The following is a 72,089-nucleotide window of genomic DNA, read 5'->3' as shown; positions in this document are numbered from 1 at the left end:
TATAGGTATTAATTCAGAAATTACATGTATCGCAGAAATGAATTTTATATATCAAACACCCTAAATGAATAAATAACGCAATCCTACATATAATATCTTGTACAACTTGTAAAATGCAAGTTATACATGCCACCATTTAATGTCCAAACACTTTATTTCAAGATTCGACCATTATAGGTGAAAATACAGAAATTACATGTATCGCAGAAATGAATTTTATATATCAAACACCCTAAATGAATAAATAACTCAATCCTACATATAATATCTTATACAGCTAGTAAAATGCAAGTTATAGATGCCACAATTTAATATCTATACACTTTATTTCAAGATTCGACCATTATAGGTGAAAATACAGAAATTACATGTATCGCAGAAATGAATTTTATATATCAAACACCCTAAATTAATAAATAACTCAATCCTATATATAATATCTTGTACAACTAGTAAAATGCAAGTTATACATGCCACCATTTAATGTCTAAACACTTTATTTCAAGATTCGACCATTATAGCTGAAAATACAGAAATTACATGTATCGCAGAAATGAATTTTATCTATCAAACACCTTAAATGAATAAATAACTCAATCCTACATATAATATCTTGTACAACTTGTAAAATGCAAGTTATACATGCCACAATTTAATGTCCAAACACTTTATTTTAAGATTCGACCATTATAGCTGAAAATACAGAAATTACATGTATCGCAGAAATGAATTTTATATATCAAACACCCTAAATTAATAAATAACGCAATCCTACATATAATATCTTGTACAACTTGTAAAATGCAAGTTATACATGCCACCATTTAATGTCCAAACACTTTATTTCAAGATTCGACCATTATAGGTGAAAATACAGAAATTACATGTATCGCAGAAATGAATTTTATATATCAAACACCCTAAATGAATAAATAACTCAATCCTACATATAATATCTTATACAACTAGTCAAATACAAGTTATACATGCCACAATTTCATGTCTAAACACTTTATTTCAAGATTCGACCATTATAGTTGAAAATACAGAAATTACATGTACAGGGTGTTTCTGCGACATACACATCAATATGTCGGGTTGCCTATTCGTGCAGGCGCGCATGGTCGTTCACTTCTTCTTCTTCTTATAAATTACTGGCAACAGGATGACAAAATGATCCATCCATCAAACCATAAACTAGTAGAAATATATAAATCCATTGGCACAGCGTCAAAAATAAAAGTCCTCACAAAAGTCCAAGTCCATCAGTCCATGACTTACAATCACAAAGGAGACACCAACTCAAGGAACAGGATCAAAGGTTCACATCACAATCTTTAAGGGGTTAGTCTACCCTGGAATTTTCAAAAAATCGATTTTTTTTATTGGCTTAAAAAATCCTTTGAACCCTCTAGAATAAGGGTTTTAGTTAGTTAGATTTATTTCGAGCTTTTACCCAAGCGCTCCGGAGTGCTCCGAAACGCCTATCTGCGGCAAATCGTTACCTGCTCGGCGGGTACAGCGTAATGATTTACCATTCAATTTTGAACTCCTCTAATACACTAACGACACCAACAGATGTCGTTAGAAATCTTTATAGTCAGTCAGAAGCATTTGGTCAAGCAAAATTGTCGGAAAATGAAGCGTACGCATTCTGGCAAAAAGGGTTCACGTGAAAATCCTGGACGACCTTCAAGAAGTAAAAAAAGACCGCCGCCACCGAATCGACATTCGTTCGAGAGCGAAATATATAAATATAAAACCGTGTCGACGAGTGCTTCCGCGAAAAAATTACAAAATGACTCGGAGGAAGTGCCTGTAAATGCTGGCTACGGATACCGTTTGATTGTGTTTTTAACATTTTTTTCAACGTTGAATGAAATGGTGAAATGCAAAGAGTGCGGTGGAAATATAACTTTTTCTGAATCAAATATTCGCGGACTTGGATTCAAGTTACTTGTCAATTGCGTTAAATGTAAACCACGTTACATCCTCTCTTGTCCGCTCATAAAAACCGCGTACGAAGTCAACAGGCGTATCGTTTTCGCTATGAGACTCCTTGGAATCGGTTACGATGGCATTAAAAAGTTCTGTGGCATAATGGACCTCCCGAAAATCTTCCACAAAAACATTTATTATGATGTGATGAATAATATTCATTGTGCGTCGAAAGCCGTTGCCACTAAACTGTTTTCTGCAGCAGCTGCTGAAGAAAAACAGTTGACGGAAAATGCCGAAAATGGAGCCGAATCGAGAGAGTTAACAGTTTCTGGCGACGGAACATGGAGGAAACGCGGCTTTTCGTCGCTGCAAGGTGTGACAACTGTGATCGGCTATTACACTGGAAAAATGCTTGACCTCGTGGTGAAATGCTCATATTGTAAACAGTGCGAGTATTGGAAATCAAAAGTAGACACATCGGTATTCGAGGTATGGTCGGAAACCCATGCAGAGGAGTGCAGTGCCAATCACGACGGAAGTGCCGGAAAAATGGAGGTGGACGCTGCCATAGAAATATTCAAAAGATCGGAGGAATTTTACAACGTGAAATATTCTTCGTATGTCGGTGATGGAGACTGCAAAACATTTAAAGGAATTATCGAATCTCATCCATATGGCGACGATTTTAGTATAATAAAAAAAGAATGTGTTGGCCATGTACAAAAACGAATGGGGGCGAGACTTCGGAAATTGAAAAAAGATAAAGGACTCGGCGGAAGAGGCAAACTGACTGTGAAACTTATTGACGAGCTGAGCGTTTATTACGGATTGGCAATACGAAGACACGCAAATTCCGCGGAGGACATGAAGAAGGCAATCTGGGCAACATTGAAACATAAATCGTCGACCGATGCAAAACCACAGCACGATAGCTGTCCGCCTGGGAAAGACAGCTGGTGTACCTGGCAGCAACCAAAAGCGGAGGATAAACTCGCCGATTACAAACATAAACCGGCTCTCGCCAATGATGTTGTAAAGGCCGTCACTCCCATATACGAAGAGCTTAGCAACGACATTTTGTTATCGCGATGTGTCGGCGGATTCACACAAAACAGCAACGAGAGTCTCAACGCTATGATATGGTCGTTTGCTCCGAAACGAGTGTTTAGTGGCGCAAAAACAGTTGAAGTGGCATCGTATTTTGCAGCAAGCATCTTCAATCACGGCTACGAGAGTATCCTGCAAATGATGAGCGTCCTGAATTTGCAAATTGGGCCAAATGCCGTTGAAATGTGCGACAAAGCAGATGAGTTGAGAATTTCGGTTGCTGACAAGCGGTCGTTCGAGATCTTCAAAGAAGGACGAATTGAGAGAAGAACAGCACGATCGGCTCTCGAAAATGATTTTCACGAGCAGGAAGGTTCACTGTATGACGCAGGAATGGCTGATTAACGGTAAGACGCTTAAAATGCAATTTTTCACTCAAAAAACTAGTGCCGAAACTTTAAATGCGTTTTTCTCGAAACTATGTTTTTCAAAACGGTGTACACGATATCTCGAGTTTTAATCGATGAATCAACTTGAAATTTTGCACACATTCTATGGAATAGTAGTTTCGGAATGACGGACGATTTTATCATTATAATATTTTGTTTAATAATTATTAATAATAATAACATGTAATTTGGGTCCAAAAATGCAGTGAAAAATTCAGGAATTTTTTTCTTGACGCCAAAAACGAGGAGAGACAAAAAGTTCCGTCATTCCGAAGACAATACAATATAGTTAATGACCATATTTTATTTTTTTGTTTCAGACCACCCATATTTCAGAAACCATGTACACCGTCTGACCACCTCTAAAAAGCATAGTTGCGCGCGAAGAAGTGCCTCATCGCCATTTTGAAATTTTTTTAAACCAAAAAATTTTTACATGTTCTTGAAACCCTAATAAAGATAATGAAAAAAAAATCATTCATATATCACCGATATTTTGTCTGAAATTAATTCCTGAAAATTCGCCTGTTTTTTTTGCTCTCCAGGGTAGACTAACCCTTTAAGGAAAGAGCAAATCAGATTAATAACTTTAGGTTTAGGATTTTTCAAAAGTAAAGAAATTTCGTAAGGAGGAAAAAACTTAAGTCTTTTAAGGGAATTTATCAAGTCACATCTCTGCAGGGAGAAAGCAGGACAGAACCAAAATAAATGATTCACAGACTGGGAAGGAGAACCACAATGACAAGCAGGACTAGAAACCAAATTGCACCTAAAAAGACTCTCATTCAAAGCATAGTGATTAACTCTAATTCTCGACAAGGAAGTAACAAAATTTCTTTTAAGATTAATTTTATGAAACCAAGTTTTAATGCCAAAAGAATTATGCAAATTAAAGTAATTCTTACCTTTGAAATTGGCCTGCGCGAGAAGAGCTCTCTGGGATCCACTAATGAACCTATGAAAGGCCAATTCATAAAAATCCGAATGTGGCAAATACTCAGGCACAAGTTTACCCTGAGAAGTCGCTCTATTAGCAAGAAAGTCAGCTGTCTCGTTACCCAAAATTCCCGAATGAGCGGGAATCCAAACTATACAAATAAATCCCTTCATCTTAATATTATACAGAGCTTGAAGAATAGACAAAATTACAAAATTAGAAGATTTAAATCTATTAGGAGAAGAAATCGCTTCCACAACACTACGAGAATCCGTAAAAACAACTGAAATGTTAATAGATTTTTGTAAAATTAATTCAAGAACATATAAAATAGCAAAAGCCTCGGCTGTAAAAACAGACGAAAACGATAGTCTATATAAAACTTGTAAATTAATAGAAGGAGAATATAAAGCAAAACCCACAAAATCAGAAGTACTTTTCTTAGAAGCATCCGTATAAAATATAGTTGAATTATTAATTAAATCTCTATATAAATCCATAAAAATAACTTGCGGAATTGAAGCACTCTTAATAGATTCCACAGCATTAGTTGAAGTAATTATTGTCGTAGGAGAATTTACAATTGCCCAATAATTAGTACGGAAGAGAGGAAAAATATCAAACAATTTTTGATTTATAACGAGAAAGACTATCAAATGCCTTAAACAAAAGAAAGTAAAAAGGACAAACCTTACGAGAAGAACGAGAAAAATGACGTAACAAAAATAACTTATCAATTAATGGAGGGTCCTCCTGAGAAAACACCTTCAAAACATATTTAGAAGTCAAATAAAGCAACCTTGTGACGTGACGTTTTTACGCCCGTCACAGGGCCGGCACGACCCGGCCGAGGAAGGGTCGAGAGAGAGGACGAATTTTGGGTCGGCGAGCGACGAACTTTCTTCGTCGACTCGCCTTTAGTTATTTAAGTCCCGTAGGTTTACCGAATGGAAGTGAGTGGTCAGAGAAGGCCCTAATGTATCGAAGGGAGCAGCCATCGTGGGATGGCGGGAAAATGCAGCAAGAGTGGACGACCTGGGTGGAAGCGGTGCGCTCGGGGACGCCGGATAACACGATCAAGTAAGGTATTTATTGTAAAATAACTAGAATAAATACGCAAGGGCCCGTTACTGCCGGATACGTTTTACAGCCTCGGATAGCGGACGGAATTGAGCGGAGGAGCACATCAAAAGGTACCGACATCTCGAGACAGGGATGGCTACTCCAGTGGGGCCGCCGGCACCGTCCCGAAGAAAGCAGAACCGTCGGAGACTGATCACCTCTCGGCGGGTTCCCCCGCAAGTCGACAGCCAGTAGAGAAGGAGAGAAGCAGTTATTCGGAACGTGCAGCGAGCAGCCACATTATCCGCACCAACATTCCGAAAAGTACCGAGAGCAGTTTCGAAAATGCCGGGGCAACGAGGCCCACAAGGATCGACTATCGTCGACAGAGGATCAAGGATCGATTATAGGCGGCGCGCGCAGCGCCACCGACGCCGGCTACCGGCGTGCCGTGAGCCCAGAGTCGTACACTGTTCGACGAGACTGCGGCGTGCGAATCACGTGAGACACCGACGGACGACAAAATATTGTAAGGCCACCACTTCAAAGTCTCGGTAAGAGCGAACTCGGCGGGGACTCGCGCCTCTAGTAACACTGCTAAAATTGTTATCGATATTATTGTTAATTACTTTCGTTACCGAGCACTCGGGAGTGTGCGAAACGCGAGGCCCGTACCGAGATTCGCCATTAATGTAAGAATTGCGCCACCTCTCTCTCTCCGTGGAGAGCCGTACCGAGTCGACAGTCCAGAATTTTGTGTATAAATGTTAGTCTGATTATTTATCGAGTTTCGTCTTTCTGATTGTCTTGTGTCGAGTATTTGAGTCTTGTAATTCGGGAGATGTCTTCCCCCCCGCCTCCTCGATTGAAATATAATACGGGATATGTTCCCCTCGGTAGCGAGAAAATATCGAACCATAATTATGTTGTAACACCTCGAGTGTCGAGGATCTACCGAGTCACGAGGCCGTAAATAAGTAATGTGAAACCGCAATCAATTTTCTAATATGAAATATATATATTTAACTTTTATTTAAGTATTTCAATGTGCCGATTCAATGACTCTCCTTCTCTCCGAAGCCCCGAGTACGATTCCCCGCATTAAGAATCCCGCCCCTCTGCCAATTAAGAAACTGAGTTACCGAGCTTAAGCCGTCACTGTCGTAGAATTAATTATCGTGTTATTTTGAGTGGTGCGGCCTGACCGTACCTGGCGCCCAAGCAATCTGTCGAATTTTTGTGTGTAGAGATACCGAGAAAAGTGACGAAGTTGCGCGGCACTAGAAGGAAAAGTGCGTTGCAACCTATGATACAGAGAACCCTCCCCCGACTCTGCCAGAATAACATTTGTAGGAGTAGTCCGTCGCAAATTCAAGCACAGACGCAAAGACTGAAAAACAACTAATTCAAGTTTCTTAAAGATCGAACCATTATTAAATGGATAAATAAAACATCCATAATATATAGTTCCCCTAATCATAGCCTTATAAATCTGAAGCAAAGTACGAGGATCCGCCCCCCACCAAGTACCCCTCAGGGCCCTAATAACATTATTGAGCTTCATACACTTATCAGAGACATAATTAACATGCTCTTCACCGCGCAAACGAGAATCCAATATGATACCCAAAAATCTATGAGAATGAACTGAATTGATTACACAATTATTCAACTTAACAAAATAAGAAGTAGGAAAAATTCTTTTCCTAGAAAAAACCATAAATGCAGATTTAGTAATAGAAGTAGAAAGGCTTCTGGAATTCAAATAACTAATACACCGATTAGCCGATTTTTCCAAGGACTTTATCGCCTTATCCGAGGATTGAGAGCTGGAGAACAACACAATATCATCAGCGAATTGAAGAATCTCACAATCAGGAAGAATGCAATCCTTCAACCCAGCTAAATAGACATTGAAAAGAAGCGGAGCCAATATGGATCCCTGCGGGACCCCTTTATAGGTATGGCGTGCATCAATAATCCTACCATTAAATACTATTTGAAGTTTCCTAAAATGTACTATATTGTATATGAATTTACAAAGATGAGATGGAAGACCCAATGCTTCTAGATCAGACAAAAGAATGTGGGGCAAAACATTGTCGAAAGCACTGGTTAAATCTAAAAACAAACAAGCAGTACAATCCCCTCTTACAAAATTGATATTAATCTGAGAAGTAAGAATGGCCAAATTATCAATGCACGACCTAAAATTATGAAATCCATATTGTGAGTTAGGAAGAAATTTGTTGGACTCCAGCCACCAGTTTAATCTCAAATACACAAGTCTTTCAAGTTATTTAAGAACGGAAGAAGTGAGAGATATCGGCCTATATTTACTAGGAGATGCTTTGGGTATCATATATACGATAGACTCATGCCACGCAAAAGGAAACTCTCCCTCAAAAAACAGACCATTCAAAATACTCAACAAAATAGATCTATATTTCAAAAGAAGCTTAAGAAGAATCAAATGATCAATCTGATCAGGCCCCGGGGACTTCCTAGGTTTAAGAATACTAAAAATCCTATCAAATTCCTCCATTGTAAAAAATGAGTCAAACAAATCACAACGAACAACAAATGACGATGCACAACAAACACTATAAGGCTCAGGAGCAACATAAGGAGGACACAAAGCATCTATTTGATTAAATAACTTATCAGGGACAATAAAATTAGAGGCAATCGAAGAAGCAGATAAACCAAGATAACGATGTTTAAATCTCTTCACCATACTCCAAACTGAGGTCATAGAAGTCCTAAAATTAAGTGATTCACAATAAGCCCTCCAAGATTCACGCTTAGCCTTTCTGAAGACTTTTTTAGCCATAGCCTCCCGCCTCTTATACTCAAGATAGTTAGGATAATTCATAAGTCTACGATAATTCTTAAGAGCACGCTTCCTATGCTCCACCGCCTCAGAACACTCCCCATTCCACCAAGGTGAAGGAGGAGGGGCACGTCTAACCCTATTAACACGGAAATTTATAGCCCTCTCGGAAGGGAGACCCGACCGAACAACTTCCCTCAAATGATCAAAAAAGATATTATATTTTGAAGTAAAGGTGATCTGTGGATCCCCAAGTCTATCCTCAAGCTCAGAAAAAGAAACATATAACGAACGCGTAAATTTCTTCCAATTCATTTTCTTATAATTACATTTATGTGAATAAGAACTTATAATATTGCAAGTGGAATTAATAGTAATGCCAATAGGTAAATGATCACTACTGTACGAATCCTCCAACAAATTCCAACAGCAAACCGGGTACAACGAAGCAGAGACAAAAGCAAGATCTATAACAGAATTTAACTGATTAGGACGAGAAATAAACGTAGGTGAACCATCATTTAAGGGAATCATACAATTATGAAGCATAGCACGATGAAGAGAGCTACCCGATGAATCAGTGACGGAAGACCCCCACCCCGGATGATGAGCATTAAAGTCCCCCAAAATCAATAAAGATGAATAATCTTTACAAGAATTCAAAAGCCCATCCCAGCCGTCGGAAGGAAAAGCCCCCGGATGTCTGTAAATGGAAACTATAATCAAAGAACCCGTCGAAATAGGAATTTTAATTGCCAAAGACTCTAATTGATTTTCCAATGAAAAAATATTCTCAACCAAAGAAAAGGGAATATAATTTTTAATAGCTATCATCAAACCCCCCGATCTAGAAGAAGGTCCATCAACACGAACAATATTAAAATTCTTAAGATTAATGGTATGCCTATCATCCAACCATGTCTCACAAAAAGCCAAAACATCATAATCACCAAACAAGTCACCAATCGAGTCCCTCTTATTCAAAAATGAATGGCAATTCCATTGTAAAATCCTCAACTGTCCAATAGTCCTGTCCTGATTCATAATTAGGGTAAAGAAGAAGGCAAGGCCGACACAGCCAAACCATTATTCACATCCGCAGCCACAGCAAGCGAGGATCCATCAACAGAAATATTCATCTTCTGCAGAATATTAGAAATTTGCAAAGTAAGCGAGTTATAATGAAATAAAATTTTCTTCAAAATATCCCCATTATCAGTATCAACTAAATTAGAATTAATATCTGAATTAACAATAGATCCGCTTATTATCTTAGTAATATTATTTTTACTCTTCTGGATATCTAAACCCTTACAAATTTCATTACGATTAGACAAACTATCTTTATCAAAATTATCATTATTAATATTAAAAGACTCTTCTGAAGAAAAAGAAACACTAGGCGGAGCTCTATTTTTACTATTTTTCTTTCTCCAAGCCTTAACTCTCGGTATCCAAACCCCCCCCCCCCCCCGACAAAGCCGAAGACGACGAGGACGAAGAAGAAGGAATATACAATGCCTGAGCCGACGAAGGCGGAGAGGACATACTAGCAACTATTCCCGCATAAGAAGCATCACGAAAATCATCCAAACGCCTCCCATTCAAATGGGAACCATTAATAAGAGGAAACTCCTCCAAGGAATTAGAGGGCACCTCAGACCGAGAAAAACCCTTCACGATATCCCTCGCATCCGATAATGTAATATTCCTATATGCTGATATCGTACGAATTTCCCTCTGCAGAATTAATTCCGGATACTCACGAGAATTCGCCGGATGGCCTCCCTTACAATTTACACACAAAGGTTCCGTGCGAGGACAAACAGTCCCCTCCTCATGTCTCTCATCACCACACGAAACACATCGAGACTTCCCCTTACACGTCGCACTCACATGTCCAAATCTAAAACAAGAATAACATTGAGATACTCTAGAAACATATGGATAGATCGGATAAGAAACGTGAAAAAGTGTTATGTATTTAGGAAGACGCTGACCTTCAAAAGTTATTGCCATTGTCAACGTAGGAATAAATTCAGCTTTCTTGCCAACATCAATATTAGACTTATCATTATTATTCTTATCGCTATTAACATCTTTACTTACAAGTGAATTCCTTCTAAAAAATCTCTTAACAGCTACTATTTTAAAAGGACTTTCTGAGCCCTGTATAACATCTTCTTCTGTCAAATCAAAAGGAACGTCCCTTATAATACCCTTACGAGAGATATAAAAAGGAGGAATAAAGGCAATAAAATCTTTATCCTTTAAATACTGATTTTCAATTAATTTGTTAGCCGCCTCCCTATCCTTCAAAAGAAACAGCAACCTTAGAAAATCCAATTCTTTAAACCTCCAAAATACTCTCTTTCATAAAATTAAAGATTACTTTTCCTACAAAAATTGGATGCAAAAGAGATCTAGGATTAGAAATCCTCTGAATGTGAACACTAAATGGTCCCTGATTATTGATCGAATATCGACTAGATAAAATCTCACTTGACAAAGATACTACGGAGCCAGTAACATGACTACTAGATGAAGATTGCAATAAATCTAGCTTACCAACATCATTCGACGCCGCCCTCTTAGATGTAGAAGAAGGTTCAGAAGATTTTCCCGCAATCAAATTTCTTTTTAAGCCCCTCGACTTAATATACCGAGATGATGTAGTCCCCAGAGAGTTCTCCTTACCGACCTCATTCAAAGGTGCCACACAGATTGGTCCTCCAGCTTCTTGAGAAAGTGAATTTAATGCATCTAAAACCTCTTGAGGTTCAGAGTCAATGTCCATGCATTCATTACGCATCTGAAAATTATCAGAATTAGTCATGTAACTACTACTATCACAAGTCCTGTTCATCATTAAAAAGAAATAGAAACAAAATTTATAATAAAGGAAAGAAAAGAGGTAAAGAGATGTTAATTCAAAGAAAGAAAAGGAAAAGAATTCAGCACCGACCCCAATAATGCAAGTCACGGCAAACGCCGAAGCAAAATGGCCGACACTCTCACAAAATTATATCACGTGGCAATATAATGTTCTCTTTTATCGATACAATTTCAATTCACAACAAACAGCTAATACAGCTCGCGACACTATGAACAATAGACTCCATCAAAGGACGCGCAACTACATCCAAAAATATCGAAATTATAATAATCTCCGTCAAAAATACTAATCGTTCATCTGTCCGTGGCACTCAGTTTGCTTGCTCGAGACCGAATCCATGGTCGTTCACAACTGCGCCTGTGTTCACAGCTTATACGAGTGAATATAGCTGCGCCAAAGCCTACGCAGCTATGAACGACCATGCGCGCCTGCACGAATAGGCAATCCGACATACTGATGTGTATGTAGCAGAAACACCCTGTACCGCAGAAATGAATTTTATGTATCAAACACCCTAAATGAATAAATAACTCAATCCTACATATAATATCTTGTACAACTAGTAAAATGCAAGTTATACATGCCACAATTTAATGTCTAAACACTTTATTTCAAGATTCGACCATTATTGCTGAAAATACAGAAATTACATGTATCGCAAAAATGAATCTTATATATCAAACACCCTAAATGAATAAATAACTCAATCCTACATATAATATCTGGTACAACTAGTAAAATGCAAGTTGTAAATGCCACAATTTCATATCTAAATACTTTATTTCAAGATTCGACCATTATAGGTGAAAATACAGAAATTACATGTATCGCAGAAATGAATTTTATATATCAAACACCCTAAATGAATAAATAACTGAATCCTACATATAATATCTTGTACGACTAATAAAATACAAGTTATACATGCCACAATTTCATGTCTAAACACTTTATTTCAAAATTCGACCATTATAGGTGAAGATACAGAAATTACATGTATCGCAGAAATGAATTTTATATAACAAACACCCTAAATTAATAAATAACTCAATCCTACATATTATATCTTGTACAACTAGTAAAATACAAGTTATAAATGCCACAATTTTATGTCTAAATACTTTATTTCAAGATTCGACCATTATAGGTGAAAATACAGAAATTACATGTATCGCAGAAATGAATTTTATATATCAAACACCCTAAATTAATAAATAACTCAATCCTACATATAATATCTTATACAACTAGTACAATGCAAGTTATAGATGCCACAATTTAATGTCTAAACACTTCATTTCAAGATTCGACCATTATAGCTGAAAATACAGAAATTACATGTATCGCAGAAATGAATTTTATCTATCAAACACCCTAAATGAATAAATAACGCAATCCTACATATAATATCTTGTACAACTAGTAAAATGCAAGTTATACATGCCACAATTTAATGTTTAAACACTTTATTTGAAGATTCGACCATTATAGATGAAAATACAGAAATTACATGTATCGCAGAAATGAATTTTATATGTCAAACACCCTAAATGAATAAATAACTCAATCCTACATATAATATCTTGTACAACTAGTAAAATGCAAGTTATAGATGCCACAATTTAATGTCTAAATACTTTATTTCAAGATTCGACCATTATAGGTGAAAATACAGAAATTATATGTATCGCAGAAATGAATTTTATATATCAAACACCCTAAATGAATAAATAACGCAATCCTACATATAATATCTTGTACAACTAGTAAAATGCAAGTTATACATGCCACAATTTAATGTCTAAACACTTTATTTGAAGATTCGACAATTATAACTGAAAATATAGAAATTACATGTATCGCAGAAATGAATTTTATATGTCAAACACCCTAAATGAATAAATAATTCAATCCTACATATAATATCTTGTACAACTAGTAAAATGCAAGTTATACATGCCACCATTTAATGTCCAAACACTTTATTTCAAGATTCGACCATTATAGATGAAAATACAGAAATTACATGTATCGCAGAAATGAATTTTATATATCAAACACCCTAAATTAATAAATAACTCAATCCTACATATAATATCTTGTACAACTAGTAAAATGCAAGTTATAGATGCCACAATTTAATGTCTAAATACTTTATTTCAAGATTCGACCATTATAGGTGAAAATACAGAAATTATATGTATCGCAGAAATGAATTTTATCTATCCAACACCCTAAATGAATAAATAACGCAATCCTACATATAATATCTTGTACAACTAGTAAAATGCAAATTATAGATGCCACAATTTAATGTCTAAATACTTTATTTCAAGATTCGACCATTATAGGTGAAAATACAGAAATTATATGTATCGCAGAAATGAATTTTATATATCAAACACCCTAAATGAATAAATAACGCAATCCTACATATAATATCTTGTACAACTAGTAAAATGCAAGTTATACATGCCACAATTTAATGTCTAAACACTTTATTTGAAGATTCGACAATTATAACTGAAAATATAGAAATTACATGTATCGCAGAAATGAATTTTATATGTCAAACACCCTAAATGAATAAATAATTCAATCCTACATATAATATCTTGTACAACTAGTAAAATGCAAGTTATACATGCCACCATTTAATGTCTAAACACTTTATTTCAAGATTCGACCATTATAGATGAAAATACAGAAATTACATGTATCGCAGAAATGAATTTTATATATCAAACACCCTAAATTAATAAATAACTCAATCCTACATATAATATCTTGTACAACTAGTAAAATGCAAGTTATAGATGCCACAATTTAATGTCTAAATACTTTATTTCAAGATTCGACAATTATAGGTGAAAATACAGAAATTATATGTATCGCAGAAATGAATTTTATCTATCCAACACCCTAAATGAATAAATAACGCAATCCTACATATAATATCTTGTACAACTTGTAAAATGCAAGTTATACATGCCACCATTTAATGTCCAAACACTTTATTTCAAGATTCGACCATTATAGGTGAAAATATAGAAATTACATGTATCGCAGAAATGAATTTTATATACCAAACACCCTAAATGAATAAATAACTCAATCCTACATATAATATCTTATACAACTAGTAAAATGCAAGTTATAGATGCCACAATTTAATGTCTAAACACTTTATTTCAAGATTCGACCATTATAGGTGAAAATACAGAAATTACATGTATCGCAGAAATGAATTTTATCTATCAAACACCCTAAATGAATAAATAACTCAATCCTACATGTAATATCTTGTACAACTTGTAAAATGCAAGTTATACATGCCACAATTTAATGTCCAAACACTTTATTTTAAGATTCAACCATTATAGGTGAAAATACAGAAATTACACGTATCGCAGAAATGAATTTTATCTATCAAACACCCTAAATGAATAAATAACGCAATCCTACATATAATATCTTGTACAACTAGTAAAATGCAAGTTATACATGCCACAATTTAATGTCTAAACACTTTATTTCAAGATTCGACCATTATAGGTGAAAATACAGAAATTACATGTATCGCAGAAATGAATTTTATCTATCAAACACCCTAAATGAATAAATAACTGAATCCTACATATAATATCTTGTACGACTAGTAAAATACAAGTTATACATGCCACAATTTCATGTCTAAACACTTTATTTCAAGATTCAACCATTATAGGTGAAAATACAGAAATTACATGTATCGCAGAAATGAATTTTATATATCAAACACCCTAAATTAATAAATAACTCAATCCTACATATGATATCTTGTACAACTAGTAAAATACAAGTTATACATGCCACAATTTCATGTCTAAACACTTTATTTCAAGATTCGACCATTATAGGTGAAAATACAGAAATTACATGTATCGCAGAAATGAATTTTATATATCAAACACCCTAAATGAATAAATAACTCAATCCTACATATAATATCTTGTACAACTAGTAAAATACAATTTATACATGCCACAATTTCATTTCTAAACACTTTATTTCAAGATTCGACCATTATAGATGAAAATACAGAAATTACATGTATCGCAGAAATGAATTTTATATATCAAACACCCTAAATTAATAAATAACTCAATCCTACATATAATATCTTGTACAACTAGTAAAATGCAAGTTATAGATGCCACAATTTAATGTCTAAATACTTTATTTCAAGATTCGACCATTATAGGTGAAAATATAGAAATTACATGTATCGCAGAAATGAATTTTATATACCAAACACCCTAAATGAATAAATAACTCAATCCTACATATAATATCTTATACAACTAGTAAAATGCAAGTTATAGATGCCACAATTTAATGTCTAAACACTTTATTTCAAGATTCGACCATTATAGGTGAAAATACAGAAATTACATGTATCGCAGAAATGAATTTTATCTATCCAACACCCTAAATGAATAAATAACTCAATCCTACATATAATATCTTGTACAACTTGTAAAATGCAAGTTATACATGCCACCATTTAATGTCCAAACACTTTATTTCAAGATTCGACCATTATAGGTGAAAATATAGAAATTACATGTATCGCAGAAATGAATTTTATATACCAAACACCCTAAATGAATAAATAACTCAATCCTACATATAATATCTTGTACAACTAGTAAAATGCAAGTTATAGATGCCACAATTTAATGTCTAAATACTTTATTTCAAGATTCGACCATTATAGGTGAAAATACAGAAATTATATGTATCGCAGAAATGAATTTTATCTATCCAACACCCTAAATGAATAAATAACGCAATCCTACATATAATATCTTGTACAACTTGTAAAATGCAAGTTATACATGCCACCATTTAATGTCCAAACACTTTATTTCAAGATTCGACCATTATAGGTGAAAATATAGAAATTACATGTATCGCAGAAATGAATTTTATATACCAAACACCCTAAATGAATAAATAACTCAATCCTACATATAATATCTTATACAACTAGTAAAATGCAAGTTATAGATGCCACAATTTAATGTCTAAACACTTTATTTCAAGATTCGACCATTATAGGTGAAAATACAGAAATTACATGTATCGCAGAAATGAATTTTATCTATCAAACACCCTAAATGAATAAATAACTCAATCCTACATGTAATATCTTGTACAACTTGTAAAATGCAAGTTATACATGCCACAATTTAATGTCCAAACGCTTTATTTTAAGATTCAACCATTATAGGTGAAAATACAGAAATTACACGTATCGCAGAAATGAATTTTATCTATCAAACACCCTAAATGAATAAATAACGCAATCCTACATATAATATCTTGTACAACTAGTAAAATGCAAGTTATACATGCCACAATTTAATGTCTAAACACTTTATTTCAAGATTCGACCATTATAGCTGAAAATACTGAAAGTACATGTATCGCAGAAATGAATTTTATATGTCAAACACCCTAAATGAATAAATAACTCAATCCTACATATAATATCTTGTACAACTAGTAAAATGCAAGTTATACATGCCACCATTTAATGTCTAAACACTTTATTTCAAGATTCGACCATTATAGGTGAAAATACAGAAATTACATGTATCGCAGAAATGAATTTTATCTATCAAACACCCTAAATGAATAAATAACTGAATCCTACATATAATATCTTGTACGACTAGTAAAATACAAGTTATACATGCCACAATTTCATGTCTAAACACTTTATTTCAAGATTCAACCATTATAGGTGAAAATACAGAAATTACATGTATCGCAGAAATGAATTTTATATATCAAACACCCTAAATTAATAAATAACTCAATCCTACATATGATATCTTGTACAACTAGTAAAATACAAGTTATACATGCCACAATTTCATGTCTAAACACTTTATTTCAAGATTCGACCATTATAGGTGAAAATACAGAAATTACATGTATCGCAGAAATGAATTTTATATATCAAACACCCTAAATGAATAAATAACTGAATCCTACATATAATATCTGGTATAACTAGTAAGATTCAAGTTATGCATGCCACAATTTTATCTCAAGACGAGTCATTTAAAGATTCGACCAAAATAGGTCAGAATACCAAATTTTGACATCTTTTAGACTAAAAAAGTGAATATCTATCAGTAAAAATAAAATACTAGATTTACAGTGCAGTATCTTATATGAATAGTAAAATTGCACAATTAAAATAAATTTAACTTCATTTAAGTAAATTCAATATTTTTTATTTTCTGGTTAATTGTACTGAATTAAAAATAATTTTGACAAATCAAATAACATTTAAGTTAATTATATGAAATATTTGTATTTTTGACATGATAATAAATTTTTTAAATTTTTTACAAATTTCAATAAATTAAACAAAATTCTATACAATTTATTATTTTCAACTGTATTGTAATAAATATTGGACAATTACAATAAATAAAAGTTCATTAATCTCAATTCTACAGAGTTGCCATAATTCGCGAACCATCCGTCAGTTGCAAGTAGAGCATGTTGAACTGAATAGAAAAGTCTACCATTTTGCAATTTTCGCAATAATTAATGAGAAATAAATTAAAGAAGATGAGCCAATTCGAGCTGGTGGTTCGCGAATTATGGGACACCCTGTATAAAATATTTTAGTTTCTGGTAAATTGTTGTGAATTTATAACAATTTTAACTAATTCAATAATATTTATGTTAATTTTATTAAATATTTGCAAATGGACGCCGAAGAACAACGGAAAGCGCAGCAAGTAAGCCCGTTATAGACTCGGTCGTTCGATCGCGATAACGATGTCGATACACGATTTCGCGACGCGATTGAATTTATAAGATAATTAAGCACGTAAAAATACTTACTCTCGTACTGTCGAGGATCGGCGATGAGCACGCAAACAATAATCACAATGCAAACTTTATTTAGCAAGAGACAGGCTGTGCCACTTACGAAACGAGCTACATGCAAAGATGGCCGAGACGTATGGTTCGGCTCGACTCGACTCGGCTCGACTCGGCTGGGAGCTCGGCTGGGTTACAGGACCCGGCAACTCTCACCGTCCCGCTAGGGTGCGTTCGAAAACACTCCATGGCCACGTCATATGGTGGATGTGAGATTCGGGCTCGGTGGAGTTGGTGGGATTGCTATCAACAAGAGTTTTCGAACGGCCAAATGTGTGCTGTGCTGTGTCATAATATTTACAAACAGAAATGGCTAATTCAAGTGAGATTCGTCAAAAACGTATATTAGTATTAGCTGTAATTGCTTCCGACCAATTATTACAAAATGTTATGTCAGACAGTAGCAGTGAAAGTGAAGAAGAATTCGATTTTATATCGTATAAAATGCGATTAAAAGTGCGAGGTGGTAGAAATACACCAGCACGTGTTAAAAATTATATATCAGAAACAATTCCACGAATGACTAATAAAGCATTTCGCGAGCATTTTCGGATGATTCCGAGTAGTTTTGAGAAATTGGAAACGCGTTTGGGCCCAGTATTATCTATTACAAATGATACAGGCCGACCTATGATACCGGCAAGAAACCAACTATTATCGGTTTTGTGGCTGCTAGCTACTCCAGATTCTTATAGGTAAGGAAACTAACATATTGTCTATTATTCATTGTTGTGGAAATTGATAAGGTAACTATCATTTATTTTCTTGTTTAGATCTGTAGCTGACCGTTTTGGTATGGGCAAGTCATCATTGAGTAACTGCTTTATGCGTGTCATTAAAGTTCTCAATGACATTGCTGATGATGTAATTGTTTGGCCAACAGGTAACAAACTTCTTACTGTAAAAGAGAAATTTAGAAAAAATGGTGGTTTGCCTGATGTCATTGGCGCAATTAATGGCACTGATATTGAAGTGAAAGGTCCTAAAGTAAATAGAATGATATATCATGTACTGTACTGTTAAACAAATTTTTTTGTTAGTTAAAGAAAAATTTTGTGTGTCTTTGCAGGAACATTCTCAATTTTACATCAACAGAAAGAAACGATTTAGCATTACTCTCCAAGCTGTTTGTGATTCTCAGCTTAGCTTTACAGACTGTTTTGCTGGTTTTGCGGGCTCTGTTGGCGATCTGCGAGTTTTCAGAAACTCAGATTTATGGCATGCAGTTCAAGAAAATAGGCGAGCCTTTTTCCCTGATCAGGAATTTATCATTGGGGACAAAGCATACCCTATTTTGACATGGTGCATTCCACCTTTCCGTAACTTAGGAAATTTAACACAAGCACAGCAAAAATTCAATGACATTCTCTCTAAAATAAGACAGGTAATTGAACGAGCTTTTACTCTGCTAAAGGGAAGATGGAGACAATTAAAACCTCGATATGAATAGAGATGATATGATTCCCTTTACGATAATAGCTTGTTGTGTGCTGCACAATGTATGTCTCGATGGTGTAAATAATGCCATTGATGATTTTATTGATGAAGGGCATGATAATACATTTAATGATGAAGTTTTTCAGGACGTTATTATAAACGATGCAGATGGTGAAATAAAGCGAAATTACTTAGTTACACTTGTATCCTAAACTTTTATTATAAATCTGTTAATAAATTGTAATGTTTCATTATATATATGTATAAATGTATAAATATGTGTAAATAAAATAAAATTAAAGTATATTAAAGTTGTTTATTAAAGTATAACAATATATTTTTATATGAAGTAATTATAAATCAGACTTGAATTAAATTGACACTCATCTTTGTCCAGTTCCGCACTTACAAACAACAATACATATCACAGTATTTAACTAAGAATATGATCTATATTTGGCACAAGATTAGAGTCATTCCATAATAGGTTGCAAATGTCCTCTTTGCCAGTTGATAATTGCGGATTGACCAAGCAAATAAGCAACTTGTCAGCTGGCAACGAGGGTATTTGCAATTTATTATGGAATGACTCTTAGAATAAAATGTTATAACTAAAAGTAAAAAAAACAGAATTTTTTTTATATCTTAATGAAAATAAAATAACATTTTTACGAAAATAAAATAACTAATAGTAACAGTACAGTTTTTAAATAGAATCTTACTATACTCTAACACAAATATAAAAATCGCCTTTTTTAAAGAATAATATAATAGTACTACATATCTTTCACATAACTTAATAATATTTAATAATACTTGAACTAAATAAAATTTTTTTAAATAGTACATTTTTTGTACACAAACTTAAGCCGTAATCAGACTAGAGATTGAGATTGAATTGCAATTTGATCAATCAAAGCAAAGTTCACTAAACTTCAGAGTAGTTTTCTTTCTTTTGATTGTTCAAATTCCAATTTAATTTCAATCTCAATCTCTACTCTGATTACGGCTTTAGTGCTTTAACAATATAAAAATCTTTCACAAAACTACAACAAATATTTATGATAGATCAAAACAATATTTTAAAAGAAGGTACAACATATCACAGTATTTCAGTTATTGTCACACTTAATGCTATTAGGGAGAATTCTTTCTATTGTATTTGATCTAAGTGATTCTGATGTGAATCTAAGTTTACAGAATCACTTAAATCAAGTATAATAGAAAGAATGGAACACTAACATTCAAAGTTTATCGAGAAGTTTGGACATAAAGCTTTCATAAACTTTAATGGCTGTTTCCTTTTTCTCCATACTTTCCTTGTGATGTTTTTCTCGTGCTTCTTCCTTCTTTTCTGCTTCAGCTTGATTAGCCAATAATCAAATCTCTAATTGATGTTCCATTCTTGTTTTTTTTTCGTATTCTCTTTCTTTTGTATTTTTAATTCCTGATCAGCACTGTCACTGCTTTCACATGCATCTGTAGAAGTATTTTCTGATTGTGAAGTTGAAGGACCACTTCGAAGAACAGAGGAATATCTTTTCAGACTAGATGCAATAGAAACAGGTTTAACGATTGGTTTCATATATGAGTACTTCTTCCATTTCATTATAAAATTTGCACGTTTTGGGTTGTACACCTGTCTGTGCATTATAATCTTTTGTTGCCATGTAATGTCTTCTGAGGTCTTTAAATTTATTTTCACACTGTACAGCATTGAAAATCCAGTTAGGGTTCATTTTTCGTAGGCTTTCAGAAATCATCCGCCATACTTGCACATTTTTCATTACAGAACTTTTAAACAACGATTCATGATCCTGCCACAGTTTGATCAAGGCCTTAATAGCATTTTCGTCCTTTCATTTCACAGCTGTCTCTTGTGATTTTGATTTTACAGGTACTTCTACAGATTTTTCAGGTTCCATAGAGTCATCATCATCATCTTCTTGTAAAGGTTTTTCCAGTACATTTTTAGATGCTGTAAATAATGTTCGTAGGAAAATTATAAAACATATACATATGATAAAAAATACTGACTTTCACATTAGATATTCAGAAAATAGCAACTTGTAACGTAACAGTAATGAATTAAGTAAAGGTCTTACCAAAGGAAGGAGCTGAAGGTATGTTGAAAAACTTTTGTAAATCTTTACAGTCGGTGACCACGCATATCTTTTTATCTGTCACATAAATACATGTTATAAATATAATATAAATTCAAATATAATACAAAATGAAAAATACATCAAAAGAAATTAACCTAACCTAATTAAGGAAATTTATAAACTTATTTATGCTTAGTACCTATAATGTCATATACATAAAAGTTTCCCTTATCATCCTTTTGTGGATTTCCCTTACTATCAACACACAAATTATGGCGACCGGGAATTAAGGTTATCATCTTAAATAAGTAAAACACAACTAACTGACAGCTCTGCTCTATCCCGCCAATTTTCGCGCTTCCTCGATTTCCACGAATTCCACCGTAAAAAAATAGAGTGGAGAAAAGTCACATGAGTGCTCAAGAATGTAGAGTTTTAGAACAACCACGAGTATATGCTCAGTGTGCCCACTAGGTGTTTTCGATCGAACTGAGTGTGACATTATACACACGTGTTGTTTTCGAACGCACCCCTACGTGAGCGTGTTGCACGTTGCGTATATGGCGTGTTGCACGTTCCGTATATGTCGGTAAGTCAGCTGTTGTGTGGAGTAAGCATTTTTGATTGTTGGCGATCAACGTTGGCGTTTTTTAATAGGGTACGTAAGTGTAATATTAATGCATGTTGTTTTTTATTGCACGTGGTGTTGGAAAATAGTATAATATTGTTAATTAAAGTTTTTGTGTGTATATACGTGTGTCTAATATTAGTTTTAGATTCTAAATTGCGTTTCTTCTTTTTTCTCGCATGTGCTTTTACGAGCAGCGTTAAATATATATATTTGTTTAATCCACGAATATGTTGGAGCAGGACACGCCGAGGGGACGAAAGTTCCAAACACGGAGCTATAATGCGTGTGATAGATATTCACCTTATAGCTTTGTGTTTGGCATAATCTTCCTCCCATGCATCTCACCCAACAAGGTAACTACAAGGTAAATATTTTTTTCCTTTTTTTTTGAGTTAATTAAAGTAAATTCTATAAATTTTTTTTTATTTTCTGTTCAACTGTAGTAAATTTTGGATATTGTTAAGAATTTGAGTAAATTAAAGTAATTGTGAGTAAATTTGATCAAATTTGGTATTTTCTGGTAAATTCTGGTGAATTTGTAACAATTTTTAAGAGATTTTGTTCAATTCTATCAAATTCAGCATTTTCAAACTTTATTTCATTATATTTACAACAATTTTCATTAATTTCAGTACATTAAATTAAATTCGAGCAAATTTGGTATTTTCTGGTAAATTCTAGTGAATTTGTAACAATTTTTACGATATTTTGTTAAATTCTATCAAATTATGCATTTTCTAACTTTATTTAATTATATTTACAACAATTTTCATTAATTTGTGTACATTTTACAAAATTCGACCAAATTTGGTATTTTCTGGTAAATTCTAGTCAATTTTGAACTATTTTTACGATATTTTGTTAAATTCTATCAAATTCAGCATTTTCAAACTTTATTTCATTATATTTACAACAATTTTCATTAATTTCACTACATTTAACTAAATTCGAGCAAATTTGGTATTTTCTGGTAAATTCTAGTGAATTTGTAACAATTTTTACGATATTTTGTTAAATTCTATCAAATTCAGCATTTTCAAACTTTATTTCATTATATTTACAACAATTTTCATTAATTTCACTACATTTAACTAAATTCGAGCAAATTTGGTATTTTCTGGTAAATTCTAGTGAATTTGTAACAATTTTTACGATATTTTGTTAAATTCTATCAAATTCAGCATTTTCAAACTTTATTTCATTATATTTACAACAATTTTCATTAATTTCACTACATTTAACTAAATTCGAGCAAATTTGGTATTTTCTGGTAAATTCTAGTGAATTTGTAACAATTTTTACGATATTTTGTTAAATTCTATCAAATTCTGCATTTTCTAACTTTATTTCATTATATTTACAACAATTTTCATTAATTTCACTACATTTAACTAAATTGGAGTAAATTTGGTATTTTCTGGTAAATTCTAGTGAATTTGTAACAATTTTTACGATATTTTGTTAAATTCTATCAAATTCTGCATTTTCTAACTTTATTTCATTATATTTACAACAATTTTCATTTATTTCACTACATTTAACTAATAGCGTTTTCGATTGGGAAAAAGTTAGTGCGCACCAGTGCGTACTCAGTTCACATGAACACTGGACAAGTTCCATGGGTTGCACTGAATAGTGCAGGTGAAAAAGAACACGCCGAAATTTTCAGTGCCACTTGAGTTGACTAGATCGCGGGAAGAACGAAAAAGTAACCTCGGCATCTCGTGTTCAGTTAAGTAATGATTTTTACTATATGTAATTAAATAATATAAAAGATGATCAAGAATATCACGTATTTATCAATAATTATACACACTTACATGCAATAAATTATTACATGCAATGGCACAAATAAAAAAATTTTAATTTAATCTTTGAGTTTTTACTAATATTTGATATTATTCATTTAGGATTGAAAGCATTTTCATAATGGAAAAAATAAATGTCGCGTGCAGTTTCTGTGGAATTGTTGGATCATATAAGACTATATTGAATCATATTAATTATGATCATCCCGATCCAGAAACTAACAATTGTGAATCCCAGGCTGGATGTAGCAATGTTCAGGAATCGCAAGAAAATTCAGAAGTAGACGAGACTGATAATAGCAAAAGTAATATATTTGTTTTTTGTGGAAATTATGAACAAATAATATTTTTTACTGTGCTGCTTATGGCCAATTTCTTCACCTCTAGATAACTTTATCTAACAGATAACTTGGTGATTATTGGTAAATAAATTATAATAGACATTTATCAATGCAATGAAGGTCTAATAATACAAATATTTTAAGATTTGGCAGAATGGAGTGAAGGTGAAACGAAATTTCTCCTAGATAAATATGGTCAATACATGGTTATGATTGGTCCGATGAAACAATTTAAAACAAAGAAAACTATGTGGGAGAAAATAGCAATGGACTTAAAAAATATTTTTGGTGTGTCCAAAACATCCCTGCAATGTGAAAATCGGTATAAAACCATCATGAAACGAAAGAAGAAGGCAATCGATAACAACAAAAGTACAGGGCGGAGTAAAATGACTGTTCCTTATGAAAATGAATTATCAGGAATTGTAGGATTAGATGATAGCATAGAACCTGAGGTATAATTTTAATTTTAAATCATGTAATCAATCTTATAAATTTTTAATTATATTTTGTAATTTTAACATTATTTGTGTATAAATATAGGTTTTAATGGACGCCAAACATCTAGTTGTAAAGAAGAAACGAATATTATCTAATCTTGGAAATGAAACCAAAGAAAACGTTTCTGATAAAGAGACAAATGCGAAAAAGAAAAAGAAGATTTCTAATAAGAATCGAAGTGTCGAAGACACTTTGAAGGAAATACATGAAAAGAAAGAAGAAGGTAGAGAACGAAGACATCGAGAAAAACTTGAGTTGTTTAAACAATTTTGTGACAAATATTACGAAAAGAAAAGTGAATAATATAACATTCCAAACACTTTCAACGAATAAGTTATATACATTTATATATATGTAAACCCCTTCAGGGTTAGCCGAGTAAACGGCATTACTTCCAAATATTGTACCAAAGTATTTGCATTATTTCCAAATATTCTACCAAACTTAATATTGTGTCATGTTTTGTGTTCATTATTATTATTTTTTATTTTATTTTAATTTAAAGACTGTTACACAAATTAAGGCATTAATAATAGAATAAGAATTTTATTTTATTTTTGTAATTATATTTTATTTTTGTTATTTAGAATTAGAATGTAAGTGCAATGGAAAAAATAGATATAATGAGATGCAAGAACTATAAACATTAAAACATTTAACAAGTAATAGATATTGTTTCATTTTTTATTCATGTTTTTTTAATAAAATGTACATATGATCCAAAAACCTTTAAATTTAAAACTATCATCTATTTACTATTAACTATTATCAAATGATTCGCATATTTCATTTCTCTTCTGCTCTCCTCTTCTTTTTGCTTCTATTTCTCCCAAAACTTGGGGATCATCGATATTAAATATTTCATCATTATTGGGCTCGTTTATTAATTCTATGTCGAATGAATCCTTCAAATCAATACACAAATTATGCAATACGCAACATGCCATTATAAATTTTGACATTTTTTTGACATCGTGAAATTGTAATTCTATTAACTGACGAAATCGCGACTTTAACAAGCCAAATGCATTTTCGATAAGCACTCTAGTTCCACAAAGCTTTTTGTTATATATTCTTTGTGATCGAATAAGATTTCCATAATCTTTATAAGGTGTTAAAAGATATTCCCTTATTGGGTAAGCACTATCGCCTAACAAGTGATACTTTCCATTTTGACATATACCACTAATATTTTTGCTTATGAAGGATAATGTGAATGTCCTGCTATCGTGAAGTTTGCCAGCCACTCCAGTGAAGGCGTCAATAAATCTCTTCTCATCATCACAAATTCCTTGTAATACAAGACTCGTTTTGTCATGTCGATTAGCGTAAGTAGATCTTATTTTATACTTAGGAGTTCGAATGTTTATATACGATCCATCAATACATCCTAATACATTTGGAAAACCTGATATCTGAAAAGAAATAATTATTTATTATTTTAATTTATAACAATTCAATAATAATTAAAAGTAATTTTCTTTTATTTAAGATGTAACCTTTGAAAAACGATAAGCCAGCTCATCTTTTTCTTCGTCATTATTAGGAAACTTTATAACATCTTTCGCTATGCTTAAAAGATAATTCATAACCCTTGATAAAATCATTTCGCAGGTTGAAATAGCTGTATCGAATCGATCTGCTACGTCTCGCATCGATGATTTGTTTCCTGCAAACCTATAAAATATATTATATCAATTTTTATACAATTATAATTATTAAAAGGAACTGTTTTCTGCTGTACTAACCACAAAAAAGATAAAATATGCTTTTCAGCAGAAACTGCTGATCTACCACCATGCATTTCATTTTTTGGAAAGAAATCTGATTGCTGAAAACCATCTATTAATTGCTCACATGTTTCTGGACACATTCTGAAGTGCCTACAGAACTATGACAAATATAAAAATTATTATTATTCAGTATAAAAATGCTATTATATTACATTAAGTACATTAATTATATTTTAAAAAAGGGTATAGGTTCGATGTTTATATAAAAAGATATAACACTTACGGTGTCATTATCCATTTTTTTCACACATTCTACATAATTTACAGTTTTTGGAATTATTCTTCTAGTTCGAAGAGTTGTAATTATTTCTTCTTCCTCGCTTGAACTAGAAGAAGATTCCAAAAATGTCTCCAAAATATTAAAGAGAGCCAAATCCGAATTGCTCATTATGAATTTTCGTTCGTTATTATTCAAAAGAATGCCCTACTGCTTGCATGCATCCAGTGCACTGAACTGGCACCGTCAAAATATCTCGTGCCACTTAGTGCGCACTGAGTGCGCACTATGCGAGTGTCGTGCGTTCAAACGAACACGCAACACTAGTCAAGTGCGCATTGGCACTGCCAATCGAACACGCGCCTGACACTCAGTGCAGCCAGTGCACCCCAATCGAAAACGCTATAAATTGGAGCAAATTTGGTATTTTCTGGTAAATTCTAGTGAATTTTTAACAATTTTTACGAGATTTTGTTTAATTCTATCAAATTCTGCATTTTCTAACTTTATTTCATTATATTTACAACAATTTTCATTCATTTCACTACATTTAACTAAATTCGAGCAAATTTGGTCTTTTCTGGTAAATTCTGGTGAATTTTTAACAATTTTTAAGACATTTTGTTAAATTCTATCAAATTCTGCATTTTCTAACTTTATTTTATTATCAAACAATCAATAATAGGCCAACTTGCGAGCCGAATAATCAAGATGTTAAACAGATTCTTTATTAAGGAATAAATTAAGTTATTAAAAAAACATGTAAACGTTTCGACAGTACAACTGTCTTTTTCAATACAAAAACTTAAGACATATTATTTTACATATTATATATTGGTATTTTCTGGTAAATTCTAGTGAATTTTTAACTATTTTTAAGAGATTTTGTTAAATTCAATCAAATTCTGCATTTTCTCACTGTATTATTATATTTATAACAATTTTCATTAATTTTTGTACATTAAACTAAAAGGCTCGACTCGGCTGGGAGTTCAGCTCGGCTACGCGGCATGCCAATCTTGACTGCTACGACCACGGCGTGTTGCACGTTCCGTATATGGCAGTCAGCTGTTTGCAAGTTTTTTGCTAATTTGTATTGACGATCAACGTTGCCGTTTCTTGATAGGTACGTAGGTGTAATATAAATGCATGTTGGGTTTCATTGCACGTGGTGTAAGAAAATAGGTGAAGAATGTGTTAAAGTATTTCATTTAATAGGAATGCATGTTGGTTTTTCTCGTACGTAATGTTTTAGTATAGGTTATGATTGTGTGAAAGGCTTTTGTACCAAGTACCTATGTGTAATATTGTTATAACATTTTACCTACTTTACAACAATTTTAATGAATAATAATACATTAAAGTTAATTGTCTTAAATTTTGTACTTAATAATAATTCCTACAATATTTTTTACAATTGTTAAGATTTGGAGTTTATTTATGAAAATTTTACTAAATTCAATAAAATTTGGTATCTTGTTATTTAATTCAATTCAGTTTTCAACAATTTAAATCTATTTTTATAAATTGAACTTATTTCTTAACAATTTGGTATTTTATAGTAATTTCTAGTAAATTTTGCATAATTGTAAATAATTTTAGTTTATTTCACTAAATTTTACTCAATTCTATACAATTTGGTATTTTGTTATTAAATTCTATCAAGTTATCAACTATTGAAATAAATTTTAATAAATTTTAGTAAATTTGGTTTTTTATTGTAAATTATACTGAATTTCGCGCAAATCTATTTTTTTGCGTACTAACTAATTGTTTATTCCACTTGATTTTGCAAAGACGATGCCTCGTCGACGTGGCCCTCGAGTGTGTCATTATTTAACGGATGACGTTCCCGATGTGGAGCGAGCGATGAGCGACTTATTGGGTAAGTATATATTTGTAAATGAAAGATATAACATCTCGTAACAATTGTTTCTATCGATTTGATGTTATAGACGCGGAGAGGCGACGCGTCCAAATACTTACTGAGCTCAAAAAGTTGCGGTTCCTAATTTTGTTGAGGGGCCACCTCGACGAGAGGGTGAGGCGCAACTTAAGTGCCCAAATTGTGGAGCTCATCCCTCAACTTCAGCGGTCCGAGAGGCTGTATAATACACTCATTATAATCATCCGCATTTTGCGCAGGTATTTTCGCTAATTTTTTTTTACCATGTTTCCTGCAGTGCAGTGCAAATAAATTGTAACTACATTTTGTCGCGTTTTTTATAATTTTTTCTCCTTTTCCCTACTTTAAAGTGTTTTCATTAATTTCAGTACATTTAACTAAATTCGTGCAAATTTGGTATTTTCTGGTAAATTCTGGTGAATTTTTAACCAATTTTTAAGACATTTTGTTAAATTCTATCAAATTCTGCATTTTTAAACTTTATTTTATTATATTTACAACAATTTTCATTCATTTCACTATATTTAACTAAATTCGAGCAAATTTGGTATTTTCTGGTTAATTCTAGTGAATTTTTTACTATTTTTACAAGATTTTGTTAAATTCAATCAAATTCTGCATTTTCTCACTGTATTATAATATTTATATCAATTTTCATTAATTTTTGTACATTAAACTAAAAGGCTCGACTCGGCTGGGAGTTCGGCTCGGCTACGCGGCATGCCAATCTTGATTGCTACGACCACGGCGTGTTGCACGTTCCGTATATGGCAGTCAGCTGTTGGCAAGTGTTTTGCGATTTTTCTTGGCGATCAACGTTGGCGTTTGTTTATAGGTACGTAGGTGTAATATAAATGCATGTTGGGTTTCATTACACGTTGTGTAGGAAAATAGGTGAAGAATGTGTTAAACTATTTCATTTAATGGGAATGCATGTTGCTTTTTCTCTTACGTAATGTTAAAATATAGATTAGGATTCTGTTAAAGGTTTTTGTAGCAAGTACCTATGTGTAATATTGTTATTAAATTTTACCTACTTTTCCACAATTTAAATCAATTGTGATAAATTGTAGTCAATTTTGTTAAATTTTGTATTTTATAATAATTTCTACTAAATTTGCGACAATTGTACAGAATTTCGGTTTATTTATCTAAATTTTACTAATTCTATCAAATTTGGTATCTTGTTATTTTATTCTATTAAGTTTTCAACTATTTTAATAAATTTTTTTTAATTTTAATCCGAGCCTCCTAACTCGTCAACGGTTCGAGATACGAGGTCGGACAAGACGACCTTTTTTGTACATCTCAAAGAGATGTACAAGATAGGACTAACGTCGATCTCGTATCTCGTATCGTTCAAGAGTTGGGAGATTATTTATCGTTTGCTATCTTTTAATTCTCATTTCAGTAATCCAGCAAGCATGCCCCTCAATCCGGACCGACGGACACGCCTCCACGTTCCCGCATATTGGATGTGGGAGGACGCTATCAGGGAGGAGGCCGCTAGGCAAGCGGACATCGCAGACCGGGATACTGCGAGTGTCGGTACGTAGATGGAATAACTTCTTTTTGGGTTACCCTTAAAATATTTCTTCAGTTTCAGATAATACTCCCGACGCCGAGTTTCTCGACTTTCTAGATAGTATCCCGAGGGAAGTCCGCATGTAGGCCGTCGAGCGAATGCGGCGAGCGGAGGGAGATAGACGTCCGAGTGGTAAGTACATATTTCTTTACATTGAATCCCATCCCTTCGCGGTTAAATATTTAATAATTTTTTTATTTTTCAGCAACCAATATGGAGAGTGCGCGCCGCCTCGTTCAGTACCTTCCCATGGAAATCCAGGCGGAGACTAACCACTTTTTACAGTGGTCCATGGGCGGTAGGAGCGAGGTGCAGTGCGAGGTCGGCGCATCCGGTGGTAGGTACATTTTCAATAATTTTTATTCATCCTTTACAGGATATTTATTTTTTTTCATCTTTTCAGGAACGAGTCCTAATGTGTCGGACGTGTCCGACGACACATTAGGGCTCATCGAGAGCTTTCCACTGGAGGAGCGCGCGGACCTCTGGCGCCTCTACGAGGGGCGTGGAGGCAGGTAGGAGGGCGGAGAGACGGGCGAGGGAGAGAGAGGAAGACTAGTTTTATAACATTTTATATGTTATTAATATATTTTATATTATTTTATAACATTTTATATCTTATTCATATATTTTATATTATTTTATAACATTTTATATTTATTCTCAATATTTAGCATGTAAAAAAATTAATAAGACACACACACACACACACACAAGACTCTCGAAAATCCGTCCCCACCTCCACGCGGTGAGAGTCGGGCAACGTCCAGGGTAACTTTGGACGGCTGACGGGGCTCCGGTTATACGCATACTTAATATTTATTACAATTCTCTCTCTCTCTCTCTCTCTCTTTCTCTCTCTCTCTCTCTCTCTCTCTTTCTCTCTCTTTTTCAAGCCAATCTCTCATCCTTCAAACGAATCGTCTCAAGTATTTCCTACTTTTTCCAAATTTTCCACAGTTTTCTAAGTCTTACCAAATTTAGTTTTCCGATTTTGTCGAGTCATGTCCTTCGTACTGAAGACCTTAGAGAGGCTGGTGGACAGATTCCTCAAGTCCAACTCTCTAATACACCATCCTCTAGCTAGCGCCCAATATGCTTATAGGGAGGGCAGGTCTACCGAGACTGCCCTACACCACCTGACAGGCAAAATTGAAGGGCAGCTAGAGGCAAAAGGCTATGCTATCGGAATTTTCCTGGACATTGAGGGAGCTTTTGATAGCACCTCACATGCAGTTATCAGGGAAGCACTGATCAGACATGGAGTTCAAGAACCGCTGGTGGACTGGATAGAAGATATGCTAGCGGACAGATGCCTGTCGGTTGAGTGCCAAGACATCTCCGTCAGAGGAAAACCAACAAGAGGCTGCCCACAGGGAGGAGTCCTATCTCCGCCGCTGTGGTGCCTGGTGATAGACGACCTACTAAAGGAATTACAGAGGAAAGGTTTCTCGACCTTTGGTTATGCTGATGACGTGGCCATCGTGGTAAGAGGATCATTTCTAAATACATTAAGGGACCAAGCAAGGGATACCTTAAGAATTGTGCAAAACTGGTATGAGAACAGAGGTCTATCGGTAAATCCGAGCAAGACAAACATCATCACCAGAAAATATAAACCGGAACCTATAGAGCCGTTAAAACTCTGGGGGAAGGAAATACCTTTTACAGACTCAGTAAAATACCTGGGGTTAATACTAGATCCCAAGCTTAGCTGGGGAAAACATTTAACAGAACGAAGGAAAAAGTTCTACGCATCCATGTGGATGTGCAGAAGAGCAATGAGCAAGTCGTGGGGCATCAGCGCTAGTGCAGCAATGTGGCTGTATGGGGCGGTCCTGCTGCCGCGACTGCTCTATGCATCAGTTATCTGGCGGACGAGAACAAGCAAGAGGGAGGCAGAGAAACTGCTGAGAAGCCTGCAAGGTACCTAAGGGCTGCAGTAGGGGCCATGAGAACCACACCCACAGAGGCGCTTGAAATAGCCCTCAATGTTACGCCACTAGACCTGGCCGTGGTCAAAACAGCCAACACCACGGCATACCGCCTAAAATGTCAGAGTGAATGGAGAGACACTGGACTAGGACACACTAGGCTGGGTCTACTCCGAAAGAAACCTGTCGAGGGCAAACAAGACAGAATAACAAGGAAATACCAGCTGGTAAAACATTTTAAAGTATGGATACCAGAAAGAAACGAATGGCTGAATCCGGGGGGAATCACGAACACAAATGTGGACCGGTGGTTCACGAACGGATCAGGCATAAACAACTGCTTCGGAGCGGGAGTATATGGACCTAGGGAAAACTATAGGGAAAGCATTCCTATGGGAGGCGACTGTACGGTCTTTATGGCCGAGATGCTTGCCATCCTCAGGTGCACCGAACACATCCTAGCTAAAGGAACAAAACGCAGAAAAATATATATCTGCTCGGATAGCCGGGCAGCTCTTTTGGCGTTGGCAAAGACAACCACTGAATCACACTTGGTTTGGGACTGCATGCTAGCGCTGGAGGAGCTGAGCGTATCAAATAAGGTAACTCTAATCTGGGTACCTGGGCACCAAGGTATACCAGGTAACGAAATAGCAGACTCTCTGGCTAGGGAAGGGGCCAGTAAGGCACCAACTAGTCGGGAGGTAGGATTACCTTTCGCGGTGGGCAAAAACTCCATCAGGGAAAGCATAAGCAAACAGCATAAGGCCAGATGGGAGAAGTTGGAAACCTGCCGCCAGGCCAAGTTCCTGATGAAGGACATCAGTGGTGTCAGGACCAAAGAATTACTTGCACTGAATAGGCAGAGACTGAGGGTGGGGATAGGACTACTTACAGGACACTCCCCAATACTTAAAGCTCACCTATTCAACATCAGACTTGCAGATAGGAAGGAGTGTCGACTATGTGGGGAGGAGAAAGAGGACAGCATACATATACTGTGCCAATGCCTGGCTCTTGCTCGCAAGAGGTTTACGACCTGGAGGCAAGGTTTTCTTAAATCCCAAGACTTAAGCGAAACAAGGGTGACGGAACTCATAAGCCTAGTGGAAAATTCTGGGCTGAGATCCCAACACCCCAGTTTGAAAAAGAGTGAGGAGACACAATGGAACTCTTTTTGTTCTGAGTGCCGTCGGGGGCCGTATGGAACCACTCACTTTCCTCTACTACTACTACTACTACTAATTGTCGAGTCATCCGAGTCATTCGAGTTTTCCAAGTTGCCGGAGCCCCGTCAGCCGTCCAAGATCCATATATACAATATATATAAATATCTCCCCTATATGGTGATTTTTTTGTATCTTGATGATCATCGACACGCTGTATCTCGGGAACGCTGCAAGATACGCGAGTTTTAATCGGTCTAGGCTCAAGGAAGCCTTCTCGCTCGTGATTGGTGGGTTTCCAAAAATAGCGATATCTCGGGAACGGTAGGCGATAGAGGATTTTTCTCGGCGGGGTCCGTCTACGTTCGTGGAAGGCGTGATTAGTTGATTTTCATAATCGCGATATCTCAGGAACGGTACGTCGCGGATGAATGGTCAGAAGCGCGATTGATCACGTTTGCGACCACGTTAATGTTGATGGAATAATAAAAAAAAAATTAATTTTTGTTTTTTTAATTTTGTATAATATTTATTTCACATAATTGAGGATCGAAACTCGAGGGACTGGAAGGGGCCAATAGTATCTTGCATCACGCGAAACCCGATCGCTGTGCGACAGATAGGTTCGGAGATATTAATTTACAAAATTTTTTTCTATTTAATTAATTAAATTTTTTCTATCAAACATTAAGGGACGAAACTTGCAGGATCCAAGGGGTTCGATGGTACCTACTTTGTCGCCAAGGAAGATAGCTGTGCGACTTGTAGTTTTCGAGTTATTAATTTTTAAAGTTTTTTCGTTTTTATTCAATTTAACATACGAGATTTAACATAGAGTTATTATGAAATTATTAATTTCATAGATTAATGTACTTATTGCATGTTTAATATGTAAATTTTTCAGAAGAAATGGTCGCAATTTAATCGAAAGATATTGCAATATAAAAAAATCTTACTATAAGAGACTACGTTTAGTGAGAGAAGCGTGGAATGAATTTCTAGAACGACCTGGCAAAACGCGGCTTTTGGAATTAACTGCTGTTTATTTGACGCTATTTATTAATCCCCAAAAGTGTACAGCTTACTCGGAAGTAAAAGCATCATTAGATAAAATGGCACATGAGGTAATGAAATGCCTCAAAGAAAAGCATCCCGATCATCCGATATTCTCGATGTCCACTGAAAATTTAAACTATTGGAGAAACAATAATATCGACGATGCAAATTTATAGAACGAAATTGAAGGGACGCAAATAATAGATACGCTGGATGAATATATTTTTGACACATTAAACTTTCGATCATGCAGATGGGACAACTCAAATTTGGACACATGTGTATAGATGATGTAAATTATTATAGATTATATTATAATTATGGTCAACTACTGCTGTAAGCATGGCTATATGTTTGTTATATATTAACATATTCTCTAATTCATTTTTGTTATGTAATATCTGTAATAGGTCTTAAAAAATAAATGTGGCGAAAATATTATTTTATATATAATATATCACAGCGTGGCCAGGAGACTCGGTTTACGTTGCGATGTGATAAAGATAAATAACTACCCTGCCGCTTTATTTTGCAAAGCAGAATAGTGGGTATAATATTATGTTTGGAATTATCTGAATCGTTCGATAAACTCTTTTATCATCAACACATATATATTTACATATATATAATTTGTATTGTTTTCAGTGCCATGATTAGAAAAGGAAGATGTTTTAGAATAGAGTTTGGGAAATGCCCGTATTGTCTTGTCAACGTACAGATGTTTGACATATTTTATTCACACAAATCTTGCAACAAAGTAATAAATGCTATACAGGTTGGCAATTATTTATATGTGATTTTTATTTATTTTAATACTAAAATATTAGGTGTACAACTTTGCTTCCGCCGTTTTCCTATAGATAGCTTTAGCGGTAAGTAGTGGTCGAAATAAATAGATCATAGACGTCATGCAATAAACTTGGGCATCTGTCAACATAACCCCATAGAAACATTAGTCGATTTGTGTCTGCATCATAAAGTTATTCTCGATTGAAAATGTCAGTTTACGAGCCAAATTCTCGTCATATGCGGGAGGTTTTAATTTTCTGCTTCAATATGAAGAAATCTGCGGCTGAGGCTCATCGAATGCTCTCAAATACTTATGGTGAGGCCGCTATTAGTGAAAGAACGTGTCGTGAGTGGTTTCAACGCTTCAAGAACGGTGATTTTCACGTCGAAGACCGGCATAGCGGTGGAAGAGAGAAGGTTTTCGAAGATGCAGAATTGGAGGCATTACTTAATGAAAACTCGAGTCAAAGTCAAAAAGAATTGACACGATCATTGGGAGTGACTCAACAAGCAATTTCAAAACGCCTCAAAGACATGGGAATGATTCAGAAACAAGGAAATTGGGTGCCGTACGAGTTGAAACCGAGAGATGTTGAACGGCGTTTGTTTGCTTGTGAACAGTTGCTTGAAAGACGGAAGGGATTTCTGCATCGCATTGTGACTGGGGACGAAAAATGGGTTCATTACGATAACCCCAAGCGCAGAAAATTATGGGGCTATCCCGGCCATGCTTCCACGTCGACGGCCAAACCAAATAACCTCCCGCAAATGACGAGAATTTGGCTCGTAAACTGACATTTTCAATCGAGAATAACTTTATGATGCAGACACAAATCGACTAATGTTTCTATGGGGTTATGTTGACAGATGCCCAAGTTTATTGCATGACGTCTATGATCTATTTATTTCGACCACTACTTACCGCTAAAGCTATCTATAGGAAAACGGCGGAAGCAAAGTTGTACACCTAATATATTTGTAACTTTGGCAAAAATATGAGTCAATGAAATATTCCTTTATGCATAGACAGAAAAAATTATATATAGTTTCTATTTTTCAATTTATGTGTGTAATCAGAGCTTTGTCCACATTTAATATTTGCTCATGTTTAATATCCTTTATTTTCAGATATGGGACGAAATGAGACATTTACTTGAGGTAACAATAAATAAATATATACCTAATAAGAACTCAGAGTAATAAGAGTGGAAACCTATGGAATATGACTATAACAATAACGGATATTTTTTCTAATTATTATTAATATAATAATAATAAAAAAAATCTTTGTATAAGGTTTCTCTCTGACACGTATATAATTACGAATTATAATTATCTTTAATTTGACCACCTGTAATTTAATTTGTTTTAATAATCTATTTAGGCATTTATTGACAAAAAAATCAATTAAAGTCTGATCTTAACGTTCCTAGCTCACATTTTGCTTTAAAATATAGTTAAATACAATACTCAAAATATGTAGTAAAAATGATACACAAATGTAATGAATCTACAGATTGTTGTACCAATGTGATAATCAAATGACACTGATATGAAGATACACGTGTTATATTGTACAATACGTCAGACTCTTATGTGCTATATATGTCCCTTGAACTGTTTTGTGAATTGTCACTGTGCAATGTGTATTGTTAAATCACTGTTGTAATTTCAATTTCAACAATGAACAAACATATTACATAATTTTTACTAGAAATAATAAAATTTATTACATAGAAAAAAATAATATCATTAAATGCGTCCTTATTGAAAATACTCTCATCTGTTTATTCTTCAATCTTTCTTTGTGCATAATATAGTGTAATATTTTATTATTTTGGTTTCATATATATTCATTTTGCTCTATTTTTTAATTTAGTCATTTATTTATTTTTGTTATATGCAAAATTAATAATATTTATTACATTATGCAATATTTAGAATGTACCAAACATCTATTAATTATAAAAGTATAAAATTTTTTTTTCAAGAATTACAAAAATTGTTCAAATATAAAATGATGAAAATAAATATTTGACAAGCTGCTCCTTCTCGTGGAATATTCCCGACTGTTACAATATTTTTTATGCATAATTATAAAGATATTTGCTGATGCTGTAAAGACATTTACTGTTGCGCACAACAAACTTGAATTCATTTGTTTAACATTACTGTCTGAATTACAATAATTAAAATACGTTTTTATTTTAAAATCTGCGAGACCGTGGTATGTAGTACTTCTTTAATTCTTTAGCTTTTTCTATCTTAAAGGCATATAAGTACAATGAAAATAGCGTATTCTCAGTTTTTAAATTTCGTTCCTATTTTTGTGCGCAAGACATGTCACGTGACAACTCTATTGTAGGAAGAAACACAATGCACAAGCACTTTTCAGGTAAGGATTTCAGTATAAGAGTGGACAGAGTGTGGAAACTGTTGTAGTGTACATAAAACACGTGCTTGTGCTCTTTGCATCGCCATATACATAGGAGCAGTACAACAGATTGGTGTATTTTTCAAAAGCAGAAAATTAATTACGCGAATTGTTTCTTGTGATCACTTTGATTCATTATATTTTCTTGCGTGTCATTGAAATTTTTTCATAATGACTACGATAATGTGCTTACCTAACGAGCTGATAGAAATCATTCTTAGATACAGTGTTATCACTATTGAAGATATGAATAGCTTCAGATGTACGTGCAAGCGTTTCCAGTTTGCAGCCAAATATGAAAATTTTATGGAAAAGAAGCTTTGTCAGAGGTAATTCTTTTGTTTGCAAAATTTTCCTGCTAGAAATTGCTTTGTCGGCGTCGCGACACTTATCAGCACCATGCAAGTTTGTTACGCCACAGCCTTATCCAAAGAATTGTTAAAATAATACATATCAGGGCATGCTTGCGCCTCATATATGCATATAAATGCCCCAAGTAACACAGTCTGGCTATATTCGCTGCGACAGCAAAAATGTAGCTGGTATAACGCCCTGCCAGCCTTAATTATATCTATTTGGCAGCAAATGCTATTTTGCTGGATTTTTAACTGCAAAAGCGCTGTGATAGTTAATAAAAAAGTCAAAATACAGCCACAGCTATTTTAGCTGTATTAACAGCTGTAAAGTCGCTGTGACAGCGATCAGAAAAGCCAAAATGTAGCCAAAGCTATTTTAGCTGTATTAACAGCTGTAAAGTCGCTGTGACAGCGATCAGAAAAGCCAAAATGTAGCCACAGCTATTTTAGCTGTATTAATAGCTGTAAAGTCGCTGTGACAGCGATCAGAAAAGCCAAAATGTAGCCACAGTTATTTTAGCTGTATAAAAAGCTGTAGAGTCGTTGTGACAGCAATAAAGAAAACCAAAACTAGCCACAGCGATTTTAGCTGCATTAATTGCTATGAATTTGTTGTGATAGCAATAATAAAAAGCAAAAATTTAGCCACAGCTATTTTAGCTGTATTAATGATTGTAAAGACATCATGACAACTATTAAGAAAGGCAAGGAGTAACATGACTATCAGTTTTTATGTTAAATTTTGCATATATCAGCGATGGTCAGCGGACCTAATGCGTTCATTTATGCGGCTCTAAAATGATTACTTAAGGATTTGTATGTAGTTCTGTAATCACTGTACTTATGAATTTGCGTCCGCTTTAGTATACTTATATGTAAGTTATAAATTGTAATAATTTGCAATGATTAATTAATCTTTTTTTTAATCTAAGTTTACCTAAGTTTTTGAAGCGAAGGTTTCGGGTTGTCAGAAGTTCAATCCCAGTTAAAGTAAAAATTTTTTAAAAATATTCTTTTCAATCTTTTTACATAATTTTAAAATTAAAATTTAACTTTTATTGAATATTAATTTACCATATGAAAAACATTATCCATTTATTAATTATATCCGTTATTTTTATATCTTTACTCCGACTAATGTGGCTATGACAACGTCTTTACAGCAAAATAGCTGTGCAACCATATAGCTGTGACATCATTTTCAAAGCCTAAAAATGTTGTCCCATTTTTGCTGCTACAACTTTGTCAAAACGTCACAATGACGTTGTGGCAGTAGCTGTGGTAGACAAAAATGCTGCAGTTTAAGCTACGACAACGTTATCGCAGACGTTTTAAAGCTTCATGTGCTACTTATGGTGTGGCATTCACTAATAATTAAACGAGCGGAGGTTTTACTGATATGTTAGCGCTCTGCCAGACAATGCCAAATCTTGCCAAAGTTGTCAAGTCAGCTCCAAACGTAAAATATAAGATTTTATTACGCTATTTATGTGTATGAAATACATAGAAAAAGTGCAAATTTTGATAACGATGATTATCTCGCGTTCGAGATGGTCAATTTTACTTAAACTGTGTGCAGACATTATTTTTATTAATGTATAAAATTAAACTATATTAAATTAAAAAATTTTTTTGGGAAATTGTTATTTGCGAGACAAGTATCAATGTAAAAAGATTTTTAAAAATAATGCTTATTTTCACATTTTGACTTTTATTTACCCATTTTTCTACACATTTTTATAATATAATGAAAAACTATATATGTATAATATATAAGATAATAAAACATAATCACTTTGAATTTTTTAAATGCAACCATTATATTTTTTTTATGTAATCGATTTCTCACAATATTCTGCACAAAAAGTTGTAAAAGTGTACGTAAATACTGCGTTGTTTATTGTATTTATTGTTGTATATTTTTAGTTTAAAATTTAATTGCAATAAAAACTTAAAAATAATATTTTTTATATTTTTATCTTAAAACAAAATGATTTATATTTTGACTAATATTTTAAATATGCATTAAAAATATGTATTATGTAAAAATTAAATACTGATGCAATAGAATTGTTTATTGTAATTTTGAAATCTTTTTAAAATATTTGTTGTTTGTATTGCAGATGGCCTTCTGCGATATTATATTATACGAAGTTTAAGGAATTTCTTCTAAAAGAATTTGACGAAGATGAACAAGAGAGAAAGAAACCCATAAACTTTCTAGAAGAAGGCATAAAATGTTCGAAGCAATTACGAAATTATGTCTCATATAATTTATGAACATTATTTTGATAATAAATTATCTAATAATGACGAGACATCACTCGATTATTTCATACAATTTGACACATCTATCTTATTGGCGAAACATTCCAAAAATTTAAATAAATTTAATAAGAAGGACGAAGATAACAAAAAATATTACTTTTCTCAAATGTTATTAACTGATGAGTTTTACAATTTGCTTACACAATCACCACGGTAGAATTTCGATATACATATATTATAGTACTATTGTCTTCATAGATTAATATATTTATTGTATACTTAATATATAAATTTTTCAGAAAAACCAATCGCGATTTAATCGAGAATTATTGCAATATAAAGAGATCTCACTATAGAAGACTACACGAAACGAGACAAGAATGGAAAATATTTCTAGAAGAACCTGGCAAAATGCAGCTTTTAGAAATAACTGCTGTTTTTATGGCACAATTTATTCAACCCCAAAAGTGTGTATCTTACTCGGAGGTGAAAGCATCATTAGATAAAATGGCACATGAGGTAATGAAATGCCTCAAGGAAAAGCATCCCGATCATCCAATATTCTAGACGTCCGCTGAAACATTAGACTATTGGAAAAACAACAATTTCGATGAGAATATATGGAATGATGCTGAAGAAAAGCAAATAATGGATATGCTCTACGAATATATATTTGACAAATTAAACTTTCGATCATGCATTATATATATAGAAATTTTGAGAACATGTGTATAGATAATGTAAGTTATTATAGATCTTATTATAATTATGGCCAACTATTGCTGTGTGAGCATATGTTTGTTATACATATTAAACATACTCTCGCTTTAATTAACTTTTGTAATATCTGTAATAGGTCTTGAAAAATAAATGTGGCCAAAAAATTGTTTTATACATAATATATCATAGCGTGGCCAGAAGACTTGGTTTACGTTGCGATGTGATAAAGTTGCCCAACTTACCAACACACTATCGATATGAACCAGAATAATTAGTACAATATAATTTATATTTGAAATTATCTGAACCGTTCAGTAATTCTTTTACTTTCTTATCCTGCAAATATATATATATTAATTTATGTTGTTTTCAGTGCTATAATTCAAAAAGGAGAATGTTTTAAAATAAATTGTGACAAATATCAGCTTGTCTGCATACATTGGTATGGCAGTTCTTATTTACACGACAACAAAGTAATAAATGCTATACAGGTTGGCAATTATTCATATGTGAATTCTATTTATTTTAATACTAAAATATATTTGTAACTTTGGCAAAGATATGAGTCAATGAAATGTTTTTTTATGCATTGACAGAAAAAATTATGTAGTTTCTATGTTTTAATTTGTGTGTGTATAATCAGAGCTTTATCCACATTTAATAATTGCTCATGTTTAATTTTCTTTCAGATATGGGACGAGATGAGACAATCACTTAAAAAAATGGTAAAGAATTATATAGGAAGAACTCACAATATAATAAGAGTGAAAACCTATGGAACTATAATAACATAACTATAACGGATTTTTTAAAATTATTATTTATAAACTTAAAAAATATACAGGATTTGTTTGACCAAACTAGCAAATATTCTTTATTTCCAAATTCATAACGTTTGGACCATGTGGTTGTGGTCCTTCTCAAGTGAAGTGCACTACAATTTTTATATATAAAATTAGGTATGGAATAATAATAAGAAACAATAAATCAATCAAGGGGAAATCAACTTACTTGTAAATTCAATGAAGAAAAAAAAATTTTAGAGATTATAAGTAGAAGAGAGAAAGAAACACATGTTGTCACTATAAACATTCGTCAAGAACTAATTTAAAATAGCAGGTAAAAACAGACTAAGCGACCTTTATTATTTTGTCATAAATATTAGTCAAACTTTCAATGTCCTTCTGTGAATTAAATGTATTGTCAAATTTTTTAATAAAAAACATTTCGGCTATTTCTCTCTTCTTTACATGTTTTTCGCAATGCAATATATTAGCAGATTTCCAATCGAATTCATGTCCTAGTTCCACTCTATGTTTGCTTACGACTGAGTGACATGTCGGATGTAATTTTATATTGTTGAAATGTTCTTTCATACGCGTACAAAGATGTCTTTTTGTTTGGCCTATATGTATAAGAGGCTATACAATCATTACAGTCAATTTTATATATTATATTAGTTCTAAAGTCTTTAGATAAATTGTCTTTACCACGCTTAATTAATGTGTTTTTTTGGTATTTTGTAGACGACATTTAAATCATTATGTTTTAATGCCCATTTGATATCTTCACTTATACCTTTTACATATGGTAGAGAAATGTAATGATTTGTTTTTCTTTTTTCTTTATCTTTACTACTGCTACTCTCCACGTTATCAATGGTGTCATTATAATTGCTTTTTCGATATTTCAAGATATTGATTCTTCGTGATATGGAACGTTCAATGATTTCTTTAGGGAACCCATTGTTACGTAAAATGTTTTTTACTATCTTTATATTTTTTCCGTGAAATTGATAATCAGCAAGTAAAACAGCATGGTCAACTAAATTATAAATGGTATTGATTTTGTATTTGAAAGGATGGTTCGAAAAAAGTTTATGTATCTACCCGACCATGTGGGTTTTCTAAACCAGTCAGTTATAAGATTGTTGCCATGTCGGATAACAGTGGTGTTTAAAAAATTGATGGATATATTACATTCAATCTCGTATGTAAAGTTTAAACGTTCATGGTAGTTGTTAAAGATAGTAACTATTTCATCTATTTTTGTGTGTGGTACTATGGCGAAAATATCGTCTACGTATCTATAATAAACAGGAACCTTGACATTCAACGAGTTTAAGCAATGAGTTTCGAGGTCATCCATGACCATATCAGCTAGAATAGGTGATAGCGGGGAACCCATCGGACTGCCATAGATTTGTTCATTATACATTTGTCAAACATAAACTAATAATAAAACTAATAAATATTAACTAATTATAAGTTAAGTTGACTCAAATATTTACATTTGTAATAAACATATTCTACAAATCTAAATTTTATATATTATTATTCATTATGCATAATTTTGTTCATTGCATAAAATACATTTTTTTATTATTAATGATTGAAAGAAAACAAAATAGTAATAAATCAATTTATCGATGTTTCTCTTACTCCGTTGGTATATGTTCAGAAGGTACCGAGATATTATGAGATTGAGATAAATGTATCATTAGATTAAAAGAATTATTTATATCAATCTGTTCGCAAGTTTCGCATTTCTGCCTACACAGAAAATAATATCTATTAGATATCTAATGGATATCCACAATGGATATTATGGATATCCACGAATATATAAGAAACAGCTATTAGACGTACTTTAGATATCAAAATGTCCGCCATTCGAGATCTCATAGATATCCATAAGATATCTACATAAATATCCATTAGATATCCATACAATATTCAGTGAATATTTCTGTAGATATTTATTGTATGTATACTGGATATTCATTAGATTTTTGCGTGGATATTCATTCCATGTCCCGTAAATATTCACAGAATATGTAAATCAATATCCATTGGACATCTATATCAATATCTATTATATGCATATTAGATATTCATTAGAGTTCGCATAAATATCTATAAGATATCTACATAAATATCTAGTAGATATTTATATAATATCCAGTGAATATTTCTGTAGATATCCATTGCATGAATAGTGAATATTTATTAGATTTTTATGTGAATATCCATTAAATGTTTCATAAATATTCACAGAATATGTCGGTCAATATCCATTGGACATCTACATTAATATTCAGTTAATATTTATATAGATATCTAATGTATGTATAATGGATATTTATTAGATTTCTGTATGGATATCCATACAATATTCTATGTATATTCCTTAAAGGATAGGCATTGGTAATAAGGTTTATTAAAATTAAATTTTAAATATCTTTTGAAAAACAATAGTTTTTATTTCTTTCAATGTAATGCATACGTTTTCACTTTCCTGCTTCATTAATAAGCAGAATTAATACAAAAAGAAATAGAAATTAATTGAACAAAAAGAATTTAGAATTATTATAAAAAGAACTTATTAGAAGTTAAAGTTAAACGCAGAGGGATTAAGATTAATCTGTTTAGTTATTTGGAACACAATACGCGCACACTAATATCGTAAAATTGCAGAATTTATAAACGTTTAAAAACGGTTAAAAACATATCAATAATAATTATAAGCAGAATATTATACAGGGCCAAAAGTCTGGATACAATTGAATATCTCTTAAAGAATACCTCTTAAACAGAGAAAAAATTTCAAATAAAAATTGTAGGGTTTAAGAATATTTATTTGCAGATCTTATCACTTTAACCTTGAGTAGAGTTGTCAAAATCAAGACGTACAAAATCATGAATTGAATTTTTTAAATAAAATCACCATATTTAAATAAAACCATTTTTTAAAAAAGATGATTCCATTTAAAAAATTCAAGATAATCTTATCCTGATGACCTTGGCAATGTAACCCAAAGTCAAAGTGATAAGATCTGTAAATAGATATTTTTAAACTTTACAATTTTTGAAACATTTTTTTCTTAAATGTATTGTTTACGAGACATTCGACTGTATCCAGACTTTTGTATTTCTGTACTCCATTTTGTATATATTATATACTTCAAATCTATCTATCTTAGGTTCAGTTTCTTAGGTATTTAGACATACGATTCTTAAATTTAAAAAATATGGCTTATATGATTTCCTTTCTCTCTCTCTCTTTCTCTTATTAATTCCGCAGTTACGCATTCACGCAAAAAGTTACACACACACACACATATATATATTGCCCCAAAAATGCACAGTGTACATTTACATACATTTCAACGTTATCAACTTAACAATTACGCTTCAACTTAACAATCATATTTTTAAGCAAGTAAATAACGCATTAAAAAACTTGAAAAATCTATACTTCGAAAACATTAATAAAACATCATTTGTAACATAAATCAATAAAAGAATACCAAATCTTAGAAAATAAAAACGTACCTCAAGTATAGAAATTATAAAATTTGAATTAAACTTAATAAGCAAATAATTAATATACATGCACTTCTGGGGCAATGTCTACTCTACAATCTGTATATATAATAATATAATATAATATTGTGAAATATACAACTTAAAATAATTTGTTTGTTTTTAAAACGGAAAAATTCAGAAATATTTCAATACTTATAAAACTTTAAGTGTGTAGTTATCTTACTATAAAACTATACATCATATAATTATCTCACTATATATCAGTTTTATAGTAGACAGTGAAGTGAAAATTGTCGAAACAAAGAAAATAAGCAATAACCATAATATTGTATTGGTAAACCACTTCCACTACAAATTAAATTTAGTTTGATTTACTTAGGTTCAGTATTATACAGTTTAAATATTATATTTAATGTAACATTGTGTCTTATTATTTAGCATAAATCATTATTAGTGAAAGCTTATTCAAAACTGTCCCAGAAAGGACATTTTTGTCAATCTGGTGCGGACTATCCCGGAGAAGACTCCCAGCACCCACCGGATTAATAAATATATTTTTGTCAATCTGGTGCGGACTATTCCGAAGAGGACTCCCAGCACCCACCGGATTAATAAAAATATTTTTGTCAATCTGGTGCGGACTATCCCGGAGAGGACTCCCAGCACTCACCGGATTAATAAAAATATTTTTGTCAATCTGGTGCGGACTGTCCCGGAGAGGACTTCTAGCACCCACCGGATTAATAAAAATATTTTTGTCAATCTGGTGCGGACTATCCCGGAGAGGACTCCCAGCACCCACCGGATTAATAAAAATATTTTTGTCAATCTGGTGCGGACTATCCCGGAGAGGACTCCCAGCACCCACCGAATTAATAAAAATATTTTTGTCAATCTGGTGCGGACTGTCCCGGAGAGGACTCCCAGCACCCACCGGATTATATATATATATATATATATATATATAATTTAAAAAATTCTATAGATAGATAGATATATCTATTGTGTCTCCAAAGAGATTACATAAGGGAGTTATCCCCGTTATCCGTACAAATTCTTTTCCCCGCGTGGAAATTACAAAAGAAATAAACATAAAAAAAATAAAATTATAAAAATATAATACTAATAATCATACAAAGAAAATAACAGTAAAAATAAAGATAAAAAATATACAAAAAATACAAAAATTATAAATAAGCTATAACTAAACGCTCGCTTCTTATTTCTTCGCATTACATCGCTTACTCGCCACGCAACAAAGTAAATCTTTTACAACACGCCTCCTAACTATACGCATACATACACATCTCCGCCCTAAGCTAATTCCTAAACCCTAATCGGACTTCCGTTTCCGTTTACATATTTCAGTTTTCTATCCGTTCCTTCATTCATCCCTTACTCAACCACTCCTTCATTCTCTCTTACCCTTTCCAGTTCTTTTAACCATTCCTCTCCCTCCCCTTCTTCTCCTAATATCTCTCTGACCTTCTCCCGCCATGGTTCCCTTATTTCCCTTACCATACATTCTTTCCTCCCCCCTTTTAATCTGTTTCTTCTCTCTCTCTCCTACACTTTCCCTTACTCCACTCACTTCACTCTTTCACTCTTACTACTCTCTCACTCCTTTCTCTCCTTAATCTCGCTCCTTACACTCACAAAATTCGCACCGATTTTACTCGTGACTGTCACTCTCACACCGGAAACGGAAGTCCTAAAAAAAAAAAAAAAGAAAAAAAAATTATCATTAAATGTATTTATTTTAAAATTCCTTCCTCTCCTTACATCCCTAATATTAGAATAGCATAAGAATTATTATCATTAAATTATTATTAATAGAAAAAAAACTCTCTTGCGAACGCCTCTCGCGTACGCCTCGCGTCATCTTGTCGTCGCGCTATCTCTCTCTCCTCGTTACCTCTCCATCTCACACTATCTCGCGGACGCTATTTTCCTTCGCTGCAACACCTCTCTTGCGCTATCTATCTCTCGCTCGCGTGCGCCTCGTACTATCTCTCTCACGTGCGCTCTCCTTCGCGTTCCCCTCTCCCCGCGGACCCCTTGCCAACGAACCTCTACGCGGTCCTCCCCCCGCGAACCCCTCGCGGACGCTTCCCCCTCCCCGCGGACCCCACGCGGACGTCCTCCCCTCTTCCCGCGGAACCCCTCGCGGACGCTTCCCCCTCCCCGCCTTGACGTCATTCCCCCGCGGCAGGTTTCCTTCGCCCCTCAGAGGACCTGGATTAGAATTGGACTAATATCACTACTAACACAGTATTTACTTTTACACAGTTGTGTATTTTTATAACGTCTTGCACTTGCTCAAATACTACACTATTAGCGTCTTCCAAAAATTGTCGCGGTTCGATATAGTCTGCGTTAATCACCGCACCGGTCAGTATATGGTTTTCGAACGCGGTATCGATCTCTCGCCAAACGAGTCTTCCCGCGTTATTTTCGCCACTGTAATTACCACCACTGGATATAAATTGTCTCCTCAATCGAGTTTTTGCACCCTCGAGTCGCGCGATTCTAGCAACCAAAGATTGTCTATATCCAATCGAGAGTCGCGGACGCTTGACACGACTGTTTTCTTCGAGCAGTTTGATAAATTCCTCGCAGCGCAGCGCCCATTCAAAATACTCGCCCAAGGTAACGACTTGATGGGACCGCTCCAACAGGTCGCGTTCAGTCTGCTCAATGTTTTCCATTTTTTTTCTCACTACTATGTCACTGCGTACAAACTGGGCACATATCACATGGAATTATTATATACAATGGATTTTTACAATTGCAGCACCATCGACTATCCACTGCATCATGTGATTTAATTACATGCTTCCGAACAGCATACATGTGCCCGAAGTCTTGAGATCATACACGAAGTACATAGAGCTAGAGCACCACCCGTCGAATAGTAAAAATATATGGTACAAACTTTAGTATGTCCGTTTAGCGCAAGGATTTGTGAATTGTCCACTATCTTGTTGTCTAAAGACCCTCTAATCAGAGTCTGGCCAACAAGTGTCCGCCATAATGTTTTGTCAAAATCCTACGAGAGAGAAAGCAATATACATTATGATATATATCTATCATTTCTCTCTCTCTAGTTGTCATCCATATGGTAAACATAACCTCCGTGAATCAAAGTGTTTATTACAAAAATGGGTGGATGTGCAGCTCCATTTTGTAATAATTCATCCTCCAAAGGATATATAATGAAAGTATTCCCGAAAGATCCGCAACGTCGAGCTGTATGGGTACAAAATGTTGGTCGTGAAAATTGGTTGCCAACGAATAATTCATGTCTTTGTGAAGTAAGTTTCTAATTATTTTCTAATTCTTTTATAACAATAAAAAATGATTTAAAAAAATAATTAATATAATTTCTATTAAAGGTACACTTCAAACCAGAAATGTGGGAGCAAAGAGCTGACCACAAACAAAAATTAAAACCAATTGCAATACCCACAATATTCGGTTTTTTTATAAAAAATAAAATACAAATGCAGAATAAAATGAATAGTAACACACAATCTAGTTCTAGTGCATCCTCGTGTAATGAACAAAATAACGATGCTGGAAATAAAAAATATCAAGTTAGTATTGAAATAATGAATCGTTACAAAGTTTATATACTTCTATATTATATATTAATATGTAAAATATTTTCCAGATTATAGATGACATGAATGTGACTGACAGAAATAAGGCACAGCAAATAGAAAATCAAATTGATGATAGCACTTAATTCAGTTCCAGTGTATTTTGATGTGATGATCTAAATAATGATGCTGAAAATAAAAAATATCAAGTTAGTATTAAAATAATGAATTGTAACGAAGTTTATATATACTTATATCACAGGTAGTAAAATTAGTCATTTTGACGTCATTTTAACATCAAATTACATCAAAATGACTAATTTTGCTACTTGGGATAATATATTATATATTATATATTAATGTGTAATTTGTTTTTCAGATTATAAATGACACAAATATTTCTGAACCTAGTACATCTTCAGCGACATGTGCTGTTTCTACAGATACATTAAAACTTAAGCAAAACGAAAAATTACAATATACTATTAAAAAACAACATTTATATTTAATGAGAAAGCGAAAACTAATTAAAACATTAAAATATAAAGTACAAATCCTACAAGATAAAATCAATAATGATAAATATAAAAAGGCATTAGATTCATTATTTACAAAAGATCAAATTAATGCTTTATTAAAGAAAAACAAAAGTATTCGAAATTGGTCTAATGCAACAATTAAACAAGCTCTACAATTAAAGTTTGCTTGTGGAGTTAATGGGTACGAGGAACTCCATCGCCAAGGAATACCACTTCCAAGTTTACAAACTTTGCGACGTAAGTTACAAAATTTTAAATGTGAGCCTGGAATTTCCGATAAAATGTTTGAATTTCTGACACATAAAAAAGAGTATATTAAAGAAGAAACAGATCTAGAGTGTGGATTAGTATTCGACGAAATGGCGATTACACCACAAAAAAGTTATGATCCTTTAATGGAATCGCTAATAGGCGACATAACATTTCCTAATGAAAAAGGTAATGCAACGCATGCCCTTGTATTTATGCTTGTTGGAATTGCTACTAGGTGGAAGCATGTGGTGGGATACTATTTTACTGGAAATAGTTTTAATAGTGAAACTTTAAAAGAACTTATTTTTCAGATAATATGTAAAACAGAAAACATTGGTTTTCGTGTGAATTTGATCACATCAGACATGGGTCCTGGCAACATTGGACTATGAAGGTTATTAGGTATTAGCACTGGAAAATGTAGTAAAATAGTCAATTATATTGTACATCCATTTGATTCGAGTCGTTTTTTATATATCTTTGGTGACCCACCACATATTTTCAAAAATTTGAAGCAATCATTAATTAATAATAAAGTGATAACCAGACCAGACAATTTAGTATTACAATATAAATTATTTTCGAATAAAATAGAAACAAGACATTTCAACGAACTGATAAGTATTCAAGATAATTCGGAACTTTTATTAACGCCCAAATTACAAATAAATGACATCAGATGCACTAATAATTTTAACAAAATGAAGGTGAACAAGGCTAGAAATGTCTTTTCAAATGATGTGAGCAGTTCATTTAAATTATTAGCAAATGAACATAATATAGAATTTTCCACTACTTCATGGTTTGTTAAAATAATTTCTAAATGGTTTTCCCTTATAACCTCACGAAGTTGTAAATTAGCACTTGGTACAAAATATGAAAATACATATAATAATAATATTGATTTTTTAAACGAAGTTATTAATATTTTTATGCAATTAAAAATAGGTAAAGGTGAATTTAAGCCAGTACAAAGAGGTTTTATAATCACTACAAAATCAATAATTGATTTAACTGAATATCTCATTAAAAAAAGAAAATTTAAATTTATTTTGACTTCCCGATTTACTTAAGACTGTATTGAAAATCTCTTCTCTCAATTAAGAATGAAAAATGTCATACCTAATCCACTACAGTTTAAAAATAATTTAAAATTAATTGCAATCGCAATGTACATGAAACATGTAAGTAATAGTAACTATGATTATGATGATAAGGAATATTTCTCAGAATTTCTTGAATACATATCAGAAGAAAACCCCACCAAAAATATCCAATCTAGTAATATTATAAAATTACAAATTCAGAAGGAGGCACGCGTGGGGTGTAGGTACGCAAATAATAAACACAAACTTGTTGAAATAACAAATTTATTAAATCTAAACGTTTCGGTCCTTTCTTTGGACCTTCTTCAGTAAATTTAGTACAATAAATAATGGGGAATCTACATACTGACGCACGCAGCGCTAAAAGCCGTGAGCCCCCCGATCAATACCCCACTAAATAGACAAAGTGAAGTAATATGTCATGAGGTACTCAAATGTGGACTCTAATGAAGAGTATAGTGAGGAATTTCCGAAAGGGGGCTCACTCTTCCTCACACATTCATCCATCACCCGTTCACACGACCGTACGCGGACGCGTCCGACGCACGAGTGTCTCACAAAAGTTGCCTCAACTACAACATTACACCGCCGCACTTAGACCGAGGTGCATGTTACAAAAACAATCTGTACCATTTTAGATCAATAAATAAGTTGAATCATATTATTGATCGGTTTACCAAAAATATGACACACGTAGAGATCTGTGATGCTCATAGGCGTATTCAGGCGATGCGTACGCATGGTTGCAGACTGGCACGTAGCGTCGCGCGCGCACTACCAATCACCATCTGCAATGAGTTTTTTTGCTAGACAAAACAGGTCTCTTCGTTTCCACTTTGTGAGTGAAAGTAGCAGATTGTATAAGAAATTAAATTGGCTCATTGCCAAAAAAGAACGATTGATTAGAGCTAATATTCGCCCAGTCCAATATTTTTCTGTGGTACGTAATCAACAGGAAGGCGTTAATCTTGGCGCGTCATTGATCCCGTTCAACGGGCGTCGTGCGCGACCGTCCGGGGGTTCCGAATTTTCCTTCACACCCCTAAACGCTCCTTCTACTTCCTCCTCCTTTACTATTAACTTGAACCCCTTATCCTTTGACAACCACACAGTCTCCCCTTTGCACAGCAGGGAGAAGTGGTTTAAAAACCTTTCCTCAACAGATATTCCATTAGAAATACAGGGAGTTTTGCAACTGGGCGACAATTTTTGTTTACTAAGTAAGAATAAAGATCGAGCTCTTATGGAATTTATCAAAAGTATAGAATATAGTATCGACAGAGTGGAAGTGGGCGTTCGGCCTTTGGTTCGCCAGAGGTCGTCGGCAATTGTTAACAAGTTGGCCAGTTGCAACCCTGAAGAATCTTTGTTTGATAAGGAGCTCTCGGGCGCGTCCCTAGCAGCGAGAACGTTTATACGCGATAACCCTAATATCATTTTTATGCGAGTCGATAAGGGCAATATAACGGTCGCCTTAGAAAAGACATCTTATTTGGAAAAAATGAAGGCCCTCCTTGGTGATACAAATACTTACATTAGAGTAAAGAAGGATCCCACCAGAAGAATTATCAACAGTTTGCATGAATTGCTTACAAGGTGGAAAAACTTAGATTACATATCCGATACGACATACAGGTCGTTGAATTGTTCGGAGGGGGTACTGCCGAGAGCCTATGGGCTCCCTAAGATTCACAAGTCGGGCTGCCCCCTGCGAATCATCGTCTCCTCACTGAACACGCCGCTGCACCGTCTTGCGACGTTCCTCCACAAAATCATATACAAGTCGGTCCCGGCGGCGGACAGTCATGTGAATAGCTTTCGACTGGTCAACAAACTCGATGGAACTTACATTGGTGACAATTGTGAACTTATTTCACTGGATGTGGTCTCTCTATTCATTAACATCCCATTGGATTTGGCAGTCGACGGCATAGCCGCGAGGTGGAATTTCATAGAGAATAACTGTACGATACCGCGCGTGGAATTTTTGGGGGCAATCCGGCTTGTTCTTCACTCAACTTTTTTCACTTTTGATAGCATAATCTATCAACAAATCTTCGGAGCGCCCATGGGCTCTCCGCTGTCTCCCATAGTAGCCGATTTAACCATGCGCGATTTGGAGAGCAGGGTGATAGAAGACCTTTCTTTTGAACTCCCGATCTACGTACGCTATGTTGATGATATCGCGTTGGCCGTCCCTCCCGGAACGAGCCAGGAGATACTAAGACAGTTTAACGCGTGTCATAATAGATTACAGTTCACTTTGGAAAGGGGCGGTAATAGACTCGATTTTTTGGATGTTACATTCATTCTAAACCGGGGATATGTTGAATTCGACTGGTACCATAAACCAACATTTTCGGGAAGATATTTGAATTATTACTTCTGTCACCCTCTCTGCCACAAGAGAGGCACAATATTTGGCGTAATAGATAGGGCTTTCTGGTTATCACACCCAAGATATCACCAAAAGAACCTCGAATTGGTCATTGGGGTGTTACGTGATAATGGGTATCCATTGCAACTGATTTTTGAAACACTTCGCGAAAGGCTTAGGACTTTGTTTGCGAGAAATAAAAATAATAATTCAGGTGACGCTAACAGAACACCTGATACTAATTCGGCCCGCGTTGCATATTTTAATGTCCCATACATACCCAAATTTTCCGAGCGGTTTAGCCATGTGATCCGTGATCTAGATGTAAAAATGTCCTACACAGGTTTGAATAAGTTACGCTCGTTTATCCGCGTGCATAAAGACACACTGCAGAAAGACTGGCATAATAACGTTGTATACAAAATTTCATGTCAAAATTGTAATGCCTCTTATGTCGGTCAGACCAGCAGACAGTTGAGAACACGCATTAGGGAGCATAGAAATCACATAAAAAGAAACACCGCGCAAAAGTCCGTGATCACGGACCACAGGCTGAATAACCACGAATTTGATTGGGATCTTGGATGAGGAACCGTTTCTAAGAAAGAGACTTGTATCAGAGATGCTGTTTATCAGGCGCCAGATAAATGGCCTAAATCGACAAGAAGACACAGAGTGTCTAAGTCAAGCATATATATCTGTGGTGACAAATATGCCACAAATTTCCTGAAAGACGGTCTTCGTTTAGTTGTTATCGAATTTCTTTATAGAGCCATAAATCATTTGTAACATTAATTTCCATACATTGTATGTTGGAGAAAGGGAGATAGAGAAAGGGGGGAAAGCGAGAGGAAAGGGGGACAGGGATTGAGGGAAAGAGACGGAGGGGGGGAGGAATAAAAAAAGGGGGAGAGGGAGGGAAACAAGGGGGAGAGAGAGAGAGAGAGAGAGGGAGAGGGAGAAGGATAGGAAGAGAGAGAGAGAGAGAGAGAGAGAGAGAGAGAGAGAGAGAGAGAGAGAGAGAGAGAGAGAGAGAGAGAGAGAGAGAGAGAGAGAGAGAGAGAGAGAGGTTGAGAAATAAATTCCACACATTGTGTTTGACATTGACTTCGATAACAGGCTATGAGCCATTGTATGGCGCCTTATAAATAGCATCAAATCGAATATCTTCTTCACTCGTGCGTCGGACGCGTCCGCGTACGGTCGTGTGATGGATGAATGTGTGAGGAAGAGTGAGCCCCCTTTCGGAAATTCCTCACTATACTCTTCATTAGAGTCCACATTTGAGTACCTCATGACATATTACTTCACTTTGTCTATTTAGTGGGGTATCGATCGGAGGGCTCACGGCTTTTAGCGCTGCGTGCGTCAGTATGTAGATTCCCCATTATAATTTATTGTACTAAATTTACTGAAGAAGGTCCAAAGAAAGGACCGAAACGTTTAGATTTAATAAATTTGTTATTTCAACAAGTTTGTGTTTAGTATTTGCGTACCTACCTACACCCCACACATGGCTCCATATAGCCTCCTTCTGAATTTGTAATTTATCAATGCAGGGATAATATTATAAAAGATATTAACAATAATATTCCATCTTTTAATAAAAATATTGTATCAAAGATGTCACATCTTGAAATGAACTCTTTATATAATATTGCGGGATATATTATACAATCAATAAAAAAAAATGTGTAACATGTACAAATTGTTTAAAATCAGTCATATCAGAAACTCAATTGCACTATTCATTTACAAAATTAGTGCAATTTAAATGTTACACACCAAATTCTTTATATTTTGTTAATATAAAAACGTTCAAAATATTTTTTAAATTGAAACAAATGTTTCGCCATTATTCTCAATATTTTGATAATATAGGAAATGACAATTTAAAATCTTTTTTAACAAAAAAATTTCGTGAAGTTAATGCTGATCATATTTTAAATTGTCATCAATTTTATACTAAAATTATAAATCGATATGTAATTTTTAGGTTGAGAATTTTTAATAAAAGAAAATGTACCTCTAATAGAAGATATGATAGCAAAAGTGTAGCTATGCATACTATGTTTAATAAATAATATTGTTTAATTTCATTTATTTTACTCCTTTTCTATTTTATCTTCTCCTTTATATTATATGTTTAATTATATTTTGTATATATACAATTTAAGAAACATTAAATGCAAAGAATTTTGTAATAACTATACTATCTAGATGTATAATATACAAAAAATAGTTTATAAATTTATTTTATAAATTAAATTAATTTTGAATTTTAAATAAACAAAAATTTTTATTATTATAGAACATTCAGTTTTTAATTACATTGCTAAAATATACAATTATTTAATTTACCATGATTCAAATTTCAGCGGGAATTGACAAGAAATGGCGGACCAATCAAAAGTGGCTACCTTATGGCCAGACTCTGATTAGAGATTAGAGGGTCTCTATTGTTGTCAATATCGGTATCCTCACTGCGATCACTAATATAATTACTGTCATCCGACAGCGCGTGATCTTCGTCAGACGACTCGTCTAATATCGCTTCGAAATTATTATTATTATTATTATTATTTTCCATTTCTTTTTTACTCACTAATATGCCACTAACACTTCTAATACAAAAAAGTAACCACTAAACTTTCTTTCACCGCTGCATCTTTACGCTTTCAAATCGTACTATGATTTGACGCGCTCTCATCCTCATCCTTATATATATATATATATATATATATATATATATATATATATATATTTCACCTAATTCTGTATCCTTTTTTAACATTTGGCGTATCTCAAAAGATAGTTTCCCATATCGCGCTGCCGTTTTATGGATAGAAGAGTAAGGACACAAGCTGCCGAACGTCAACGCTTTTACATTTGCACCTATAAATAACGTTTCGACATGTTCGTCACAGCGTCGGCCCTAAAATCTCCATTCCTTTCCATAATATCCTAATGATAAAATGTCCATAAAATGAGAAACATAGTTTTATGGATTGATAGAACGCTCCGGTTACAAATTCGAGCAGCCGAACGTTGGCGCCGATACGTTGCAATTCTTCCTTAAAAAGTATTAAGGAAGATGTTTCGCTCTCGTTTATGGGAGATTTTCCGCAAGGGTACAAAGCTGCCGAACGTCAACGCTTTTACATTTGCACCTATAAATAACGTTTCGACATGTTCGTCGCAGCGTTGGTTCTAAAATCTCCATTCCTTTCCATAATATCCTAATGATAAAATGTCCATAAAATGAGAAACATAGTTTTAAGGAAGATGTTCCGCTCTCGTTTATGGAAGATTTTCCGCGAGGGTACAAATTCGAGTAGCCATAAATCACAAAGATAAACAGTTGCAGAACATGCTTAGACCCCCCCCCCCCGGTTCTGCGATAAGCGTTCCCGCCCCGCGTGACGTCAGCCCCCGCGCCGCGGAGAACCCCCCCGCCCCGCGCTCCCCTCGGAGGACCTGGGTTAGAACTCTCATAGTATCCCTACTTTAAATAATAGCAGACATAGTGTCCAAGTTGTTGGAACAAAGAAATTGAAAGAAGTAAGCATTATTTAAAATCTAATCAAGTTAGTAAACTATAAGTATACTTATAATAACTTAATAAAATTATAACTTAGTAACTAAACACATTCTTAGCTATTATTAATGTAATATTTTATTATTTAATCACCTATATATATAATTAGTTATCAATAATTTTATTAGGTCTTTTTAAAATTTATATACATGTATAATCTATATACAGTTGAAAAAATTTGTTTTTAACAAAAATTGTATATCAAAATATCTGTACAAATTTTTATGTTAATTTATTAGTAAGATGGCTATGTTAAATAGTAATATATATGTATGTATGTATGTATGTAACTGAAATTTATTCTCCTAAAGGATTTAAAGGCGCTTTTCAAAGGAGCGTTCCCCAACCTTTTACATCCTTTACAATCTCCCAATTCTCTACTTTGCCTGGCCATTTGCGACCTCACATTTTCTAAGCCATTAATAAAACATAACCTCCCTATCCCCTCCTCTCCTTCGTTCAGCTTTCACCAGTCTCATTCTTCCTTCTCACTCCGTTTTGCCCTTCTCTCCTGCCCCGTTCCATCTCCCCATCCGCGCATCATCCTCTCCTCCCCCCTGATTACCTTAACATATACAAAACTTAAACATTGTGAAAATCTTAAATGTTACCTCTCCCTCTGCATCTTCTCCTCTCCATTCCTTTTCCTTCTCTATTCTACGGTTGTCCTTTTTTCTTCCTCTCTACTTATTCTTCCTCTGTCTCTTTCTTCTTCCCGTGGACCTTCCAATTTTCTCTTCTTTCGCCCTCCTTGTATCCAACTTTTCCACCTCCTCCTCCTATACCCTTCTCATTTCTTCTTTATCCTCTACCTTCTTTATTATTCCATTCTTTCCATTTCTACCCTCCTTCCTTTTATCCATCTTCCTTCTTCCATGTCCCAGCACCATTCTTTACCATCAATCCATAATCTCCTATTCGTCGTCTCTACCGTTTTCCCCTTTTTTCTTTCCGTCCTCGCTTTCTCCATTATCCTCCATCTTGCATTTCTCTCCTCTATTGTTAAATCCTCGTCTATCCAAATTCCCCATCTCTTGTGTATCTCTCCTCCTCTCCTTAACATCTCCTTCTTATCCATTTCCTCCTTCATCTCCACTATTAGCACCCAGACTCCCCTCTCTCCTATCCTCCGTTATTTCTCCTACCTTTGCCACCTTCCCTGTTATCCTCTCTACAATCTCCTCCACAAAAATTCTTCTTTCCTCCTGATCCTCACCATCCACTCCTTTCCAAATCAGATTCCTTCTTCTCTTCCTTCTTCTCTCTTTCTCCTCACTCTTCTCCCTCTCTTTTCTAATTCTCTCTCTCTTTTCCTTCTCTCTTCTCCATTTCTCTTCTCTCTCTTCAATCCTCTTCCACACCTCTATTTCTTTGCCGTCTCTTTCTTTTCTATCTATCTCTTCTTTCCTTCCGTCCCCTTTATTCCTTCCTTCTTCTATTTGTTCTATTCCCTTCTCACCTTCTTCTTTCTCTCTCTCGTTCCCTTCTATTTTCTTTCTTGCGCCCCCGTCCTCTTCTTCTTTCACCATCTTCCACCATTCCACTCTAACCTCCTCCTGCACCTTTCCTCTTCCTGCTCTTTCCTCCTTCTCCTCCCTACTCTCCACCTCTGCCTCAGAGCACCCCCCTACTTCCACTTCCTCTTCTTTTTCTTCCTTTCTTCTCTCCTATCTTCTTCTTTCTTCGTCGTCTTCTCTTTTCCCTCTCTTGTCTCATCCTCCTTTGCTTCTTCAACTTCGTACCTCCATTTGAATCTATTCTCCTCCTCTACTTCCTCTTCCATTGTACTATCTCCCTCCGACGTTTTCTCCCATGACTCCCCTCCTCCTCTCTTCATATCTCCCCTTTGACCTAAATTACTCCCTTCCTCTTCCTCCTCTTCCTTCTCACCCACCTCTCCGTCTCTTCTCTCCCCCTCGTCCAACTCCTGCTCTTTCCTGCGATTCTCCTCCTTACTACTTACATCCGGCCTCCCCCTCCTTCTATCGAATGACATATCTTCCTCCTCTGACTTCCGGCTGTCCTCTTTTCTTCCCTCTTCTTTTCTTCGAGTCATTCCTTCCCATGATTTCATCCCTCTCACCTCTCTTTTCTCTCCTTCTGCTGTCGCTCCTTCTCTTCTCCATGCCTTCCTTGCCTCTGTCTCTCCTTGACTCTCTCTCAGTACCTTCACTCTCTCTCCTGTCCTTCCTCCTAGTATCTTCACAATCCTTACCAAAAGCTCCTTTATTTCTCTTAATTCCTTAACACCTTCCTTCGACTCCATCATCTTTTTCCCTCCTGTCTCCTTCCTTTCAAACAAATAACCAAATAAATCAATAAATAAATACTCTCCGCAGCTTCTTTCTCCCGTGACGCACGTGTGCCACCTTCTCCATAACCTCTTATCCGTCAGCTGTATCGATTATCGATTTGTTCTGTCGATCCTTCTCCCGTCGTCCGTTGCGCCCTCTCTCCGCTCTCTCTCTTTTCTCACTACCTCGTACCTCTGCAGCGCCATCTCCCTCGATCTACCTTTCCTCCGTCTTATCCTTTTCCTCTTGTACCAGCGCCCTCTTCATTCACTCCTTCTCTACGCCAAGTCTCCTTTTCCCTTCGTCATGCTGCTCCTTATTTTCCACCTTCCGCTAAAGCCTTCTCCTTACACTCCATACACTCCACCATTTCTCCCAACTCCACCTTCTCTCTTCTATCCAATATTCCATTCTACTTACTCCATCTCGTTCTTAACACCTCGCTCCAACATGGAGCACTACCACACGCTTGTCACTACTTCAGCCGCCATCTTGTCGATCCAAATAGTAATATATAAATCCTATTACTAATAATGCAAAAAGCATGCCTATTGTGCAAAATTAAAGATATACAAGCAAAAATGCATATTGTTTTTAATTTGACTTTCTTTCAATATAGTTTTAATAATTTAACATATAATTTAACTTGAATACAATTAACACAAGAGAAATATAGAAAATTAATAAATATTTAACACAATAAATTATACGATTGTTTTTTAAAAGAAATATATAAAAAGTATACAAAATTTTCAACGGTATATTTAGTTGCTAATAATATTTTATTTATATCTTAAAATTGGTTGCTGGAAATATATTATTGTTTTCTTATTTTATTTTTACTTAAAACTTTTATTCTGAAAGAACTTTAAGAGTTAAAATTAATTAAATTTAATTAAAAGTTTTAACTTAGAAATTAAACAAATTTATTTTGACATAAGTAATTAAAGTTAAATAATAATGAGTTTAAGCATTACTTTATTGTTGTTATGTCCTTTTTAAATATTTCTTGTTAATTAAAATAATAAGAAACTTTAAATATAATATTTCAAAGCATAAGTTTTATACTTTTATTACTTTTATATTTATTTAAATAATACAACCTTACAATTAACTATAAATTTAAACTTATTAAATATAGCAACCAAAGATTTATAAAGTAAAAAAATACTGGCTATAAATATATTAATATTTAATAATTAAGAATAATTAATAACAAAAAATATAACAATAAAAATAAGAAAATTAATAGGTTATTATATAATATTTAGATTTTTATTAAGCATTGTTTACTTTTTATTATCCATATCGAGAGGAATTTTAGGTATAAATACCTAAAAATCCAAATTTTAATAAAGGAACACTCCCGTTTAAATTAATATAATATATTCTAATATCATTATCAATAACTTAGTGTATTTGACTTAAAAAAATCTTTTAATATAGGTCAACCAAAGTTAATAAACTTTGAAGAAGTACCTGATAATTTAAATTCTGTTTAAAATATCGAAATTTCGTGTATATCAAAGTTCGAGCGCAAGTTCAAGTCGTTTGTCTTTTTCTTTATAAAATAAAAGATGAATTAAAATATCTATATTCGTATGTGTAATTTCTTTTAATTATTCGGTTTCTGTTATTTTCTTTTCTGTGCAATACTTTTTTAGCTGAGAAAGTAACGTTTTCCGAAGTGAATCTCCGATTCTCATAACAATTGTCTGCAGCGTGCCGTTTACAGAATAAAAGAATTAAATATTAAATAAAAAATTCTTTATGGAGAACGGGCGAAATCATTAAGCAATTCATTAGAGGACAGCCGAAATCATTAAGCAAACGATTCATTCTCTTATCTTCAGACAGCGATTTTCTTCTTCAACTTCACAAGTATTTAATTCATATTCATTCTTTACTCTAGCACGAAATATGTTTGCCTAAAGCTATTTCTTAAAGATTATTTTAATTTTAATATTCAGTTAAAACATGTGTGATATGTCACATATTCAAATACTAACTTTCACTTTTACGAGAATAAAAATATGAGTTTATTGAAACCAGATGTATAAAAACATAAATAAATAGTACAATATAATGTAATATAAATCAAACCAACATTGTTCTTTAAAAGCCTTGAATATCAAGACATCGGTTATATAGTTTCATCACCTTATATACTTTCTTCGACTGTTTTCTTACTACGGAAAGACTATTCGCCGCGGAGCCATCTCGCGGTACAATGGCGGTACTAACTGTGCCAGCGTAAAGCACTCGCGAGAAACTCACTTTAAATATTGATCAAATAATTGCCGTGCGCTCAGACAAATTTTATTTAAATAGTTAGCTTTTTCAACAATTTTTAAGAAAGACAATCTAAAATATAAAATATAAAATGCAAAATAAATCTAATATTGATTTTCTAAACAAAATATTGTAATTCATTCAGAAAATACTAAAAATATTATAAATAAAAAGAATTAACTGTGATATATGTATGCTTAAAAAATGTGCAATTATTCTTGAAGTACAATTTTGAAGTATTATGACATGAAATATTAATATAAAAGAATTTTAAAAAAGTCAAGCAGTTCTTAGTATTAAGAAGTACTAGTATTAAGTATTAATACTATTAGTATTACTTCTACCAAAAGCGCCTTGTAAACCCTAAGGGGAAGGGATTCAAGACACTAAAATTAGGCGTGCTATTAATGGTGCAATAGTTATCGAGATTCCGGGGCCAGAGGGAAAGAAGCTCGCGAGTTCCCTGAGTTCAACATTGGCGGAGGTTCTTGGCCAAGAAGCAAAAGTGGGCAACCCGGTTGCTATGGGTGAAATCCGCTTAAGAGGAATTGCTGAGTCAACTGCTGTCGATGAGATTCGCACTGAACTTAGACGCGTAGGTGATTGTAAATTCGAGGACTTACAGGTTAGTAATATTGGGATGATGCGCAATGGTATGGGGATTGCTTGGGTTCGTTGCCCACTGGAGGTTGCTGTCCGAATTGCGGAGTGCGGTACGATTGCGCTGGGCTGGACGCGGATAAGGGCAGAATTGCTCAGAAAGCGTCCGGTTCAGTGCTTTAAGTGCTGGAGATTCGGCCACGTTCGGGGTAGCTGTAGGTCAGAGATCAACAGGACCGGTTCGTGTTTTAGATGTGGCCAATCGGGTCACAAACTGGGCGACAAGGCCTAAATGCGCTGTCTGTTGTGACCTCAAAAAAGAACACAGTCATAAACTTGGCTCTCCGCAATGTTTGGAGAACCAAGGTTTTCAAACTGGTGTACAACGCGTAAGAAGTAATATTGGACAATCGCGTACGAAGGAGGGGACTGTCTATCTTAGTCGTACTTAATGGCTGAACCCAACGATCTTAAATTTATTCAGATCAACTTAAACCGAAGCTGGGCTGCTCTTGACATGCTCAAACAATACTCCGTAGAGTCTAGTGTGGGACTTTGTATAATTTCGGAGCCTCCGGCTAATGTGATAGAGAATAACAGATGGTTTTCTAGTGAGAATCCTTTTTTGGAGGAACTAAATAATTACGCGAATATTCTGCGAGGTCCCGTATTGCTCTGCGGAGATTTTAACGCGTGGTCACTGTTATGGGGCTCTAACGGCACGAACGGTCGCGGAGTATTACTTGAGAATTGATCGGCGGCTTATGATTTGAGACTTTTGAATGTAAGGGGTCTTTGCACTTGCGTCAGGCCTCAGGGCAGCTCGGTTGTTGACCTGACCTGGTCCTCCGCATCGATGGTTAATAACATCTTAAATTGGTCGGTATTGGAGGACGTAGAGACTCTCTCCGACCACCAATATATAGAAATCATCCTTTCTGATTCGAGTATTGGTTCAAGAAAAACAAGTAAACATAAATTACGTTGGAATTTTAAGAAAATGGATACCGAATTGTTTACTAATGCTTTAGAGTTCTTCTCGAACGTAACCATACCGGAAAAAACTTTCGGTAGTCCAGTTCTGTATGCAAAATGGCTAAAAGAGCTAATGACCAACGCGTGTAACCTTTCGACTCCAAAGGTTTCAACACGTAATAATAGAAGATCCGTATATTGGTGGTCGGAGGAGATAGCTGCGCTCAGGAGCGCGGCTGTTCGTGCTAGAAGGCTATGGACTAGAGCCAAAAGAGGAAGGGGCAGCCCAACTGAGATAAACGTATATAGAGTGGGTTACAGATCTGTCAGGAGAGATTTGCGCAATTCAATTAAAAGAGCGAAAAATAGATCTTGGAGAGAGTTGATCTCCACCATAAATAAAGACCCATGGGGTCTTCCGTACAAGATCGTGCTGAACAAAATTCGTAAATCCGATCCCACAATGTCGGAGACTATAGATAGGAGCAACTTGGATAGATTGCTTAACTCGTTGTTCCCCCGCGGTCGGGTTGTCGGAAGAGATCCGAACATACCGATCGAGGAGTGGGCAGATGGATCGGAGGTAACCATGAATGACGTTGTAGAAAACGTGATTAGACACACTGCTAAAAATAAGGCACCGGGGCCTGATAATATCAAGGCTACTGTATGGAAGAAAGTTCCATGTATAGTTTTGGAGCACTTGGGGAGGATTCTAACCCTCTGTTTGAGGGAAGGAGTATTCCTCAAGGAGTGGAAAAAAGCGGTATTAGTGTTAATACTTAAAGGAATTGCCAAGACCCCGGAGGAGATCAGGGCGCGTCCGATCTGTCTGCTCGACGAAGTCGGTAAAACGTTCGAAAGGATCATTGCCGAAAGAATTAATCGATGGTTTATCGACAATCCGGAACACGAATTGTCTGAGAATCAATTCGGGTTCAGAAGCAATAGATCCACGGTTGACGCGCTTACGAGGGTGCGGGAATATACTCAACCCGTTCTGGATTGCGATGAGTTTGCGTTCGCGGTGAGTCTGGACATTGCGAATGCGTTCAACTCGGTCCCGTGGAGCGTCATAAATACTGCTATGGAGGAGAAACGAATTCCTGCGTATCTTCGAAGGATTGTCGCTGATTATCTCCCCTGCAGATCTGTGATCTACAAAGACATCGAAGGTAATATGATAGAGAGACCTGTGACGGCGGGCGTTCCACAGGGGTCGGTCTTAGGACCACTCCTGTGGAACATTGCCTTCGATTCCGTTCTTAGACTAAATCTCGATGAGAGGTGTCATATCGTGTGTTACGCGGATGACACCCTTATTATATCAGCGTCGTATAGTATATTTGGTGCGTTGGCGCGGGTCAACTTGCAAGTGGCAGGAGTAGTGCAGCATATCGAAAGTCTTGGGCTCACGGTTGCGGAGTCCAAGACGGAAGCTATTCTGTTCTGCAGGAAGAGGCCGAGGTCGCTGCCCTTGGTGGCGGTTGGCGCTTCTAAAATTCCTATTAAAGATAGCATGAAATACCTGGGAGTAATGATCGATGGATCTTGGAACTTTAAAACTCATTTCTCTTACATCGAGAATAAAGTTGCGAAAGTCTCCAGAGCACTGTGCGGGCTAATGCCTAATCTTAGGGGACCCGGAGAGAGGAAGCGACAGCTGTACTCGGGGGTCCTGACCTCGGTCGCTCTGTACGCGTCTCCGGTGTGGGCGGGGACCTTGGCGAAGTCTCCGGAGAGGATTTTGAGACCTTTACGACGTCTCCAAAGAACGATAGCCATAAGAACTATAGCAGCATATAGAACGGTTTCGTTTAACGCGGCGACATTGTTGGCCAGAATGCCTCCGTGGGTTCTGGAGGTTGCGTTGCGTCGTCGTGTTTACGAGAGAATTAGTGAACTGAGAAGTACAGATACTTGGTCTATAGATGCAGTATCTGAAATACGCGTGCAGGAGGGCATCCTGTTGACTCGTCAATGGGATGTGTTCCTGCAGAAACCTGGAGGATGGGGCCTCAGAACGGTAAACGCAATACGCCCTCATCTAGAGAGATGGCTTACGCGAAAATTCGGTGAAATTACATTTCACGGTGCCCAAATGCTAACCTGCCACGACAGCTTTGGGCATTTTTTGTGTAAAATTCGGCGGTGTGACGTGGCTTCTTGTTACCACTGCACATGCGATGACGACACGCTGAAGCACACTCTTGCGGAGTGTCCAGCGTGGGTTGTGCAGAGAGACAGGCTAATAACCTAATTCAATGTGAATCCTGCGACGGCCCTGACGTTAGAAATAGTCATAAATAATATCCTCGATAAGAGAGACAAATGGACTGCGTTCATCGAGTTTGCGACAGATGTAATGATGTTGTAGGAGGGGGAGGAGGGAAGACGCGAGAGAGGTTCTCTGTCCCCTCCTCCTCCTCCCCCGTCCTTGGATTAGACAAGAACAACATGGGGTTTTTCTTCTTTAGTAGTTCGAGAACCCCATATTAATCATATCACAGGTGAAGTGAGCGGGGGATCTCACTTGTACCATTGCACGTGATGGGTTAGGTTGGGCGGGATGGACTGGCATTGCACGAGGCGTCGGTCTCATCCCTATTACGAAGATGTCCTTCTAGAATGAACCATTTATACTCGGTTAGGATGGGAACTCCAGAGGGTAACTCCTTCTGAGTCCCCGACATTTAGTAGTGCTTTTCCTTGTTAGTAGCGCGTTTTTACGCAAGGCCTGGGTGTTATCTGGAAGTTATGCGAAAGCGGTTCCCGGGTAACACCCACTTGGCACAGGTGGCCTCCGTTGGGGTTTAGTGGGTAGTCAGGCCTTCTGTCTGGAGTCTCCACACTACCTGAAGTCATACCCGAGGCGGAGGGTGTGCGTTAACCAACCGACCTTCAGTCGGGCATTCCCCAACAAAAAAAAAAAAAATTCTAAGGGGACAATAAAAAAACTGACTTTATCCTTATAAATAAAAAAAGTATTTGAAAAGACTCGTTAATATACAGGGTTTGTCAAAAGTGTGGAAACCCCTAAATAATTTTTGTAAAAATGAAAATATCAAAAAACGGTAAAACACGTATTTTGATTTATCAAAAAAGCTACCCTATGACATGGATACCGATCATCCCCCACCCCCTGGTACGCGGGGGCAAGAGGGGGGTTGAAAATTTTAAATTGGATTAAGGGTCGAGTGGGGGCTTGTTTGAAAGGTCTTTTCATAACAAACACACCCTTAAAATTTTAAGTCGCTACGACCCCCTCATTCAAAATGGCGGCCGTTCAAATTTCGAAATTTCATGCACTTAGTGTTATCCAGGATCAACTGCGTGGAAGTGGCATGAATTTGATCCCTTGTGTGTGTGTGTGTGTGTGTGTGCGCGCGTGTGGCTAAACAAGTGTGAATGTGTACATAGTGGTGATAGGTTGCAGAACAGACGATTGAAAACTGTTATCTCTCTTTAATGATTCAAAACTTTTTACTCCGTGTTTTAAAATAAATTTTACTCAGTGTGTTAAAGTAAATGCTGAAAGTGGCTGCCATTTACTTCCTGACAATATGCCAATCTTTGATAGAATGCAGAAATGGCTCTACGATTCGTCTCAAAAGGTATCAAATCTATTTCATCCCTTATTCGCTGTATCAATTCTTGGATGCTTTCAGGTTTTGTTTTGTAAACCTTACTCTTCAGGTATCCCCATAGATAATAATCAAGAGGAGTTAGATCTGGTGACCGAGGTGGCCAATCCTCTCCTCCCTCATTTCTGTTCCTTCTTCCTATCCATCGTAATGGAAAAGTCTCATTTAAAATTTGACGTGGCCGTAAACCAAAATGAGCAGGAGCTCCATCATGCTGAAACCATATTTCTTCGAAATTATTTGGAAAACTATTTCGTATGGGTGGAATTATTTGATCTACAAGTAATCTCTCATATCTTTGAGCGTTCAGATTTTCTTAAAAAAAAAACGGCCCTATTAAGTAGCCATCTATTATTCCACACCATACATTAATTTTTTGTGGATATTGTATGTGAGTTTCCCGCACCCAATTCGGATTCTCATCTGACCATAAACGAATATTTTGATTATTAACTTCTCCCGTTAACGTGAAAGTTGCCTCGTCTGTAAAAACAATTTGATAAGGGAAGATGGGCCGGACATCTATTAGTGCCATCATTCTTTCACAAAAACCTATACGACGCTCCAGATCTCCGTCTTGCAATTCTTGAACATATTGTAATTTGTATGGATAGAACTTTTTCTTTAAAATTCTCCAAACGGACTTGGGAGCAATATCGTGAATTTGAGCGGCTCTGTTAATAGTAGAATTGGGATCTTCAATAAATGTCTGCATAACATCAAGTTGTTTTTCTTCGTTAGTGGCAGACGATGGTCTCCCTGATTTAGGGCGATTTTTTACGCTACCAGTTTCTCTAAAACGTTCTATTGTTTTTAAGACAGTGGACTTATTAATTCGACGATTCGGATACGTCTCATTAAATAATTGAGCGACAGCAGCGTACGATCGCTCGTTGTCACCCCATCCACGCATCATGAGGATAGTGATTCTTTCACGTTCCGACAATTCGCCAGCCATTTTTAAAACGTTTAATTTTTAATCTGCCTAAAATCTGTGAAAACAACTGATTTTGAGTAGCCATGAGAACAACTGATTTTGAGTAGCCGTGAGAACAACTGATTTTGAGTAGCCGTGAGAACCACTGATTTTGAGTAGCCGTGAGAACGACTGATTTTGAGTAGCCGCGAGAATAAATGATTTTATGTAGCTGTGAGAACAATGAAAAACTTACCTCTATCTTGCCTTACATGGTAGGATCCTCCTCATTTATTTAAAATCAGTTGTTCTCACGGCTACTCAAAATCAGTTGTTCTCACGGCTACTAAAAATCAGTTGTTCTCACGGCTACTCAAAATCAGTTGTTCTCACGGCTACTCAAAATCAGTTGTTTTCATAGATTTTAGGCAGATTAAAAATTAAACGTTTTAAAAATGGCTGGCGAATTGTCGGAACGTGAAAGAATCACTATCCTCATGATGCGTGGATGGGGTGACAACGAGCGATCGTACGCTGCTGTCGCTTGATTATTTAATGAGACGTATCCGAATCGTCGAATTAATAAGTCCACTGTCTTAAAAACAATAGAACGTTTTAGAGAAACTGGTAGCGTAAAAAATCGCCCTAAATCAGGGAGACCATCGTCTGCCATTAACGAAGAAAAACAACTTGATGTTATACAGACATTTATTGAAGATCCCAATTCTACTATTAACAGAGCCGCTCAAATTCACGATATTGCTCCCAAGTCCGTTTGGAGAATTTTAAAGAAAAACAAGTTGCATCCATACAAATTACAATATGTTCAAGAATTGCAAGACGGAGATCTGGAGCGTCGTATAGGTTTTTGTGAAAGAATGATGGCACTAATAGATGTCCGGCCCATCTTCCCTTATCAAATTGTTTTTACAGACGAGGCAACTTTCACGTTAACGGGAGAAGTTGATAATCAAAATTTTCGTTTATGGTCAGATGAGAATCCGAATTGGGTGCGGGAAACTCACACACAATATCCACAAAAAATTAATGTATGGTGTGGAATAATAGATGGCTACTTAATAGGGCCGTTTTTTTTTTTGAAGAAAATCTGAACGCTCAAAGATATGAGAGATTACTTGTAGATCAAATAATTCCACCCATACGAAATATTTTTCCAAATAATTTCGAAGAAATATGGTTTCAGCATGATGGAGCTCCTGCTCATTTTGGTTTACGGCCACGTCAAATTTTAAATGAGACTTTTCCATTACGATGGATAGGAAGAAGGAACAGAAATGAGGGAGGAGAGGATTGGCCACCTCGGTCACCAGATCTAACTCCTCTTGATTATTATCTATGGGGATACCTGAAGAGTAAGGTTTACAAAACAAAACCTGAAAGCATCCAAGAATTGATACAGCGAATAAGGGATGAAATAGATTTGATACCTTTTGAGACGAATCGTAGAGCCATTTCTGCATTCTATCAAAGATTGGCATATTGTCAGGAAGTAAATGGCAGCCACTTTCAGCATTTACTTTAACACACTGAGTAAAATTTATTTTAAAACACGGAGTAAAAGATTTTGAATCATTAAAGAGAGATAACAGTTTTCAATCGTCTGTTCTGCAACCTATCACCACTATGTACACATTCACACTTGTTTAGCCACACGCGCGCGCACACACACACACACACACACAAGGGATCAAATTCATGCCACTTCCACGCAGTTGATCCTGGATAACACTAAGTGCATGAAATTTCGAAATTTGAACGGCCGCCATTTTGAATGAGGGGATCGTAGCGACTTAAAATTTTAAGGGTGTGTTTGTTATGAAAAGACCTTTCAAACGAGCCCCCACTCGACCCTTAATCCAATTTAAAATTTTCAACCCCCATCTTACCCCCGCGTACCAGGGGGTGGGGGATGATCGGTATCCATGTCATAGGGTAGCTTTTTTGATAAATCAATATACGTGTTTTACCGTTTTTTGATATTTTCATTTTTACAAAAATTATTTAGGGGTTTCCACACTTTTGACAAACCCTGTATATTTAATTTTTCCAAAAGAAATTATATTTATCTAAATCTAATCTAATTATATTATCAATACTATAATGTGTTCCATTAATTTCTATCCATTTAATATTATTATAATCATATAAAAAGAACTAAAATGTGATTCTTAAAATCGGCCACAGAGCCAAGCCCGAAAATTAATTCCAATTTTTCGGCACGGTATCTCGAATTGAGATTACAACGTTCCATCAAATTAATAATCCTCGACTTATTACAACGGGAACATAGGCGAGAAAAATATTGGTCCGAAAAGTCGCTGAAGCGGGAATTGAACCCGCGTCTTTCGCTTGCCGGGCGACTGCTCTTACCACTGAGCTATTCAGACCCCTTCGATCCTATATTTTTCATTTGCCTTCTAATGAATGTTAGTAAATAGCGCCATGAGTTAGGCCGAGACGCGTTATAAATTAAGAAAAATCTTTTTATCGGCTCTCAGTATTTAATAACTAAAATGTGATTCTTAAAATCGGCCACAGAGCCAAGCCCGAAAATTAATTCCAATTTTTCGGCACGGTATCTCGAATTGAGATTACAACGTTCCATCAAATTAATAATCCTCGACTTATTACAACGGGAACATAGGCGAGAAAAATATTGGTCCGAAAAGTCGCTGAAGCGGGAATTGAACCCGCGTCTTTCGCTTGCCGGGCGACTGCTCTTACCACTGAGCTATTCAGACCCCTTCGATCCTATATTTTTCATTTGCCTTCTAATGAATGTTAGTAAATAGCGCCATGAGTTAGGCCGAGACGCGTTATAAATTAAGAAAAATCTTTTTATCGGCTCTCAGTATTTAATAACTAAAATGTGATTCTTAAAATCGGCCACAGAGCCAAGCCCGAAAATTAATTCCAATTTTTCGGCACGGTATCTCGAATTGAGATTACAACGTTCCATCAAATTAATAATCCTCGACTTATTACAACGGGAACATAGGCGAGAAAAATATTGGTCCGAAAAGTCGCTGAAGCGGGAATTGAACCCGCGTCTTTCGCTTGCCGGGCGACTGCTCTTACCACTGAGCTATTCAGACCCCTTCGATCCTATATTTTTCATTTGCCTTCTAATGAATGTTAGTAAATAGCGCCATGAGTTAGGCCGAGACGCGTTATAAATTAAGAAAAATCTTTTTATCGGCTCTCAGTATTTAATAACTAAAATGTGATTCTTAAAATCGGCCACAGAGCCAAGCCCGAAAATTAATTCCAATTTTTCGGCATGGTATCTCGAATTGAGATTACAACGTTCCATCAAATTAATAATCCTCGACTTATTACAACGGGAACATAGGCGAGAAAAATATTGGTCCGAAAAGTCGCTGAAGCGGGAATTGAACCCGCGTCTTTCGCTTGCCGGGCGACTGCTCTTACCACTGAGTTCCCGTTGTAATAAGTCGAGGATTATTAATTTGATGGAACGTTGTAATCTCAATTCGAGATACCGTGCCGAAAAATTGGAATTAATTTTCGGGCTTGGCTCTGTGGCCGATTTTAAGAATCACATTTTAGTTATTAAATACTGAGAGCCGATAAAAAGATTTTTCTTAATATATAAAAAGAAGTTATCTGATAACATTTGCAAATATTTTTATTATCTAATAAAGCAGCTTTTGAAGCAAATGTTCCACACTTAACTCTGTCAGAAAAATCTTCATTGCAAATTAATCTATCACACAGCTGTAATTAATATTTTAAAGATAAGGTGTAACATAGATTTTTACATGATGTAATAACTTTACTGTTTTCTTTAATTGGTTTGTGTTTAGCTTTGAAACGCGTTGATGCCATATATTTAAAATCCAAATATTTTCACTATTCTAGAATAATGAAAATAAGTAATGTTTTATTCTCAATTTTGTTTTAAATAACTTAAGCAATTGTTTGAAATATTCAGTCACAAGTGAATAAAAAAATTAATAATTTCAGCAGAAAAGGTTGGCAACATAATAATATAAATAATTTCACGTAACATTAAGTACAGTTTACAATAAGGATTGTTTATAAATATTAAATTACCGTTTATGTGAAGTTAAAATTTATAATTAAGTAAAACATTTCAGATTCACATTTCTGATAAAATTATCAAATTATTTTTAATAAAATCTTGTAATTTGAGAGAAATGTGTTTATTAGAGGAACTACTGAAATAGATTTATCTTTCGTTTAAAAATTTAAAGAAAAAAATTCTTTATATATAAAATTATTTAAAATTTTTCCGACATCGTATCTGTATATGCATTCTAACAAGTCATGCATTGCATCAACACTAATATTAATTGTTACATGAAAATTTGGTATTGCATTATATACGCAATTTTGTA

The 72,089-nt window shown here is 34.8% G+C and overlaps 3 protein-coding genes and 3 non-coding genes across 6 annotated transcripts; 3 read left to right on the top strand and 3 right to left on the bottom strand.

The window, feature by feature from the left end:
* The first annotated feature begins 1,578 nt into the window (after window positions 1-1,578).
* Window positions 1,579-3,393, top strand: LOC145947439 (uncharacterized). The gene has a single exon (XM_083057218.1). The coding sequence runs from the start codon at window positions 1,579-1,581 to the stop codon at window positions 3,391-3,393; it is 1,815 nt and encodes a 604-aa protein (XP_082913344.1).
* A 20,548-nt stretch (window positions 3,394-23,941) lies between these two features.
* On the top strand, window positions 23,942-25,321 carry LOC145947438 (uncharacterized). Its single transcript, XM_083057217.1, has 5 exons — window positions 23,942-24,020; window positions 24,200-24,402; window positions 24,625-24,893; window positions 24,982-25,162; window positions 25,308-25,321. Exons 2-5 carry the CDS (start codon window positions 24,219-24,221, stop codon window positions 25,319-25,321), a joined length of 648 nt encoding a protein of 215 aa, XP_082913343.1. The 5' UTR covers window positions 23,942-24,020; window positions 24,200-24,218.
* Window positions 25,322-32,391: 7,070 nt separating this feature from the next.
* LOC145947436 (uncharacterized) lies at window positions 32,392-34,772 on the top strand. Its single transcript, XM_083057216.1, has 2 exons — window positions 32,392-33,526; window positions 34,543-34,772. Exons 1-2 carry the CDS (start codon window positions 32,392-32,394, stop codon window positions 34,770-34,772), a joined length of 1,365 nt encoding a protein of 454 aa, XP_082913342.1.
* A 35,248-nt stretch (window positions 34,773-70,020) lies between these two features.
* On the bottom strand, window positions 70,021-70,094 carry Trnaa-ggc (transfer RNA alanine (anticodon GGC)). The gene has a single exon. It is a non-coding gene; the product is annotated as a tRNA-Ala (tRNA).
* Window positions 70,095-70,374: 280 nt separating this feature from the next.
* Trnaa-ggc (transfer RNA alanine (anticodon GGC)) lies at window positions 70,375-70,448 on the bottom strand. The gene has a single exon. It is a non-coding gene; the product is annotated as a tRNA-Ala (tRNA).
* A 280-nt stretch (window positions 70,449-70,728) lies between these two features.
* Trnaa-ggc (transfer RNA alanine (anticodon GGC)) lies at window positions 70,729-70,802 on the bottom strand. The gene has a single exon. It is a non-coding gene; the product is annotated as a tRNA-Ala (tRNA).
* Between the last annotated feature and the right edge of the window lie 1,287 nt (window positions 70,803-72,089).

This window comes from Prenolepis imparis, unplaced genomic scaffold (assembly GCF_030444845.1).
Source record: "Prenolepis imparis isolate NDT839.2.m4 unplaced genomic scaffold, iyPreImpa1.0 SCAF_80, whole genome shotgun sequence".
NCBI classification, from domain to species: Eukaryota; Metazoa; Arthropoda; class Insecta; order Hymenoptera; family Formicidae; genus Prenolepis; species Prenolepis imparis.
This window is presented reverse-complemented; position numbering and strand designations above follow the sequence as displayed.

Excerpts from the sequence above, each read along its gene's own strand:
- LOC145947439 (XM_083057218.1), top strand. The coding sequence starts at position 1,579 with ATGTCGTTAGAAATCTTTATAGTCAGTCAGAAGCATTTGGTCAAGCAA.
- LOC145947436 (XM_083057216.1), top strand. The coding sequence starts at position 32,392 with ATGAGAACCACACCCACAGAGGCGCTTGAAATAGCCCTCAATGTTACG. Across the intron at positions 33,527-34,542 it reads ACACCCCAGTTTGAAAAAGA|AACGACCTGGCAAAACGCGG; the intron begins GTGAGGAGACAC and ends ATGAATTTCTAG.
- LOC145947438 (XM_083057217.1), top strand. The coding sequence starts at position 24,219 with ATGGAAAAAATAAATGTCGCGTGCAGTTTCTGTGGAATTGTTGGATCA. Across the intron at positions 24,403-24,624 it reads CGAGACTGATAATAGCAAAA|ATAAATATGGTCAATACATG; the intron begins GTAATATATTTG and ends AATTTCTCCTAG. Across the intron at positions 24,894-24,981 it reads ATGATAGCATAGAACCTGAG|GTTTTAATGGACGCCAAACA; the intron begins GTATAATTTTAA and ends GTATAAATATAG.